The sequence below is a fragment of the Cyphomyrmex costatus genome, unplaced genomic scaffold (genome assembly GCF_001594065.2).
Source record: "Cyphomyrmex costatus isolate MS0001 unplaced genomic scaffold, Ccosl1.0 scaffold28, whole genome shotgun sequence".
NCBI lineage: Eukaryota > Metazoa > Arthropoda > Insecta > Hymenoptera > Formicidae > Cyphomyrmex > Cyphomyrmex costatus.
This window is the reverse complement of record NW_017276910.1, coordinates 955,513-1,027,601: the sequence shown is the minus strand read 5'-3', so window position 1 is coordinate 1,027,601 and position 72,089 is coordinate 955,513. Positions and strand designations below refer to the sequence as shown.

At 36.7% G+C, this 72,089-nt stretch overlaps 1 protein-coding gene across 1 annotated transcript; it reads right to left on the bottom strand.

Annotated features, from left to right (window-relative positions):
* Window positions 1-35,683: 35,683 nt before the first annotated feature.
* LOC108774952 (PR domain zinc finger protein 16) lies at window positions 35,684-71,861 on the bottom strand. Its single transcript, XM_018541202.1, has 9 exons — window positions 71,813-71,861; window positions 66,419-66,775; window positions 65,585-65,781; window positions 50,380-50,511; window positions 47,917-48,043; window positions 41,657-41,756; window positions 38,669-38,825; window positions 37,774-38,587; window positions 35,684-37,716 (listed from the first exon to the last, which is right to left on the bottom strand). The coding sequence occupies exons 1-9, from the start codon at window positions 71,859-71,861 to the stop codon at window positions 36,575-36,577; spliced, it is 3,075 nt and encodes a 1,024-aa protein (XP_018396704.1). The 3' UTR covers window positions 35,684-36,574.
* Between the last annotated feature and the right edge of the window lie 228 nt (window positions 71,862-72,089).

Below are 72,089 nucleotides of genomic sequence, written 5' to 3'. Positions count from 1 at the left end.
GGTTCAGGTATCTCTATAATCGAGTCTATTAAGTCAAGTTGGCTGTCTAATGAGTAAAATCGGTTTGAGGCGTCAGAACCATTACTTCACAAAGCAATAATTAATAGGAGTAAGTGGAAATCATCCCCGATACTTAATGACGTATTGCCCGAATGCTATTAGATCTTTATGAGTACGACACCAATTTGTGTTATATATCTCATTACGAGATCAAGAGCAAATATCAAACCTAATGATACGGTAAATCTCGAATGCTGCAACATAATACTTACATTTAATTTCAGTTGTAACAATAACAAGCATCAATGCTTAAATTTAATTGCAGCTGTAAAGCATATTCGACATCAGCCGTCAGCTAGAAATTATTGAAATTAAGATACATTTTAATTTAAATAAAAATGATTTTTATTTATCTGCAGTTATACATGTGCTGTAATTCCCTCTAAATTTTTTTATTTTTAAATATCTAGTTTAATAAAGGTATAGGTAATAAAGGTACAATATTTCAGTGAGGTTTAAGTTTTTAAATTGTACGTATAATAAATAAGTATGAAATGAGATTAATTTGAATCGTCAATGTGCAGCGATATGTTCGAAAATACGTATGTTTGTACAGTATTTGAAGAAGGCATACTTCTCGTATAAAGAATCCTCGGAAATGAGAAGAAGTCGGAGAAGAAGTCGACTGCCAACTGAGCAATTGGCTTGATTACGCCATTGTGCAGCAGCAGAAACACTTCTTTCGCGCTATTGTCCGAGTGTATCAAAGCGTTGCCTGTGTATCACGAAAAGTCGACGAACGCGTTGCATGGATTGCCCGATTCGGATCAGTAGAAACTAGATCGCAGTCCATTCGTTCCGGTGCAGCGTTACAAATCGGCGAGGGCAAGAGTGTTACCAATCGAAAGTTCCTATAATATCCGATCGCTGAGTGACGAACCACGTTATAACGGAACACCGCCGATCATGGTGGAAATTGCTTTCGGTTAGACGTCCTTATTAAATGCGGCTAGGCTTCTTTTTTTATAAAAATATGTATGCATCACGCTATGTTCCATAGAGCAGATCTTGCTCAGCGGGGTGTTGAATGAATATCCGTCCATCGCGGATTTGTTCCGCAACGTCATCACGACTGCAGAATGCAACGAGATATCATTATTTAGAAGGAGGAATAAAAGAAACGTTGATATCCATACAGTACTTATCATTCCAACACATAACAGTAACGTTTGCAAAACGTTTACTGTAATATTTGCTGGAACGTTGTAACGCTACTAATATATTGCTGGAATGTTTTTCGCCTTACGAATAACGTCCGACATTCTTTTCAAAAGTCTTGAATTCTTGAACGTTTAGAATGCAATTTATATAAATATTAAATACAACTGTACTCTCTCTATAATAATTACGACATGTGCAACTGCGTATATAACGTGCGTGAAATTTTCAAAGATTCAATCGTCCGTGAGCAATTCTATTCCGCTGAGCGCTTCGCCGAACCAGGAGGCGTGCACGAGAGCGAACTGGACCCTAACGACAGTAACGATCGCGCCGATGGCGGTCCAGCGGTGCCCGCTTCCTCGGCTTCTCGAGAGCGACTCGGGCATGCGTTACACTTCTAATGACGCACCATACCGCGCGGCATTACGTCCATCGCGGCGCAGTGCGACGGGCGTGTACATGCGTGCGTCTTATGTGCGGGCAGGGCGCGTGGCCGGCCAGCGGCGCGTTACTTTCACTCGATCCGGCTGCTCGATCCTGCTCGCTCGTAGCCGCCTCGACGGCTCCTCTTCTCTCGCACGAAGAGCACCTTCGGACGGACCCTGCTCTCCTCAACGGTGGCGCGGGCGCACCATCGTCGGCGTGGCACCGGCGTCTCCCTCTTTTCGTCTCGCCCCGCGATCTAATCTTAATTATCATTTTACTCTTCCTTTCGAGTGAGCTGCAGCTGCGGCAACTGCGGAAACGCAGGCCGCCGACTTGCCGGTTTACCTTTCATCCACTCCTTTTTCACTTTGTTTTTTTTTCTTTCTCTCTCTCTCTCTCTCTCTCTCTCTCTCTCTCTCTCTCTCTCTCTCTCTCTCTTTCTGTCCTCGTTGGAGAACACTCGTTCTCGAGATCGATGAGATCGCCCACAGAGCGCGCGGGACGCTAAGGACGCACGTTTTAATTGCAATTTTTAACGCGTCGCACCGCCGGTGAAACGCGTTTTCGCGAGGCGGAAGAGAAACTTTGAGGCTGTAGGATGTGTTCGTGAACGAGTAGGTGGGATAGTAAATGTTTTTTACATGTTTTGATTACATGGACAATACGCACAGTACTTCTTGAAGTGCTCTAGTTTAAATTATGTCTCTCTACAATCTTTTCTATCTACACAATAATCTTTTACGAAGATATATATTCTCGCTGAGATATTCAACAAAATGATTTAATCGAGAGCACCGGCATATTTTATTGCAATTAGAATTTAATATTGTAGTATGATAATGCTATGAATATTATATCATGAAAGAATATTATTTTTGCGTACAAGCATTTTTTAATATATGGTAGAATTAACATTTTTTGTTTCTTATTTCATTATGTGTTTTTAATGGTATAAATTATGTCATGTACGAACAATAATTAATCAATGACACCGCTTGTTTGAAAAAGAAATTGTAATTGAATCTAGTTTCCTTTCTCAACGCTTTATAAATAAAGTATACGTCGTGTTGAATTCTATTTCATCAGATCACGTCGAAGAATCGCTCCAAAGTCGGACGGTTTCTCGACTGAATTTATCTCGGGACGTCGTCGCTGTTTGGAAATATGTATCGCAAGCGATGCGAACGTTACCGGATTTGTGGATCGGAACGATCCACCGTTAGTGAAGTTCGGTCATCCCGGCAGGTAGCTGGAAAATGAATTTTGCATCTGATTTGCGCTATCGCGAGCGTGCGTCTGGTAATGGCGAGTTTCGAGCGCTCTCCGTGCAGAAGCGGGAGATAGTTAGGCTGGAAGTTTTGCCAGGAGGTACACTGCGCTTGAAGTTTCTATATATAGGAAACGAGAACGAGGTTTTTATCTTCGATATATCCTGATACCGCGTGAAACTCTAGGAGGTGTGCCGGTGCAGCGCGAAGCAAACACCGTCCGATGCGCCAAATTGGTAACGATCACCCAATCCGCAGTAGATATGGCGCGAAGAGTCAGCCGACCGTATCCTTTTAAAGAATATCCTTGCAGTTCTTGTTGATGCTCTGAATATATTTTCTTATATATAATACATATGAATATATACTATAATAACTGCAGTATGTATATAGGAATAAATTCTCTTAGCAAAAACATACGTAGTTCTCTTACATTAAACTTCCATCCAGTCATTGTACTGTGTTCTAATTAGTTGTAACAACATAGCGGAGGAAATAATGAATAACTAAAAATGTGCAATTTGCTTAGATAACTGATTATTATCTAATGCTAACAGATTATTATTAAATATTGCGTGATTCATTTATTGTTCCGTTTTTGTTTGGTAAATGGATACAGATTTATAGCATTTTTTTGTGTTTTAGTAACCGTAGAAAAAACGTTACATATAGATTGGAATTCTAAGTAGTTTTATTTACGCACACTAGACAGAATTAATATGTACAACTGTTCAGTGACTCCGCTTAAAAAATGCATGAAATTTCTAGCAGAATGATGCACGAGAAATTTTAGTTAAAAGAGGACACTCAAATAAATATAAAACAATATAGAGAAAGGCAGAGGCTAATATTATCATTGAAACTGCACTAAACAATCGGTTTACATAAATAATAACGTTTCGTATCCGCAAATTCTGTACGTCGACGGCGATCATCGTAAATGCGGATTCGCTTGAACGGCGCGCGGCGAGCGGACGAGAGATCGTTATTGCGTTGGATCGCGAAACGATCGCGAAACCGGCGCCGTTTAAATTGTCGCGCACCGCCCGGGAGCTGATTCCGAGAGGCGAGTGTGGACCCAGGAATCGGTTTATCGAGAGCAGCCGCCGGGATCCACGATCGACGAGCGTAAAAGAGATAGAGCGCACACAACATCGTGGGCGGGGTGGTCCAGAGAAAGCCTCGCGCGTGTAATCGCGGACCACTCGCTTTGGCGAGCGCGAGCTCTTGGTTACTCTCGCACGGAGAGACACGTACACACGCCCGTGCCACCGCGAGGCGTGTGCCGTTTTTTTTATCTTTTAACTGTATAGGAATTGGCGGCCGCTCTCGGCCTCGCTTTACTCGCGTATACTTTTAGACGGGACGGGCGAGAGAAGTCACTCTCTCGCGCCGCGCCGAGGATACCGGCTCGGACGAAATGCTGCACGTAGAGCGTATAGTGCAGACACGCACCAACGCTCAATAGCCGGAATGCGAAAATTAATTACTCGGGATAGTTCAGGAAAAATATGCAAGAGTAAGAAGAAACTGTATATAACTTGATCGAGATGGAGAGAGGAATTGCATTTGATATTTTTAATGCAATTTATTTTTTATCTTCCTCGAAGCTCAATGTCTGATTATCTTTTTATCAGATACAGTAAAACCGACAACTTTACTGTTTTTTTTTTTTTTTATTAGAGGCCTTGATTACGTCACAAAACAAAATCTAAAGTATTCAAGATACTCTTTTAACATTGTTCTTTTTTATCCTTGATTAATGCGTTGGTGCCGAACTTTATATCTCAGAATATGAATACTTTTGCACTAATACCTTGAAACGAATTAATATTGTAATAAATGCGGTTATAATCCAGTTCCAACTGGTTGAGTACATTTTCCACGCGGGTGTTAGAATGCGGATTCTTGAGTTTTTTTCCGAGTAAAATAGAAATAGGGAAGTAGATCTTTCGCGAACACAGCAACATGCAATAGCATCTAATTAAACGTCATTACGCGCTCTTGCTGCAAGTGACTTTAGAAGGAATCGTGTCTCTTGAACAGCGATACGAAGAAGCCGTAATATTGATACCGAGTACACGTTTATGCAATTTCTTCTTCTAAAAATTCGGTCTACGATTGCGAAATTATATATTCTTCCGGAATTATATATCAAATAAATAGGATTAAAGTAACGCATGTTTATTGTAAGCGATTCAATAAATTGGAAATTAATAAAATAAATCTTATGAATAAATAACTTCTTTACTTTAATACAATCTTAAATAAATACCAAATAATATCTTTAAGAGACTATATAAGAAATAATTATATCAATCAAATATTTTTTCATATTAATAAATTTTCATATTACAATACATTTCATTTAATCCGCATTTACTATCAAGAGAAAATTTAAGGAAAGTTTTTGGAAATGGAAATCTCGCGATTCAATTCGAAGTCGCGTTGAATTCCGTTTAGGATAAAATAGGTTTTATACCTTGCGGCTGACAACGTCAAGAAGCGCCTTGAAGACACGCACTTGCGTACGAAGAGAAGTGTAGATCAGCCGGTCGGTCTAGTTTCTTCCATGGTTTACATCCATGAGATGAAAGCGAAGACTCTCTCGTTTGGCCGTGGAAGGATTGGACGATACTGTATACGTCGTTGGGCACGAAAGTAATATCGAAAGTGAAGCCGCCGACGACCAACAAAAAGTACGAGATACTCTCCGGATCCGGCCGTCCATTTCCTCGATCATCCCATTAGATCGCTCGAAAGCGGACAGCCTGGCTAGGCTGGACTTGACAGTTTCCGATAAAATCGAGATCGTATTCGCGCGTAATGGTAGCTATTTAACTAGTCGCGATTGGAACTTTAATACTGGTTGCGGCTAAATAGATCCATTTAAGGTTCGAGTGGATGGTTAAACTTAAACGTCCTCAACATTTTCTCGTATAGAAGTGTGATAGTTACTTGTCACATAATACAAATCATGTGCTATTTAATACTGAACAATTTTATAACATTCATTTTTATCTTGATATGTCGATGTACAATACAATTTCTTTTATAATTGCATCTCATATACTGATTAGTTATTTAGATAACATTCATTACATCTTTTTATCCTTCGAGAATCTTTTCCTAGTAATTACTCATTAAGACGTAAACGAGTGTTCAATCGTTAAACGTGAGCGATATCGAAGATAATCATTGTTAGGCTATCATCTAACAATCTGCGGTAATTTGTAACCCGTTCCAGTCATTAAACGATTGAACTCTCTAGTTATTATATATATTATATTATATATATACATTCATGTGCAATTGAGTTCAAAATTTATAGAATGGCAGGGTGAAAAAATTTGATAATAATTCTCTGCGATACGTATGTGTCTTATTGTAACATAACTTATATACATTGCTATTGCTAGAATATTAAGTCAGAAACCCAGTTATCACTATTATGCGTCATTAAAGTTATTATGTATTTTTTATTTATGTTTTACAATTTATGTTTAATTACATTTAATTTGTATAATTAGCATATATTAATTATTAATTTGCTTTATACACATATATACAGATGTTAAAAAAAGTTATTTAGCATTTATATAATATAGATAGTACATAGATTGAATAAAATAGTCTTAGTAAACATACGTCAAAAGCTCAATTATTTCTGAAACAACAATTTTGTGTGTAAGTAGCATAATTAACTTGTTAGCCTCTACATATCGCGCCCGTATGCGATGTAAAAAATTCAATTTCATACATACTTTATAATAAAAAATTTCACCGAGAATCGAATTGGCATCAACCAGCCATTATGATTACATGGGAGATCATCTCATTGGATTTAATTCTTCGAAACAGACCATTAGGTTACTTATTTTAATTTAGTTCTTTTCACATCGTATGCAACACGTAAAAGAGACAATAGATCAGTTACGATACTAACATACAAAAGATTTAAAAAATCGATCTCGTCCTTTAAAAATTAATAAAGAAATTGTATCAATTACTAAATTAAACACGAATGAAAAAAATATATATTTAAAATATACATTTTTTAAACAGTAATAATAAAGTTTTTAAACAGTGCATCAGAATAGAACATATTTAATCCGTAGGGTTTATCCGTACATTATTTTCTAATCTGCTGGCGGCAAAGCGATAGAAACTTGTATGACTAATCGATTTAGACATCGCCTCGCGATTATACAAATCGTAACTGTATCGTCGCGATTTACTGCGTCGTAAAGGTTCCGGAAAGCAACGGAGTTAAAATTCTCAGAAATCTCTCTCGCGGCGGAGAGTTCGCGACGTACCTCACCGTCTTCCGTGGGCACATAAATTTCGAAATATCTGGAGCGGTGGTGCGCGCGAATCGTATCGTTTGCCGCGAATTACGCGATAGTCCATAAATCGGCGAGCTCCTAGCCGTTGATTGTAAGTTGCGGCAAGCCTCTCGTCGGGACGAAGGAAGTTGAGCATTTTCTGCGGGAAGTGAATTGCGCCGCCGGCGACGGTGGCGGCGATCGCGATGGATCGTCGATCATTAGCTTCCTGAAGCCTTCGTTTCGAGGATGGAAAGTGGGAAGCTGAACTTCTTCTATATCGGGAGCATAACACGCCGCACGAACTTATCGCACGCGCGCCGATTATACCCGCGAAAGTCGAGGATGATTGTGTAATACGTTAAACGAATAAGAAAATGACCCTTTTATGCAAATTTTGCGCGGCACGGCGCATTTATACATTTATGTCCGTGCCGCGTGCCTACTTCTTATCTCTCCCTGGGCGTTATACGACGCAGACTCTGCATCGAAACCGTTTAATAATTCTTCTCTGACGCATCAGGATTAATTGAGAATTAGGTATATGTAAATAAGAGAAATCTGCTAAGTTTTAAATCTTCTAAATTTATCTAACCGTCATCCGGTGGACGGATATCTCGGTAGCGACGATAATAATCGTCATTATCTCTGATCTGGACACCGAAGGCGGTAGTCACTCGCATTCAAGTATGATCATAAGGCTCGTGTGTATTCGAGGAAGCGCGAAGCGTGTCCCGAGCGTGACGTCGCTCGCGTCCATTGCGTCTGCTGATCGCGAGAGTGCAACCAGGTGTGGACTAGCCTTAAGATAGTAGTAGTGTACGCTGTGGGTTCGCGTGGCGGGCGGCAGTCGCGACCCACATCCCGGACTCCGGAGATAAAGTGCTTCAAGAGTCCGCTTCCCGGGCAGCGGTTCTCATCGCGACCCCGCCTTTCCCTTAAAATTACGAAAATCATCGACATACGAGGAAGCTGAGATTACTTAACGTTTTATCATGCGAAAGCATTTTTTCAAAGAGATTGATCTATAATTTAGCAGATTATAATGTATTATATATTTTTGTTCCATATTATCATAATTATTTAATGTTGTTTTCACTATCTATATTTCCACATCTTATATTGCATCCAAATTAATAACAGTTACATTATAATAAGTTAATTATAAACAATGTAATTATAATTACTTCTGTTTTCAATGTAATAGTGGACATTACAATTTGAGGATGTGAATTTACATTATGTAATTTACGAGACAGTGTTTAAGCATACAACAACTCAACAAATTTGAAAATTTATTTCTCACATAATTATATAGAATTAATCCGTAAATTATATCCAGTAAGTATAAAATTTATTCTTTCAGGTTCGTCATTGAAGCTTCCCTTTTGCAGTTATAGGTTTGCAAATTGCGATCCCCTGGAATCAGCGCAGAGTTGCGACGCAAATGACGGTACGCTCCCAGCATTTTTGAAGACATCGGCCACCGAGTCGAGCGACTAGACCGCCCATACGTCCGCTCGCATTCTCTCTCCTCCTAGGCTAGATAATGTGTGCACATATATGAGGAAGAGAAGAAAAGTAGGGGGCGGCGAGAGTGGACACTTCTCGAGAGGAGAGGAGCGCTTTTGTGTGCGTTTACCGAACGGGGGAGGGGTGGAGGTGGAATCGCTGGACGGTATCTGCGTACGTCTACCAGCCTGGACATGCCCCGGAGATCAGCGGCGCAATCGAGTATATAGGATAGTTGCCGATTGCTATCGATGCATCTACGCTTCGGATTACGCCTCGGTTTCTCGACGTTCACCACCTCTTCCTTCTCCTCCCCTTTCTCCGCGTATATGCCTGTCGGCCCACCGACACCACCATCACCGCTCCTATACCACCACCATCGCAACGTTTCTCCTCCCCGGAGAAGTTTACACGCATAGTCGCTTCGTTTTCTTTTCCATCATTGCCGTACGACATTGTATATACTTATCGTGTTCGCCTACAGGAAGCGACATGCGCATACTTGTAGTAGCGAAGGACTTCCGGAAGGAGTTCTCCGGCTGTATCCGCTAAAACAATTTTTTTTAATACAAAATAAAAGTCTCGCGAGAGTTTGGAGATATTACGTTTATTTATGCATTACTTCAATATACTACAGTATATATTTATCTCTATATCATTAAATAATATTATTACCGATAAGTCGACATGAAATAATAATGCTATCTAACAATGAATAAGTTATAATAAAAATGTTGAATTAAAAAGATTACTTTTTGCTGTATATTATTTAAAAGATATTTACCACCAAGAGATAATATATTAACAAATGTGTCACTCCTACTTTATTAATGTTAAAAGGATATTATTGTTATATTGAAAATAGGGCTAGAGGATAATCAGCAAGTACACTTGCATTACCACGGAACTTTCTCTTTACATCCTCGCGGTGTATTTCTTCATCGCCCCTTTCTCTTGTTTCCTCATCATCATGTACGCTTTTATTTCGTTTTTCGTCGTTGTGGCGCTCGAGATAGCATTAAATTATTAACACGTCCGCCACCAGGAAGAGGCTCACGCACCGACGGCAATTCTTACCTCCCGCCAGGCAAACTTACGTGGTGGTGAACTTGCTTCCGGGGCTACTTCATGTCCGATATGCATCGCACCGCGCGGAAGTTCCAGCGATGCCGCCTCTGCGGTTTCGTATCGGCCTATCAGGCTTTCAACGGTTCTCGAATGATGCTCGATATTGCGTTCTTTTCTATGATGTGAGGCACCGATAGAAATGTTAGCTTCCGGTATTCAGTTCCGGCAGGCATGGATAGCTATTCGAGTGAATAATTAAAGATCAATTCACGTGTTGACGTTTACAATGTGTTGTAGGGTATCAGGAATCTTGGATTGTTTTTTATATTTTTAACAACTTTTAATCCTTTGCTGGCTAAATTGAATTTTGAAAACACGGTACTTTATTGTGAATTCTAGTAAATAAATATATAAAAGTGAGCAATACTCGACTCTTCTATGATAGCAAAAACTTATTGTTTTTACAAATATACAAGAATTTTTTTTTAAATTGTTATACTATCCAGAATATATGTATATAAACGTCTGTAATAAAATCGAAAAACCCAGATAGTTGGAAAGTGAAAAATTTTACTTGTGACCGACGAAAAATTGGCTCTTATTTTTTATGAGAATTATTTTTTATAAGAATTATATTTGAAGATTTTATTTTTTTTTTACAAAAAATAGCTGTAGCTGAATTAATTACATTTTAAGAATGTTTAATTAACGATCTTATAAAAATTTTGCTTCGGAACTTTTAAATAACATATATAAATACCGTAATTGCGAGGATTATTTCACCTATACGGTATATACTTACTTTTCACGCGACGTCACAAAAGATCACCCCTCCACATTGCATCGGTCGAAATAGATAATGATCTCGTGCACAGCTGCTGCTGATAATTAGAAATGTCGAAAGCCTGCAGAATTGCTGGCTACAATTAGCCATCGAGGTAAACACGATTATCCGAGCTATTAGATGGGTCACTTTCTACGAAACCTCGCGACTCTTCCTAGAAGATACGTGGACCAGGTCGACGTGTCGGCAGAGGATACGTTCCCAGAAGCCTGCGATGCTGAGGTCTCGCATTCCATGACATCGGATGATTGCATCGACATCATCTTACCTCTCTCACACTCTTGTAACCATAGCCATTAGAAAAAGAAGTCCCGCTAAGAAGAACGCAGGCTGGGCGTGCGCGCCTCTTCCTTGTCCCATGATAGGATAGTGTGTTACAACTCGCGAACCGATGGGTCCATAAAAGTGCTCCTGGAGAAATTGCAGGAGTGAGAATTGGCGGTAAAACGAGCTGTGTTGCGGTTGTGCGCCAGAAAAAAACGATAGTGAAAAGTGGACCATGAAAATGAATACTTTGAAATAATTTTTTATTTCTTTACTAATTCTTTTATCGCAGAAATTAATTTAATTTTAAATATTAACTGTTTTTTGCTGTTTAATTATTTTCACGTACGTATTTCTTCTTGATGGTTAAAATAATTTAAAATATACAGGGTGGTTCGGTAAGTTTCGACAACGCACCATTTATCGTATCAAACGCAAAATGTATCCTATATTGCAATTACAAAATTTTAAATTTAACTTTTTTCATGTTTGTAATTTGTGAGTTTATAATAGTTTATATTAAATTGCATTCCGCGACAGACATGACAAATCTTCTGGACTATCCCAGAAGATATTTCGAGAATGGAATTACCATCGTATATGAATTAATATTCGAAAAATCACAAAAGATCTTCTCCGACATTTGCGTCGGTTATTCGACCGAGTTACGTTTTACAGACATTATTACGCGTTTTGTTATTATGCTAACTTTACGATCGTTCTGACCTTTACTTCGCTGCAACACCAATTTCGGCGTCGTTTTGCCGCGGTACCAATTTCTCCAACCATCTCTGCGATTTATGCCACGCAACGTGCACACGCAAAGATAGCATGTACGCTGCGAGAAAATGTTTGTTTCAGATCAGCATTTCCATGTTGTTAATATGTAAATATTGATAGCAAGACGAGATGTAAATCGCCTTTTAGAACTCTGAAATATGTACCTATTCTATTTATATATATATAACGCCTACTCCTGCTACATACGCGTTTATTTTGTAATGATCGTACACACTTGCTTGTGTTACACATATTAGTATTAAAATAGAATTTCGCATATTTTATAGTGACATCAATATATTTCATTGGTCATTCTTTATCTGATTATTCGATAGGTAATCGAGGAAGATAAATTGGTTAAGATATACATTCTGATTTATGTAATCGTTTATTATCACCACAGCTCAAATATCTTGACGCATAATTGAAAACAGAAGAAACAAATTTTCAGGTGACGCTTCATAAACAACCGAACGAAAGGGAACCGAAGATACGGTGCAATCGTATATTCTCGATCAGTAATTCGTCGGCGCCGCGTACTAAAATCAAGCCGACATAAAATACGTTCTTATTTGCATTCCGGACATTTTATGGGTTGATATGGTTAACCAGATTGCTTTTGTACAGTATATCGACCGTTAAGGAAAAAAATGATTAAGAAAACTGTTATATATGTTTGGCTAAAGTACAACTACAGAGCATAATACACTAAATTGTTGCTACAATTAATGTCAACTGTTGAATGGAATAAAAGACGAAATTACGACAATGATTCACAAATAATGACAATAATTTCAAGTTTTAAAAGTATCAAAAAAACCGTTAAAAAAGATCGAAAGTTGATGAAAATTATTAGGTTAAATTGTTTCTCCGCCGACATTTCTTCTCAAAGATTTAATTCTTAAATGTTGTTATAAATTAGAGATTTCCTTTTTCGATTGCTACGAGTCTTCAATCTTACGATAAATTTAAATAATTCCAACAGACAGTTTTATATTCCAAAACGATAATCGCTGATTTCTTTGTAAAAATTATTTTACTTGTATCTTAATTTATAATAATATAATTTAATATACTAATATTCGATATTTTAGATGAGTAATTGTATCAAATTTAATGCATCTATAATTCCTCAAGTTTCTTAACTCTCTTCTGTCAATGTAAAAGTCGATTAATTAGTTTTATTTATCGTCCATACTTAAGATGGTATAATATATGCTCTCTACGTAGCTCATTTTAATTTTAATAACTATGTAGAAAGGTACTCTATTAACGCAAGTCATTAATTTGAATCGTACTAGTCTTGTTGCAGATACGACTTTTAACGTTCAGAAGAAACGATTCGATCGGCAGAACGCTGATCCAGTTGTGTCTTCAATGCAACGCTCGCTTCCATATTAGACATGCGACCGGTCTAGGCGTATACACTTTAAGCATCGTCTTACATTCGAAGAATCAGTTGCTATTAGCAGAAACTTCCTGCGCAATGCAAAGGCGACGTCGATTATAGTAGCTAGAACTCGTAATGATTCTTATTCTGTATATGTATCTACGTTTGGACACGAGATAGTATTGATTTTAAATACTTAATAGTAAATATTATAAGTGATGATGTCATACATTCAATATAAATATTATTTGCAAGAATCACTTGCAATTTAAATTACCAAATTTAACGTAAGACATAAATTTAAAAAATTAACATAAACATAAATTAAATGAATTAATAAAATTAAATATAAACTCTTAATGTATAAGAGTATACTTTTAATTTTATGTTACATCGTAAAAATTTTCTGCCAGAAATAAATACCATCGTTGACTTGTGAATATGAAAGACTTACTATCTATACACTCTAACTTTGTATAGAATACTTTAGCACAAAGTAGATTCGCTTGACCGCACCGTTTCGTGGCTGGATGTATATAGTTATATTTCACAGAATGCAGCACACGCTAATTAATCGCTGTTTACATTCGTTCGACAGTCGCATATACGTCAACTTGTTCTTTTATCGATAAACAGGTTCATTAAAAGAGCGTGTCTGTGTTGTCTCATTAACTGCAAAAAATGCTACTTCGAATTGTGAAGTATAATGCTGAAGAAGGGATCGATCGTGATAATCGTTTGCGCATTCAAACGGATTCAATTTAACAAAAAATAATACGACTCAAGTTGCAAAATAATTAGGAAATTATTTCGCGATGCAATAGAAAGTTAGAATTATTTCTAAATCGCTACAAAATGTTTGCAAATTTTAAAAAACAATATTTAGAATAAGAGAGAAGCGACATGTTTTTTTACTTCATCTTTTTTACTATCTCTCGTCAACAATTTTTTGCGAAATTAAATTTTGCACTCGTGTTTAGCGGTGCAATTATATATTCAGTTCAGAAAAAAACGCTTTAGACTGTGCTTATAGAAGAAATAAACTTTATAACGATGTATAACAAAAGTTGAGTAATAAAATTTACAATTAATCAATATTTATTATTATTAATTGTGCAATTTCTTTTAAATAAAAAATTGGCATTTGAGAACGTTGATACCCGCGGTAATTTGTTACATTTAAAACCTAATATATTTCTCAAACCTTACATAAATATATTAACGTCTGAACGTTTCGGCTTCATTCGAGCTATCATCAATTTCTTTTAATCGAACGGCAAATATTCAATTCGTTTTCTCTCGCGTGATAATTGCCGAGACGGCATGATTACCGTGCAATCGCTCAAAGCGGAGGCTCCACATGGCAATTATGAAAAGGAGAAGTAAAAGTGTGTGCGAGAAAGTAATTGATACCGTCATGGCAGATGCTTCTAATAACCTGGGCTTTACAAGTGCGCGAAACAGATCACAAAGTGTCGCCGCTTTAACAATGTACATAAAGTTGCTTTAATAAGTTATAAATTTTAGATAATCAACTCTACAGCTAATTATAATAAATTCAGTAGCGGGTTTCAAAGCTCCAGAGAGCGTAAATCAAATGAGTACAACTTAACAGTTAGTTATAATAAAACTAACTGAATGAATCAAAAACTTTTTATGCAGAAATTGTATGGCAACATTACGTCATTCAAAATCGAGATATAAAACGTTTTATCAAAGACGTCTTAAAGACATCTCATATATGATTTTGGTCATTTTAACCCTCAGTGATAGTATACTTGCACCACAGCGTATCCAAAGGATTAAGAAACAGCTGTTTACGAATTTCTGAGAAAGTAAGTAGAGGCGTAATTCACGGGTGGATCTACAGGAGGGACGTCTTAGACTACTTAGATCGGTAAATCCCGCTGCCGGCGCAGCATGGGTTCGCGTGAAGACGCATGGGACACGAGCGATGCCGGAAGTGAAGATATGGTCATTCGTGTCCCTTTTGTATCTGCAGGTACGGGCAAAGGCGAGGGGCAGGGGGCTGCACAAATTCCGCTACGCGGTATCTCTTCCTACTTCGCGATTATTACAACAGTGGACAGTAGTTGGCGCATACGGAGCGCGCCGCACAGCTCTGGCGCAATCATAACGGTACTTCATCCACTCCTCGGGTGGCTGAGCTACGAGTGGAGCACGAACTTGGCGGCTCAGCGAGCAATAATGTTCGAATATCTCGAGTGAATCAGCCGTACGAACTGTGGAGACGCGATGTAAGCGTTAATGAAATACTTCCCTTCTGTATTCCTGCGTTTCCATAAATTTGATTTATTAGCATGCGCGTATTCATAGCTGGTGAACTATCTCTTCCATTAATCTCATCTTATCCGTTTTGTACATAAATTTTATTTTTCAGTATCGATTTTTTCTTAGAAAGAGCAAAGAAGAATCGTTAACGTTACATACTTACAATCAGAGAAAAACGTAGCAATTATAAAAGTGACCAACTATACAAAGTTTTATACGTAAGTTATTATGTGTAAAAAAAAATGTTATGATATACATATGTACACATATTGAATACAATTGAATAAACTATTCTGTATTAATAATTTCGTTAATAATAAAACTTAATGTGCTTAATTCAATTTAAAGCGAGAGGCTCTATTTAATAAAATTTCAATTAGACAGTAATTAAAAATGAGAAGGTATGATATCTATTGCAAGATCCAAAGTGTTCGTATTTAAAATGTAAATCGACGTACCGGTTTGTCGTCTTTGATTGAAAATAAATTAGGCTCGCGTCTCAATCACACCCTTAATTATCCTCTACCGCGTAGGTTCGCCCGTCATAATTAATCGTGCGGATTCTTTTCCGCGCGCGCGAGCTTAATAATCGTTACCGTGCCGGTAATCGGACGCGTCGCGAATCGCAATGAGGCGCCGTTAATGTAAACCCGCCTCGGTTCGACCGCAATTACTGCGTTTCACGCCCATCGCGTTGGATGGAGGCCCGGCCGATGGGATCGCGGAGCGGCGAAAATTAAGAGAAGACTTATTGCGCCTTGCGAAACCGCGCGGCGCGAGGTTCGTCGGTCGGATGTCGGAGGCTCTGTGCGATCGGGCTGCATTTTCGTTGTTAACTATTATGTGTGTAAAGGCGTGTACCGGTATAACTCGCTCGGGCAGGCGAGCGAGCGTACGAAGCGAACGTACGTTTTCTTACGAAATTGAAGTTTAACTTCGCGGCCTGTATGCGAGTGTGTGTGTGTGTGTGTGTGTGTGTGTGTAACGCTGCGCGTCTCGTAATTCAATAACGCCGCAGCATCGTAATGAGCAAGTAACTTAAGAAAGGCGTATATATACAAACTTTTGAACGCGTGATCATCGCGTTCGTCCTCACGTTCTGTCCGCGACAGACGGCCTTCGTGCTTCGAAGATGTCGGGAATTTTGTCCGGTGAAGCACTCATTCGCGAATGTACCTTGCAGCATAATAATGCTGCAGAGAGCGCGAAGGATATCGACGGATAAATACATAAGATCGACAAATAAATTAGCTCGCTTGAAAATTATACGTTACGCGAAATGCGTTCTAGTTGCGCAACCAAAGTAGACGAGTCGGTTTACCGATGGTTTTATCCTCGGAAGCCTTTCTTTCCCTTACTGTGTTGTAACCAGTCAGTACAATTACATGAATAGTTAAACCGTAAATACGATTTAAAGTGGCGGTCTGTGAAAATAACATATATGTTTTAGTTTTTGTTATTTAAGTGTTACATATTTTTCTCTCTGTAGCTATAGTCCCTCCGTAATCTTTTAAAAATTTTATTGTGATCATGGAAAAAAATGTAAAGTAATATCCGCTAAAATTCTAGTAAATTTTATGGAATTGACAAGTCCAGAAACAGTGAGCCCTTAAAATTTACCCTATTTTTCTGATAAATGAAAGATTAGTCCTATAAAGCTATACTGTAAGAATGTAATGAACTTTTTACTTACGCCTCCGATATTTTTATTAATCTCGTGAGGTAACAATTACTCAACAGTTTATCTCTGTAATGAAAGGAAATGGAAGGGACGCAGGAAAAATCGGAGAGTCCACGTTTTAAGTGTCAAATGGGTGCGCGACCATTCGCTTCTCCCAATATCCTTCTGCCGCGAATGCGGTGCAGAGCGTACGTACCGTTCGACGACGAACCGAATTATACGAAACTGGTTTTGCGGGAGCGGGTCGTATAAATAATCCCGGCCGGTCTCTGGGCTCACTTGCGGCTCCTTTCCTCTTTGTTGCGGTTTAATTAGCCTTTCCGACTGGGGCACCGCAGGAAAGTGCAAGTATCCGCGCTGCCGGCCGATGACGTTGGGGAAGGCCACGGCTGGTTGCAGCTGCAGCCGCCTCGTTTCGCCCCGGAAAGGATAAGATTCCTTGTTGAGCGGCGTAAGACTCGTGACCACAGTTAACTTATTTTCCTCCTATTTTTTACGTAAAGAATCTATGTTAAATGGAAAGGATTGTACTTTTTTAAACAATATGTTTTTAACTTGTTTATAAGACGGATTTTATTTAGGTGCTCTTTTACTTTCTTATATTATAAAAATATGTAACTATGAACAGCAATAAATAATGAGAAGATAATAATCTGTATTGTCTCTTACTGTTACTTTTATTTATTTTGATATTTTTTTATTAACAGATTCTACATAGAATATGACATTTTTATACAATTTTTAATAAAATGCAAGTAATTGTATCAAAGAATTGTTGTTTATTGTTGTAATCTAAATTATTGTTATTATTCTAATAATATTTGTCTAAAACATTAACAAAAATACAGATTAAATTTATTTATAGGAAGAGACAATTTAAATCAAACAAAATCTTGCATATTAATTCATAGAAATTTGCAGTTCTCGCCCTCTTTAATTTATATGTAAGCAGTTTACGAAAAACTATCTATTATTATCTAATTCATTTTTTTCTAGTTTAATTTTATTCAATACTTTGTTTACATCAATTATATAATGCAAAAAAAAATTTTAGCATCTATTGCGAATCTGTATACACAATTATGCAAAATTTTGAATTTATTTTCCATTTGATCGAGTATGCATAAATTACTGAGGTTTTAGTTTCCTGCTCAAAGATTTAGTTTTCAAATTAATTTAAGATTATCGTGCCGTGAAGAAATAAATTTAGATCGGCAGATTGTAACACAAATTTCGGCGGTGTGTACCACAAGCACTGCTTCGTGCTCATATCGAGTAAACATCATTATCGTGCACGTTTTATCGTTAACGACTCAATCAATTTACCGACTGCACGAAAGCTCGCTTACTCGTGTTAACACGCCACGTAAAAAGCAAGGCGTTTGTTGTATAACCCGTAGACACGAAAAAAGTCGATTATCGTGGATAGAGTGAAAACTTGTGCCTCGTCCATCCAAAAAATTGATGCTCTCTCCTGTCAAAATGCGAAATTACGAAAGTAATTATCATATTTCGCACATATTTCGCAACATCTCGTTGCAACGTGTTTTCCATTTTTCCACCGCCTCTCCTCCCTCCTCTAATCGCATTTTAGCACCGAAGAGAACGATCGTTTCGTATTCACGGTTGAATAGCCGCGGGTGAAAATTACTCCCTATATAATATGCAATTATTTCAGGGAAATACCAATTGGTTAGTCGTGCATCAGATACGGTGCCCCGATCGCCAGGCATCGACGGAACGTTCGCGGCGCAAATGCACGTTCCCGCATGTATCTATACCTGGCGCGTCGCTAAAAAGAATAAAAAAAAAGCGAGAGCAGAAGGAAAAGGGAGCGTTTCGTATACCCGATTACACCGGGCAAGGTGGGTGATTGTACGATCCGAGCGACTAATTACACGACATAAAACGGGACAATGCTTGTGGGCGCCCGCCGCCACCGCCGCCGGCCGGTGCTTTCGCTCCATTATTTCGCGTGCGTTAAAACGTGAACGCGAAGTGGGCTACTTCATCGAAATGCGCTCGTTCGATCGCGATAATTGAGTAATAAATGCGGATTCCGTTATAATGATAAAATAGAATCTGCACAATGAAATTGGACATCGACGAGCATTTCGCTTATATCAATTTAAGGCCAATTAGAAAGCAACGGCGAGTGAATAGAATTGGAGGTCAAATATTGGATACAAATTAAAGTCAGATGCCTCGAGTGAATATACGCGGTTTTTGCGTTAAAGATCATTAAAAGGCATAGGTTAATTAAGTTGTTTTAATTAAACGTAATAGCTCTTCTCTCTTCGACCCCATCGTTGCCGCGATAAAATTTTCGAGCAACAAATTCATTTCGAAAGTAACTCACGGGTACTTAAATGTAACGAAATTTCACCGTGATTGGCAACAAACTTACACCTGTCCACTTTTTGCATGATACTTGGCTCGTTGCTGTCACTCAAGTTTTAACACTAATTTGCAAGCGAGCATTTTCGCACTCACGCAATTAAGTCAGGCAGATCACCCTTGTATCCTTGCTCGCGAAGTAGTCCACAATTAATTATGCTTTTCGCCGTGTTTGCCCACCCTTGAGATGCCCATAAATTCTCAACTTCTTTTTACGATTCATGCACGAAAGAAGCTTTATATCTCGATGCAATAAAAGCACCGTGTCGTGCTGAATTTCTTCCTCGTTTTCTCCTTTCTGACACTCCGAGATCTCGAAAACGTCCGGCCCATTGAATCAGCGGGGATTCGTCCCGGGAATTTACGTAACTGCGAAAAACAAGTCCGGCGAATAGCGTGGGCAAGTGCAGTAACAGTTGGTAAGCAGTCCGGTGTCTGTGATGCATTTATATATGTTTGAAAGAAATGCCGCATCGGTCCATTGTTAATTGACCGAGGAGAACAGGAAAAAAATGAATGATGGATGATTTAATTTCCAGTTATGTTGAAACGCGGCATATATGACGAAAGAAACTGATAGCGAGAGTAAGAATTTATTTTTATTATATAATTCGCGCCCTTATTTGGAGGGTCGCGTGACATTGTACTTAATTAATCTTTGAATGTCACGCTCAGTATAGCATATACCTGACTTTTTTCTTTTAACTGTCTTCTTCAGAACTTATGTATTTATGACCTTTTTTTTTACTAATAAACTCGCTTGCCGTTGTTTTCCTTGATATTTGGGCGTTTTAATTGAAAAAAACTTTACAATGTGTCTATTTTTATGAGAGTTATAAGCAAGCAAAGGTGGATTGAGTCAGATGGCACCTTAAAAACAGCAGCAAAATTAACATAAATTACGAATTAATATTTTGTGAAATTGCCATTTATCTTTACGATATGTTTTCGCCGTTCTCGGAGAAGGGAAATTTGAGAGGACGTGCTACCGATTAATAAATCGATTTATCGGACAACGCACGAATGAAGATCGTGCGATTGGCATACAGGTCGTTATGGCGCGGCGCCGACAAGTGACTTACATAAATATTCATCGTGGAGAACTGTATTCATTTCGCGGTGCAACTTGCGGTACGCGAGTCTGGACTCTGCGGTTTCAGAGACGCGCTGCAGCTGCACCTGACACGATCAGAACTACAACGAGGAAGAAGTTCTGGTCGTAGAAACTTGCAACGGAAGTGTAGAATACCATATTAGCTGTCTGACTGGCTTCGGTGCGTCCATAATTCATAGGCTAATTAGACAGTATCTATCGCTACATAAGGAGATGCATCAGCCGTATGACGGATTAATACGTCTATTGACGGACATGTAGAATAGATCTCATTACTGCAGCTTCGTAATGGAGACGAATTATCGAATATTTTAAATACTATTTTATAGCTATATATAGTTTGAGTCGATTTTATCATTTCAATATCTTTCAATATTTTAAGTAATAGTTTTTATTAAGAAAAGAAAAGAATTTTTTAAAAACTAATTTTTGTGATCACAGATATTTAGAAGGGATTTTTTTGAGAATATTTAAATAGATCAGCTTCTCTCTCTCTCTCTCTTTCTTTCTCACGAGATCTCTATGCGCTTCATGGTGCATCGACGCGGTACTCGATGCCGCAGCAGCGCGTGTTTCGTGTGCGTGCACCTTGGGTGCACCGTGTCCTCTCTACCCGCCTTCCCCCTGCCGTATCGTTCTTTCTCTTTTTCTCCTCGCTTCTCCGGGTTTACCCTAGCCTCTCCGCTCGGGCCGCGCTCCCGGTGAAAGTGAGCGCATTCCATGGCCACCGGGACCACGCCCGACCAACACATTCTCGCCTCCGAGATCTGCGAGAGCGTTAAGCCCAGACCGATCGTCGGAGGAGAGTGTCGGTGTGCTCCCCGATCGCGGCCGGTGATAGTCGCAACGAGGAGACGTCCGTATGGCCGCCGCCGCCGCGCCGTAATGCTCGGCCTGGTCCGCGCGCTCCGGATCGAGATCCAGAACGGGTCTCTCTCTCTCTCTCTCCTATTCGACGCCACGACCACTTAAGTGATATGTGTTTAGCGTACCTCATCGCGCGTGTCCGTCCGTCCCTTTCCCTCGTTCCTCACGCCATCACCGTCGCCGGCGCCGCCTTCTATGCCCGCACGTTAGCGAGCGAGGGTGGATTGGCGCGGTGAAAAATGATCGCCTGACTCGTCGGGATTGCGCAACCCTCGCGACCAGATGGTGACGTCGGCGCGCCGCTCGGACGAAGCTCCTTGGAGGGATGTGTAGCTTTCTCGTTTTAGACGATACTATAATTCTGAAAAAAATTAAATATGGATTTTTTATTATATTTTTGTGAAATACACTATTTCTTTTCGGTATGATAGTATCGTCTGAAACGAGAAAGCTACGCATCTCTCTAATATAATAAATATATAATATAATATAAATGATACTCTCTTTAAATTGTTTGAAGTGAAATCTTACTCTAAAGAATAAAAATTGAGCTCGAAAGAAAGAGGAGCTCAATTTTCAGTCTTTAAGAGATTTATTTTAGAATTTTAGAAATTATAAATATAAATATATGATAATAGAGACAAAAATAATAATATAATCTGCAACAACTTTTGACTGTAACATTGTTACCGAGTTATACATCTTACGTGAAAGATTTTAATATATGTATATTAATAAAAAAAATTAACATAGTGACATTTACAAATTTTATCGTTTTATTTCATTCCTTTATTATATTGAGATTTCTCTCTACGATTGCATCTGTAAATTGCTGTAAATATCGTTACGATATAGAGAGCGAGAATGAATATGTCCGATGCAAGCAAAGATGTATTGGATTGCCACTTTCGCGCATTGGATCACGCATAGACGCATTCGACCGGAATATTAAATGTTCGCGAACGTAGGAAAAGATTTATTATTTTTATTTAGCATCCGTATCGTCGGTTTGCGCTCCGTTAGATATCGGGACGGGTTTTCAGTTGCATGACTATCCGCGTTTAACGTACCACGTCCCGCTTACATTCGTCTGTGCTTCTCGTCTTGTATATCTCCTTCCACTTCTGTATTTTACGAGCAAGCGTGGATTAACGCAGGAAGAAATAGATGCGTTTTACTACCGTTCTTACGCAACTGCAAAATGGGCGGTCTTGCGTCAAACGAGATAGTTTTATCATTTTTATTACGGTAAACTGATGAGTTTCTACGTTATTCTATTATACTCAAATCACTACGTTAAGCAAATAGAAGTATAAGAGTATATTGCGGGAATTGTATAGACATGTGGAGTGAGCGAGAGAGAGAGAGAGAGAGCTTTCTTATTACACATTGTTCTACATTTTTTTTCTTTTACATAAAAATAGCTATTTAATTATCTCCTCTCACTTGTGCCAGTTTCGCGCGTTTATTAATTGACGATAGTTTCGTTTACCATTTATGGTTACGTCATAACTGGTATTTCGCTTATAGACTCGTCGAGTCTATACATATGTACGATGCGAGAAGATTTTTATTAATTGTGCTCGATTTATTATGCCTACTTTTATGGTCTCGCATATTATTACGCCGGATGAGTAGGAGCGCACACACACGTACTGGCATCCGCCGTTATCGATAATCCCTAACACATACAGCCAAGTGTATACCTGAAATTTATATTAAATGAATCTATGACGTTATATTGCTTCTTTTATAGTCGCTTGTGTAATTATATAGCTCTGTTATAATTAGAAGGCAACATTTTACACTCCGCAACGGTCGTTAGAAACATATATGATTCGCGATCGGACCAAGGTATAATATGAGCATACATTAATTGCTGTTTCTCTCGATGAATTATTATTTTGACGTGTCACATACGACAGTAGATATCGAAGAAGAAAAAACATGGGAACGTATAATCGATAAAATCATATACTTTAAAGATTAATCCAGACAACAAAAAGACCAAAATCGAGACATAATAAGTCTTGAAGGTGTCTTTTAAACAACTTTAAAGAAAAATGCTTTTAAGACGTCTTGTACGTTTCGTTCTTTTGGATGTGTATGTTGTCTGAGACTCTTTTCTTTATCAAACATATCCTTTATATGTTATAGAATTATATAAAGAAATTCATTTTAAATAATTAATTATTATAATGTTATAGAATTGGACAATTCTATTTCTTACGTAGTTAATTTTATTTTGTGAACCCACACTTTAACATCTTTAGTATTATATATACCATAAAATTAATATTAAATATGGATACTTTATATAATATAGAATACGATATTGACAAATTAATGAGCTATGACATTGGTGTCTTTCATATTTGTTACTGCAATTTTCACATAACTTTAAAACTTGTTGATTTGAACCAGATGTTGATCACGATAAAATCATCTTTGAAACCCCCTTTCTGGAAGAATTTATTCGTAGCGGCTACCGTTATTATTACATTTTCGCGCCAAACCATTAGAACGGACTGTCTTTCCGTCGAGATGATAAACTAAAAGAAACGAGATGATTGTCGTTCGTTTCGCTTCCAAGTCCGAGCGCTACTTGTAACTTGTAACGGACACGCGCGCAGAATTCTCGTGTTCCTCGAAGAACCGTAAGCGCCGGGCCGTATCGCCCAGGAGGCTAGATGCGTAGGTACGCGATAGAAAATAGGCGCACGCGAGTACGAACTGTATTCGGGAACTTTTATCGAGAACGTAACGGTAGCGAGTGAAGAAGTATCTCGGGCGGTAATGTGAGCCCCATGGCCCGATACAGTTATCAGCGGGATGAGATAATGGTAATTTTCAGAGTCTCGAATTCAGCGACTCCGAAGAATTCAGGAGTTACGAGATACCCCGATTAGCCGTGATAAACGCGCATCGCGAACAGCGGGACTCGAGACAGAATAAAAAATGAGAAATAGTGCGCGAACACGTCGCTTTTATTTTAAAATGCTGGAATTCGCGGAGTCGGAGGATGATACTTATCGCGTAGCAGACCGCGAACGATCCATGTCACGTACATGGAAATTATTTATAACTTACGGCGGCAAAGCATCAGATATATATATATATATATATATATGCATATACAGGCGGTTCGGTAACGTAGAATTACGACCAACGCGAGAATCGTTTCTTTTTAATAAGCGCACCTGCAGTCAATTCTTTCGCGAGTTACACGACCGCTTGCTTTTCGGAAGAAAATCCTCTCTTGATCTCACAACTAATTGAAAATGAAATATAACAGCAATCGTAATAATGGGGGAGTTGAAAGTAAGTTATGAGGAAACGTCTACGAGTAACATGAGCTTTGACCTGATCATGTAATTGATAGAGTTAGTGTTTGTCCGTAGCGCACTCCGATGTGTTTCCAGAGGAGCACACGTCTTCCATGTCGCGGCGGCAGGAAAACACGGGAAAAGTGATAACATAATTGGCGGATGTTGGCTGTAATAACGAGGCAACGCTAACTGCTGCCTTCTATAATTCATAGAGATTCGCCGCGTGCGTACGTCGCGGAAGTAATGTGGTCTTTCTCGTTCACTGGAGAACGATCGGTATTAAAGGAAAGTAATACCAAGAATACTTGACACACCGCCCCTTTCTCCTGTCAGAGGAAAGAGAATCGACTTTTATTATACATAAAAATATTAATCCGCGCGAGAAGTAACGTTATCTACTGACAGCCGTCAACGTTGTCGTTTATCTACGGCCCCGGCGTTGTAAAACGTATTTGTATATACACGACGGCTATACAAATGATTAGAAACATTTTGTGGAATGCTCCACTTTTCACGCTCTATCGCACGGAAATCTTCCGCCATCGTACGGTTCGTCGCTGCTCGAGAAGGAAACCTTGTGCAGCTGGCGAAGCGACCTTCTGACGATCGAAGAACTTTAATTTCGCTTTCGCAATCCACGGCCGAATTAATGTGTGCATCGCCGAATTTCGAGGTCGACTTGTCGCGACGACATAAATCCTCTTTAAAATGACTGATTAAAGTATCATAAAGTAGAGTAAATTAAATTTACTTAAAGAGATTTTTTTTTTTCGTAGACTAAAATTGCGCGCGTAAGAGAATAATTGAAAATACATCTTAATTTTATATCAATTGTATTCCTTGAGAAACAAGGCGGACATAGAAAAACCGATTTTGCTAAAATATCTACAAATTTAACTGTACATAGGAAATCAATCTGAAAATAATATTTTGTTGAATTAAAATAATTATGTAGGACGCTCAAACTGGTTGCTGTAGAAGTGTAGAATACCAAAACTCTTGCGGTATTACTCGTCATGCATGAGCGTCTTACACAATCATTTTGACATTCTAATAAAATTATTTTCATATTCGAAATATTTTTCTTATTCACTCTTCTACACGCATACTTGTCATTTTATAAAATTAACTTTGTGTTTTAAGTGTAAAGGAAAAAGCGTAGCCTAGTTCTTGGCGTCATAAAGCATCTAAGCACCTAAAATTGCGGTTATTAGAGACCATCGCAACTAGCGAGCGATGACGGAGACAGTTTTCCAAGGTACAAAATTACACCCAAGCGTAACAGTTCGACAAAAGACAATGAGACCTCGAAGCGATTCTTAACAAATCGGCACTGATACACGTTTCTCAATGTAAATATGTATATACATATATATATATTCCTATAATAGCCGGACACTCGCGCGCGTGGAAATACTAGGCCAGCTTGTAAGATCGGTCGAGATAGAATCTCGAGAAGCATTTCGAGGATTTAGCAAGCAACCGGTAGACTTTCGTTCCGGTGCCCTTACAAACACCCACGTAAGATAATGCCGCGGAGAGTATCGCGGAATAGGAGAGACCGCAGTGCTATACATCGAGCTGTGTAGCAGCTATCAACATGCTTCGAGAGGAGCGCATGCTGCATAGACATAGCACGGGAGTGCGCGCAAACACACGCACGTGCAACATACACGACGACACGTCCGATGTACCTATACGGCAAACATGCTCCAGCTGGGCGTGGTCCGTTTATGTAAGACATCGATGTTTTTTCGTCACCCGTTTCGCGGTCCCCGATTTATCTCTTGGCTCCCGCGATCTATCGAGGCACCCGTCAACTCCCCCGCCTTTGCCTCTCCACGGCAAAGCGCATGATATCGAGAAAGATCTCCCCTGACATTTTGCCGGAGCACGAGATGTCGCCGATAGAGATTCGATATTTCCTCTTGTGTGTGAATGGGATGCTCTCTGCTTCTTTTCCCTCGGTCTTTCTCCTTTCTATTTGCTCTTCTCTCTCTCTCTCTCTCTCTCTCTCCCTCCCTGCCTCGATAACGGTGTGATTCATGGGATCCCCTGACATTTGCCTATCGATACCTACGTGGGGGGAGGGTCGACGATCCGAGACGTCGCACGTGAATCGTGAATGCATACGATAGTGCATAAGTATGTACGCGGCTGCGAGAACCTCGTATCTCTTATTCATGATATTTTCCACTTTGATCCCTCTCCGCGCCATTCAGTGATAGGGCGTAACAGGCGCCCGATAGAAAATTAAAGTTACTTGCGAATGATGGCGGAGAAGCAACACCGATGTTGATTGATGCTTCGCCGTTCGTTGAAGCATGCTGAGAGATGGATCTATGTATTTGATATCTAACAAAACCTCAGATCGATTATTAAAGTTTTGCGCAACATATTTTATTTACAATTATTTATTATATACATACATGTATAGGTACAGTTAAAAATATGTATATTGTAAGTAAAAATTAAATTAACTACATACTTTTTAAATGTATATGCATAATATATGTTTATATTACGTAATTATACACGTATACATATGTATATATGTACGCGCGTGTGTAAATGCTTAGAGAGAGAGAGAGAGAGAGAGAGAGAGAGAAGGGGAAAGGAAGGGGAGAGGAAGGGGCAAGAGATAGTACATTTTTGTCAGATATCCTTTCTTGCTTGCCTTTGTGAATGAGAGATCGTCTATCTCTTTCCGTGATCTATAAACTACCTTTTGGCATTTGTTTAGTAATACACTTTTTTGAATATTAATCTATATCAATGAACAACACTCGCGTCATTAAATTTTTCAATTTTAATCAAAACTGTACAAATCGGAATTGTTCTGTATTACTTAATTAGACATCTTCTTCATTAACAATATATATAATATGTACGTATCATTAAGAGAGAAATGAAGAGTAATACACACAATACAAGCTGTTTTATTTATTTTAAGAAATTAGAAAATAATTTGGATAATAGTTTTGGATAAAAAGAAATAAGAGATAAAATAAAACTGTATACTGTATTTCCTCCGTTCAGTAATTAATGTGTACATCGCCAAATTAAATCCGTGTGAATAAATTTCTGGCTGAAATTTAAACAAAAACCTTTTGCAATGCAGACGTGTTTGTATCACACAAGACTAGTCGCACTACATTTTAAGTCACGTCTTTAAGCATGTGCGCTCAGTGTTTGCGGTCTGATCGGGGGAATCCCTTGGCATTTGCACTCTGCGTGGATGTGTGCGAAATACATACATCGCATGTACACGTGGCTATGCGCCAGGCCTCCACCCAACGCGATGACTCCCACACCGTGCACTTAGTTCTGCACGGCGTGTTTACCTGCATATACATTTGAACGTAAAATAAAAACGTGAATTTGTTACGGTATATTCTTATACGTTTTAATACGTAATCAATTCGTCTTCTTCATTTGATAGACCATTCGCTACATTCAGCATTAAGAACCGTGCAATATATATATGTATGCATATAACATTATCGACGCTTTGGATAAAATATTTGAGATATTATATGAATACGTATAAATATACATAATATTTTACGATTATATTTTAACAAATTACAATATTTTATCCAAACTGTCGACAAAAATATAACAATATGGATATACTTTGTGATTTGTTAGATCGCAATTATCGCGATCGAATCCACCTACGCAGTAGATTATTATCGTTAATCGTGGAGGACAAACACGATCGTTCGAGATGGGGGGGTTAGAAGATTCTCAAGAGTATAATGGCGCGAGGAATGCGGTATGCCAATAACAATTATTATTATTTGTATCGATCGGTAGCATGCGATAAAGCCGATGGAAATTTTCCGACACACGGAAAATACCGCCATCGATTGGCTCATCGTCAAGGTGCCTCTACCTATACCTACTTGTTGTAACCGGAAAAAGATAAGTTATATAAAGCACTTCTTCTTCTGCATACGACCGTCACGTTTATTTGACGTGTGATATGGCATATTTGCATCACATCTTGTTCTCAGCAAAGATCTCTTTATGTATAGACAAATGACAACATTAATTTCCATGGAAAAATTGTGATGCATGTACACCTATCAACTAAAAAGTTGCAAACCTTTCTTTTATGGATTTCAAAATTCAATTTTGCTTGTAGAGAAGTTGAACCTAAATGATTGGTGCCATGAATAAGAACCAATTACTTTCGGTGAGCAGACTGTATTCCAAAATCCATCGGAAAAACAGTGTTGCAACCTTTTAGTTGATGAGTGTGCAATGAACAAACAGAGATTAAGTTTTCCTTCGTGAAAAATACAATTTTTTCTGCGACGATTATAAATATGTTATGTAAAGTATTAAAGCAATTAATATCACGATTAATTATGTTTTGTGCAATTGATTAATTCCAATCAAACAACATATCCATAAGATGTAAACAACATCCTTCTAATCGTGGTAGAATAAATAATCTCTATTAATTCGAGAATTCATCTGCTATCTAGTAAATTGACTGAGTCAGCGATGTTAATTGAGTATATCTTTTTTTTGACAGCCTTTAATCATCTATCAGATTCTTTGTCACTATGACGTTGATATTAAAGAAGGTTCATCTCAAGCAATCATGAAGCAATCTTGAATATTCCATAGATGTTAATTAATTTTCTCTCTTTTTTTTATTTTACGGGAAAATCCAGTGATGGAAACGAGAACGATAAGAACGAAAGGCTGTCCTGGCAAGTCCGACTGAACTTCGCCGAACAGTGAAAGTAATGTAAATCGATTTGCCTAAGCGTCTTGAGAGAAAGAGAGAGAAAGAGAAAGAAAGATAGAGAGGGAGAGTCTTTCAAGCTTGTCTTCCTGGATATGAATGTCCTTCCTACATATATCTATGTGTCCAGATGAACGCACGATACTATCGTATGGTTGACACGCGATTCATTATCTTTCACAGACAAAGGAAGAAATTGATCGAGATTCTGTTTCTTTCTTGTTACATAATGAAGGAAAGTAATTATAATCAAACGAATATATATCTTGTTTTTAAAGTAATAGTATATGTTTGAAAAATATTTATCTGTGTGTATATAGGATCCAATTAATTGATTACGGTTGCATTACTCAATAATTACAATAACCACATCTTTCGATAACTATATCATTAAAAAAAATTTTATCAAAACTACAAAGTAGAAAAAAATATAATCGTATAGATTTAATATAGCGTAGTGAACTTTTAAATTGTTACAAACATGTTTAATGTATCAAATTAAAAGAAACTATAGTTCTAAATAACAAAAATTATTCCAATAGAAATTATACAAAATATATATAACAAAAATATAAAATTAAATAAAAAATAATTACTTAAATGCAAAAATAATTCATCTTATTACTGTTACGAAATTGCAGATATATTGCTTTATTTACGTCTTAAGAAACATCGTAGGTGGCGGCGATCGAGTTAATTATGTAACAGCGTAGAAGAAGATGTTGATCGCGACAACTTTTTGTAACAATCATATATGTAAAACGGTGATTACACGATCATCTCCAAGTAGTTAATAAAATATCACGCAAATATTCAAGGATATCGGACGGCATCCTTCGCATAGCTTTACGTTGGACGGTACAAGCTTATTAGAGTCCTCAAGCAGCGTGAAGCTATGTGGAAGCTGATTATCGCGATAATGATATATTGAAGTTAAGAGGATTTTTTGGCAGGCAAACCGTAAATTTAGTATTATTACGCTATCACTTACGTTCCGTTATTCATCGGGTGAAAATAATTTCGTCCCCGAGCGCATAATTTATCGGCCGGGAAATTATTTGTAAACGGATAATCGTGCATCTCTCTCAACCAGGCTATTCGTTTTCTATTTCACGATCTATGAGCCCAACCAGCTATGTCTGCGTATATACGGCGGGATTAGAGATCGGTGGGTGTGTTGCGCCGGTCAGATCGGGTGTGCGATCATGCGTTAAAATGAAAGGAGACGCGCGACGTGCCGAGATGAGAAATAAGAAAAACGAGCGTGCAACACTCGACATAGCTGGTCGGTTGGTATCCTAAAAGGAGAGTCTGATATCCCAAGCAAGACGGGATTCGCAAGATCGGTGCGCTCGCGGATAGGTATACTCATTTAATTCGCGAGCGTAACCAATAAGTACGCGCCTCGAGTCAATCTTGGAACCTGTATACCGAAAATAAATCATTTGCATGCTGCGAGTTACGTCGCCATCTTCACTTTTTTTTTTTTTGCTTTGTCGAGACGTTACCGGCTGGAAAAATTTGTCTGCCTAGCTCTATCGCGTGCAATTAAAATAATCATACACAATTTTAATTCTTACTTAATCTGTATCTAGTCGAGAATAAATCGCTCCTATTTGCGCAACTGAAATAAGAAATTTCGCGGTCGCAGATTTAATTAAAGCTTCCATCAAAAATCATAGATAATAGATAGCGGAGCGCTATTAGCGACGTGCTATCGATCTATCGCTAGTCGATCGATCGAGCCGGTACGATTTTTTTCACTTTCTAAACGCGCGGGTCCGCTCTGAGACCGGCAACCGCGTGGAATTTCGTGATTAGCTCGGCCGTTTTTGTCAACGTCACGTTGGCAATAATGTTCGTTGGCGCGTAGAATTATTGCCTCATCGATGCCGTTGTAGGCTCGCTCGCGCTTGTCTCGAGCCGCTCTTTTGTGGCTCGGAGCAATCGCTGATACCTCTATCTCCCGCGTTCTGCAGTTACAAACGAGAGCCGTCCGATTCCTTCTCGCAACAAAGAAATCCTCTCGTGCCTTCCTATTCTTTCCACAGTTTCCTTTTTTTCTATTCGTATCCATAGCTTTCAGTCACACGATCGTCGATCACGCTATCAGATTTTGAAAACGCTATACTGATCTATACTTCCAGTATAGATCGATTGATAATCTTTTTATCCGAAAACGCAAGTTCTTCTTGACATTTTTTATATTTACTGACCATCTTACAACAGAAGAAAATTGAAGTGTAATTGATCTATTATACATATATTTTTTCGCCATATAAAATCAGATTAAATTACTTAATGTCTATTTATAGATTAAATTTCATGTCGAATATGTTTATATGATGAATTTTATATTCACATTTTCTGGTAAAACAAATATTGTAGGTACACTTTATTTTATTATAAAATAAATTAAATATTATTTTATATTGTAATTTTGTATAATTAAGTCATAAATTTTATATAAACATGATCATTAATAACTTTTCCAAATCTATTTCACACAAACCTACTTTTCAAACTATATCAAAGTAATTATTTCAAAACTGAAATCCAAATGCTAACTTCTTTATGCCTATAATGATATTGTTAATATAATATAAAACTTGATCGGTTCAATCGTTATTATAAGATCCAATACTCTCGATCGTTCGCAACTCGTCGATTCGCGTAAAAGAGGTACGGTGCATCTCGCGCTGCGCGTTCACGGCGCGAGATACTACCTTGTCTCTTATTGATATTACAGTATAAATTATATAAATCATTAATATTTTCATATTTTTTTAATAATAGTTTTATCCAAATACATCAAATTCCTATCTTGTAATTCCATATAAAATACAAGTATTTTCTTCTTTTTCTCTACCTATGCGCCTCTTGATTACCTCGTCAGTGCCCTTCATTAGCGCGGCAAAAAAATCTTTACTTCACGTCGTGATGAGTTATATGGCATGGATATCAACTTTTTACAATTCTGTTGATGAAGATGGTACTCTTCTTGCGATCGAATCAAGCTGCAAGGTTTACCGACACGTGGACTGATGCGCTTTTTGTGCAAATTAATAAAAGGTAAAATATTTTTAAAAATTGTAACAAATTGCGATAGAATTTCGTGAAATTGCCGGAGTCGTTGGTTTGTTTTTGGAACTGCGTTCACTTCTGCTTTGCGACCAGAGAAACTTGTTTAGATTATCTAAATAATACTTACCTAAACGTTTTGCGATCAGAAACTTGTTTAGATTACCTAAATAATGCTTATTTAAACCAAGACTGTATAATTATCTCTAAAGAACTCTAAAGAATCTAAATAGATTCGTAGCTGAAATAGTAGATATTATTAAGCCGTGTAACGAGAATATTAATTTGATTTTTTATTTTATCAAAGCGTGAACTAAAGAGCGTGTTATTCGTTTCTTCCGCAATATCCTTACATAACAATATTATCACCTTGGTACTTACGTGCAACCAAGATCCGTGCAGCATGAGGATGCAAAAAGATAATAATGCTTAATTACATATCAATAATATAAAATATAACAAGTGATTAACGATTATATAGTTTTTATAAATGAGACTGAAAGTGCTAAATTTTTACATAAATATAAATAGAATGACATTATGTGTAAAATTATTAATTTACAATATAATATATAATTATACAGAAATAAACGCTTGTATTTGTAATGCAATTCAACTAAATGATGTTATTAGAGTGATAACTGTTACACACCGTCAAATTACTCGCAGTGACATTTACTTGTTTCCTTGGACGATTCAACGATAAGAATTTGTATAGTGTACGTGCGAACATTGTTGTTCAGTCAGACAGACTTGAATGGAATCGAATGGTGTACGATAATACGTCGGATCGAGTGGGCGTCAAAGATCGATTCAAACGATCGTACAGGCAAAGTTCAACCTTCATTAATTCAACGCCAGGTTATTCGTCAATTAACTTATCTAATCACCGAAAGATTATCGAATTTTCCTCCATTTTATAACAACATTTGTTTTTTATTTTCTTAAATTAAATATTAAATTAATAATATAATAAAAGTTACAGTTATTCTAACGTGTCATGGAGATCAATATTATCTAAAATTGCAAAAAGAGATGGAAATAGTTTTCATAACTTTTTCCACTTTATTATTTTAATTTTAAAGATTTACCTTTTTTTTATTTTATAAAAAAAAATTATGGTCAAATAATACGAGTTACAGGATAAAGCGTAATCTAGCGTTTCAAGGATGAATGGATATCAACTGCTGCAGCGCATCTTGCCTTTAGAGCAGATCTTATTTATCGTCGATAAAAGAGAAGTCTCTCAGCACTATTTGTAAATTTTCAAATTGTTCTAATAAAAAACATAAATCAGATGCATTTTGTTGCACTTATTTTATATTTTCACAAAATTTGCAATTTAGTTACAGTAATTTAATAAATACCAAGTTATTTATAAGTGTGCAGTACCAGAGCGCAGCACAAGTCAATATAGGGCGAGCACTGAAGAAATACCATTGCATTGACTCTTGTAATTGTAAAAATTGAAGTACGCCATATTTTGTCAGAAATGAAATAAATATATAAAGAAGTAATTGTTAATCTTGAAATTGTTTTAATTAATAAAAAAATAGAAGATATCTTCATTTTTATTTTTATTCTTATGATTTTTATTTTGCTTACTACTGAAATAAATAGTAAAATATAATATGTAATTTATGAAAACTAAATATTTTTAATATAATTATTAGGTATTAATAATTTTTTTAATTATTAATATTTTTAATAGTTATTGAAAGAGCTTGTCTTAAAAGTGTCTATATTTTCTTTAAAAAGTAAAATTTTTAATTTACTTTATTTCTTCTGTCTTTGCATTAACGGTTACTGCACATATAATTATTCAAAAAAGATACAGTATTGTTTTTCTATTTTATATACATTTTATTTGCGTTTACTTGTTAAAACCGCGTAATATACCAAATTTTAATCTATCAGGTATTATTAAATCAAGATTTTATTAATTATTAAGGAGTACAAGGCAAAGGAAAATCGATAGGTGGCATTATCGCTTAGGTAACCAACTTGAAGTGTAATATTTTAATCATAATGAAGTTACAGGATGCCTTTATACAGTATGTATAGATAGACAGCGTCATAATATAGTTTTCCTTAAGTAATTCGTTCAATATATTTATGCTTAATCATTTTATAAGTTTATTATAGTCTATAATGAAAGTGAGAGAGAGAGAGAGAGAGAGAGAGAGAGAGAGAGAGAGAGAGAGAGAGAGAGAAAGATAGAAACAGAGATATGTAGAACGTGTATTCGTAAAACCTTTATGTGAAAGAACAAGCCTCAACTCGGTGATTACAAACGAACGATATATTCTTTGTTTCATTTTTTATTAATCGCGTACTTGGTACACATGTATACGCGTATACTATGGCTTATCTGTCATTGTTAATTTCCTCGCTTCATCGATGATTCACATTAGGGACACGCATTTTAATAATTCTACTAGATGAGTGAAACGCGAGGAACATTCGTTAGCTTACATAAATCTTCTGTCTTGCCTATCCGCAAGAAAAGAATCGTTCTATAATCATATTTATATATTAATAAAAATCGCGTTGAAACTTCTTTCTTTTATCTTTACAAATGTTATATCACCTAATTGTGGAAATTTGTACAATTTTCTTTTTTATAAGGATTTTGTTGCCTCCCAATTATTTAATTATACACACTGTCGCAAACGCGCATAGTAAGTGATTACACGCGAGTTGCGTTAATTAAGTTAATTTCTTTTCCTCGTCGCTTTGGCTTCGTGGACTAACATACATCATTTTTGATACACGAACACGATGCGAAAATGTATTTTTCTTAAATCTCGCAGATCCTCACAGCTAGATCCTGCATTCAACAAATGGAATTTTTTCTCCTATAATATGTCATTTCGTTCAACTGTATTCTAACAAAATCCAACAATCTCGGGGTAAGTCTTCAAAATTCGAACTGATTGAATCGATTATTTATAATAGGAATTTTATAATCTAATTTCGAACTCTCGAAAAATGTTCGCATTGTAAATGCGATGCAACTAACACTGTGTTGTTCAAAAATAAATGAATCAAAAATAGCGCGCACATATATAGGTATTTTAAGATTTAAAAACATCGGTAATTAGGTCGAGATAAATACACATCGCAAGCCATTTAACAATTCACAGAGCTTCGCAGAGACGCTTTGATTGTTCTCGCTTATGACGTACGATCCTTTTGCCAAGCGACAGTGCAATAATAACGATAAATTAACTTTATATATTTATAATAATAGCAATAAATAATATTACTGGGATACGCGCTTCGTCTAATCGTTGCTAAGGACAAAGAGAGGTGGAATTGGGATAATATTGAATTTCGTGCGCGTTTACATTTATAACGAGTCTGTAGAAACTATATTAACTAGACTATAGAAGAGTTTGTGACATGCATGTGTAAGAAGGGGACTAAATGGTCCATTCGTTGATTTTTACAATACATTTTTCCAGTGCAAACAAATATGAAGTGTAAAAAAAGGATAGCGTAACAAGGATCTTTGAGGACTTTTCTGTTCGTCGACTTCTTTACGTTTTTTTTTTTTTTTACAGAGCACCTGTTTTACAAGTATAATGGGGTTTACTAAATTCCTTCTGAAAAATTCCGGTAAGGATATATCAATGTGTAATTATAATTATCATTATAAGCTGTCTTTCATTTACGGTATCGCGTCACAATATGATCACGGAGAATAACCCGATTATACTCGAGAATTGTTCGCTTTGTAGAAGCAAATGGTTGATATTCTGCAAAGTCGAGATACGCGGATCGTTCTAAGCTAAGTAATCTTGCATTGACGTGATATTTCCGAAGAAACGCCGTTACAATCGAGAGTTCTAAGACGAACGTATATCCCACAATAGTTCTGTACATTAATAAAAACGGGTACTCCTCGTCTTTCGAAGCGACCGCGTAGATCACCCTGACTGACTTCTGGGCTATGTCGAAATCTCGATCACCGGTTCGGCGGTATTATTATTGAGCATCTCCTGCTTTTCTCTCAGCTTCAGGTCATACTGCGAGGGCGATGGGGATTCCTTGACCTCGATCGGCGATAGTCCGTCTGTCTCCTCCAAAGGGGACACACCTTCTTCGCTGTCCTCGTCTTCGTCATATTCGACCTCCATCTTAGACTCGTTTATCTCGTGCAAGCGATTGGGAATATAGGCTGGATGATGCGGCAATGACCCGTAGCCACTCTCACTGCCATAAGTGACCTTGCCCATGAAGGACCTGATCTCGTCGAAGTAGGTGTCCTCCCGCTCGTTCTCGTTGCTGCTCCCAGGCGAGTCGGCGACTGATACCACTCCGCTACCGTCATCGGCCTCGTGCTTTTTCAGATGTCTGTCCAGATTGGTCTGCTGTCCGAAACATCTTTCGCAAAGCGGGCACTTGAACGGTCGTTGCTTGTCATGGATGTTTCTAACATGTCTCTGCAGATTGCTCGAGATGCTGAAAGACCTCTCACAGTACTTGCACTTGTACGGTTGCTCACCGGTATGAGTCCTCAGATGCCTTGTTAAATTGGCCGAGCGGGGGAACACTTTGCCACAAAATTTACAGGAGTATCGATCCTTCATCTTGCCGTGGACGTGATGATGATGGTGATGATGATGATGATGATGGGGCGACATCACGGCTTCTTGGAACGGTTTCACACCAGGGAACGCACTCAGCGGCGGCCGGGCAAGCAGGTCGAATCCTGCTCCTGGCCTAGCGCCGCTGAGCCCGTTCATAAGCGAGCCTAAAAAAGGAAGCCCGCGCGGTGGAGCAAAGGGTGGAAGTGGAGGTATCAGCCTAGATTCTGGGGTAGCTCCGCCTGGAGGTGGTGGTGCGCTAGGAAATCCTGGAAAGGTTCCCGCTGGACTGCGATACATAGTTTCGAGAAACATCGGATGTATCGGTCTAGGATAAGCCATGTGAGGCGGTGTGTTGGTCGGTGGTTGTTCGATTGGCAAGCTAGTCCTCAAGTGCGGACTACTTCCTTGAACGTCTTTAGACTCGAGCTCCATCAACGGTGGCGCAACGGTATCCTCTTCCGGTTTCGGAGGATCGGGAGGTGCGGGCGTTTCCTGCATCGGTATTGGTGCTGGGGACGGTGTGCGGCTTTTTCTATACGCAACCTTCGAAATCGCATCTTGCTTCTTAGTCTGTACCCTTAAATCCAATGGTTGCTCGGTCGTCTCCTCCTTCGAGGTGCTTTCGGTTTCTATTTTTCGTTCATTATTTCTAGCAGCTTCTTTTCTCTTTGATAGATCATCGTCACTCTCCGGCGTCGGTTGAACCGGAGGTCTAGCCGGAGATGGCCTAAACGTAGAAGTGGCTTCCTCCGCAGTGGAAGGAGAGACCTTATTGTGTTGCGACAATATTCTCGGTGGAGTAAAACGTTCCTTCTTGGGACTGTCGCTTCTCTTTTCGGCCTCTTCAATTTTCGGCGGAAAAAGTAGAGGTGTGTTTAAAAAATTCGGAGCATTTGGGAAAATTCCTGGATAGGGACCCATCAGACTAGGCGGATAAAAAGGTAAACCACCTGGTAAGCTTACGGGAGGCCGTGGGTACACCAGAAAAGGGCTTGTTGCTGGCGTCGGTAATTGAGGCATGGTTCCAGGTGGACCGGTTGGAGTCGTGGAATCACAAAATCGCTTATGTTTCGATAATGATGTTACCGTGCTGAAGGACTGTCCGCATTTACCACACTTGATCTGCATGCGACAGTCAGCATGCATGCGTTTGTGTCGGCATAAATTGGAAAACTGCGTGTACGCCTTAAAACAGACCTCGCACTGAAAGGGTTTCACGCTGCTGTGAATGTGAGTGTGCTGCTTCAGGCCGGAACTAGTCGCAAAGGTCTTGCCGCACTCCGTGCAAGCGTGGCTCCTCGCTCCCACGTGATGCGTTCTGATATGACGTTGTAGGTTTGATGGGTCCGTGAAGACCTGCCGAATGTTCGACTTTTAGCGATACTAGAAGATGCTACTGGATCAAAAGATATTGTCCGGTTTCGATAAATAAAGCACGAATTTGAAGCTTACCTTCGGACAATTCTCGCAGGGATAGTTCCTGAGATCACCGTGAACGATAGCACGATGCCGCACCAGAAGCGGCCGCCAAGCGTAAGCGCGAGGACAGCTGTCGCAACGGTGCTGTTCCGCTGGGTATCTGTGACAAGTCACCAGGTGGCTATCCAATCTGGAAATAACAGATGCAAATATTTCATTCGCTGCGTTATAAGCAGTAAAATATTTTTTTAAAAAGATGAGAGCTGGAGCTCGTAATAAGCATGGTACATATAATTTTATTATACCACGTATAATTTTAAAGAAGAGCGAATACTAGTGTTTTCATAATTAATATTTTCAAAAATTCAAAAATTTTAGATTAAATATTTGACGGAATGACAATAATTGTTACCACCATGTGAAAATATCGTTGAGCATTATTCTTTATACCTCGTCCGCGAAGTTTAACGATATTTAATCAAAGAACCACATCGGGCAAGCAGGATGTAATACAGTAACCAACCTGCACCGACAAAGATTGTGTCGAGCGCAGTCTTAGATGATGACTAAGTGACTTCGACTGCACAGTGGCGAGCCGGCTTTGCAATAACGGTCGCACACCCATGAAGAAGAGGGCGGTCGTCGCGCACGAACACACGCCGTCACGAAGAAAAGCCGTTCCAAGGGGATTGTCACGTAGTAGGCACACGGGTTATCGTCACACGGGATGGTGTGCCACAGCATTGATTTTACACCCCCGAACACACGCGCCGTGTGAAACCCATTCGTGGTGAGATAGTGCCTTCATGGTGCCAAGACCGTGCGCTACGCTAGATGAGCTACGAGCACGCGACGCCTTCGATGATGCATAAGGGGGTGGCTCTAGCGCGTCCGATTATGAATCCCGGTGAAGGGTTTAACGCCCCACAACAGGTGAATCTGCCGCGTCAGGGAATGCGGTTTGATCTCGACTGAGAGAACGAGAACTGTATAGATATCGAAATATCGACATAGAAACAAGAACGAGGACAGATAACTTTACTCGACACTTTAATATGTCTATTCTTTGACTTATGTTTAATAACATAAATTTTTTTTGCTGATTATAAAAGAAATGTATTATATATTTTAAAATAAATAAAATTGATTGTAAATAGAAGATAACCAAGTTTTGAACAAAAGAGCAACACAAACTCATCACCATCAAAAAGAGCAAACGTGAGAAAAAACAATACCTATATTATTTTCAGTCACAAGATATCGGTAAAAATTCATTAGTGAAGAAAAAACATTTAATTGTGAAGACTATATACTATTTACAAATACGAAATACTAATATATTTATTTAAAATGTATAATGTTTGATAAAGTTTGCAATTAATGAGATATGAAATATTTAGTGACAAAATTATGATTCCTACTCACGAAAAATCATAAGATTTGGATACATTTAAATAATTTATAAAACATATATATTTAACATTATTTTCCGTAACTTTATGCTAATTATTTTCTAATTAAAGACAATGACGTGGCCGCGAGACAGAAAGAAGGCTGACTAAGCATCATTTTCAATCGACCAAGGAGTCTCAAAATGCTCAGGTCTCCAAAGAGCACTCTTGAAGTCGTTCGCGTGACAAAAGGCTTTCGCGAACGCGAATTACTAACCCCGAGATTTGAAGGCGATTACGTGGCACCCACTCTCTGAATTCCATCGATTAATTAATAATTGATGATGAAAATCGACGGACGCGGCAAGCGCTTTAATGTCGGTCGAGCTGTTATCTTTCGATTTCGATCCGGCGTGTCGCTTTACTGAGCACATAATCGTCGCACATCTGATTTGAAAAGCGTATAATGATGTGCCATGAATCCTTGATGAGTCGCGCTTTGTGTATCGTCGCGCCAACGATAATAATCTTTAGATAATGAAATGCATGAAAATGTGATAATAAAGAAGTTTCATGATTATAGAATTTTTATAGGATACGTGCAACTGTACGATAAATGAAAACAATTGCTCTGTCTTCAATTTAGTAATAAAATTATAATATTTAAACACCAACAAATCATAAAAATTTGAATGTGCTTAAATAATGTATAAAATAACATCAGCATTAAATGAGAGTAAATTTGGCATCAATATATTAATAACTAAATATAAATATAAATATATAATAATAGTCAAAGATAATAAAGAGACTAATGAGCCGAGTTAGTTATACGTGTTACACTGAAAGAAAAGATTGATGGCTGAATATGACATAACATTTTTAATTGGTTGCAACAGCTAATTTTGGTTCCATTGACTTATTGAAATCCTGTATTGACATTACGGATAGGATAAAGCAACCAAAAATTGGCTGCTGCAACCAATTAAAAATGCTATACCATATTTTACCATCTAATTTGCTGCAGTAGCCAATCTTTTTCAAAGTGTAGTTTATGTATATTAAAAACAGAATATAAATTAAAATAAAAGCCAAATTATAACGAAACCTGTTTCAACCTGTATAATAAGGTCATCCTCTGAGCACTGAGGAAATTAATAACATAAAAATATAGTAATGTTGAACAAACAGAAATGCAAATTTTAATTATCGCACGTGTACAATAATGTCTCCGAGATATTATCGAAATGTGAAATAACAATTATTACATATAATATCCACTTTTATTTTAATTTATATTTTGTTTTTATACATTCTAACGTATAGAACCAATTTGGCTCATTAGCCTTTGGAACCTAGAAATTATTTTTTCATTTTTTAAATATTAATATTATTAAAGCACAATATTTCTCTCTATGTGAAATGAAAAAAAAAACAGATTGTTTTGAATCTTTCATAAATAATTATTTTAATAATAAATAAAACATATAAATACTTGGTACTTCTTTTATGTACTTGTATATAGTGTCTCTAATATATCTTTTTACGGGATTCAAATAAAAAATTATCTTTGCTTGTTTTTTCTGATCTATTTAGAGAAATAAAACAATCATAGCGTAAGAGAGCTTACAATTCGATATCTTGGAATGGCTTGTCACAGACAGTACACCTCGTTTCTCCTTCCTCTTCGTCTTCTTTGTCCTCATCGACAGTTCCACTGTGCTGAGAGGCTGTAAATGACGAATACGATAACGCAGATTACAAGTGTTCTCGACACGCCAGTGATAGCGTGAGTAAAACTCGCAATTTTCTCGCGATTTGTGTATGTGTATATATGTGAGAGTAGTCGTATAGCTCTATAAATTGCAACCCCTTGCAAACGATGATACGTGATGTATCATGGTGTGGGCAAATTACGTGATCCAGAACCGCGCGAGGGACACAGGAGTGGCGTGACAAGTGGACTCATGGATTGTTTCTGAATTATTAAATTAAAACAGCAGTATCGCTTGATCTTTATAACGAAGACATCGATGTTCTATAGAATTCGACGTTGATTTAACTATTTTAACTAGTTTTATAGAAATAGTGAAAATAATTTTCGACAAACTCGTAAAGTTCATGCCAAACTACTCAATTAGTATTACAATATTTACGTAATTATACGCTTTTGGTGCTGTTAAATAATTTTCGTGTACAAATTTGCACTAATATTGATTCATTTTTATTAATTAATTTGATACGGAATTAGTTTAAACGTGATTTTAACATGAATTACATTTATTCTCGGAATTCAGGTAATCAAAATCGCATATCGCTTTTTCATTATAAATTAATTTAAAACGTACGACAATTTCTAATAGTTGTTTCAATAAAATAAATAAAATAATTTATTAAATAAAAATAGGTATCATTTTATAAAATATTTACCATCCAGTTAATGGATCTCTCTGCCAAATATTGATTAACATTTACCGTCTATTATAACACGCTTATAAAATCAAATAGATTTAGGTATAACGCAGTTCAAGTTATTTCACTACACTGTCACCTCTTCCTTTTCAACAAGTACGATCCGACACACAAGCGATCGCGAAGACAATAGACACAATGATGTTTTCGTTAGTTAGGGGTATACCGTTCAGTAACTGCAAACGCAAACGGGAGTGTCCAGAATCGCTTGCTATTGGTACAAGCGACGTTGGAGACTAGCCAATCGCAGGTAAGTCCCGACAGCCCCCAGCGGCATTTCACCCCCGAATATCAGAGCGCAACGGCAGGTAAAATCAGAAACCCATGAAGGAGACAAAATACGATTATTAACGATTGAACAACATAAATGCTGGCGAAGTACGACGCATAAATATATTAAGTAATTGTGTGCAAAAATTTACTTATCTACATTGATTATTTGTCTGTGTACAAATATTTAAAAACATAAAAGTAGACATAATTAATAATAATAATTAAAGGAATTTAATAAAGCAGATTGTGTCCTTATAAAAATTAAAAGTTAATTTTGAAAAATTATTTTAATCTCCTTGTATTACGAGTATAAGTGAGATTTCGCTCAAATTTAAACGGTATCCGACCTCCAACGGTTATTTAAATCTGCCGCTACACTTGTTCCGACCATATGGTCGAGTGATGGCCCCCAACGGACCTTCATGGGAACCGGGCACAACCCCCGTACCACCAACTACGCCCAACGCCATGCTAACCCCCTATAGTACGTTAATCGCTTCTCTCTCCACGACTAATTCGTAGCGGCACGCCGTGAATTTAGACAATGAAAGATGCGGTCGACCTCCGTTACCCTCTGGATAGTCGTTGGGAGTGGAACGCAGTATTGTGAGAAAACGATTTAAATAAAAAAAAACAAATTAATATAATAACTAACAAATAAGAATGTACTCAAGAAATCGATATAAAATAATATTCAAATATGATAATATAATTTAAAAAATACTGATTTGAATAAAATAGAAAGGACATAAAAGAAAATCGAATTTATCTTAAAAACAATTTTTTAATATATGTAAAGTTTTTCTGGTGCAATTAGCACTACAAAATTTTCACATGAATAATTTATATATAAGGTACATAAATAAGAGAAAATAACTTTCCGTCAATCAATATATATAATATAAAAATAAATTATAAATACAGCATAATAAACATAATTATCTTTTTCTTAATATTTTCGTTATAAGAATTCCACACATAGCTCTGAAAGAAAGATTGTAATTAAGTATATTGCATATTATCAAACAATCGTTTTTCTAAAATTTATGGAGACGGTTAAAAGTATTATGTTAATCGCGTAGAAGGAGTAGCAAAGTCACGTTGCGGAAAGTCAACAGGTGGGATCCACTGGTAACACCCCCCGCGGTCGAGTAGTCAGTTGGCAGTTGCATGGGAAAAAGTAACGGAAATCAATGTTCTTGCTGCATCGTGACGTCCACAATTTAAACAACATCATTAAAATAAATCAATAAATATATCGAAATAAATCTATTTTCTCTCTTCTATCTATGAGAGAAAAGAAGAGTATTGGTACTCTATTACATTCTCCTGTTTCTATAAATTTTAAATCAATTTAATTATGAAAATATTTCTTTTTATTTAATTGAAATTATAAGCTTAATGAGACTGAATTAACACATTTTTATCAAACAATTGTTTTTTTTTTTAATTTATGGAGACGGTTAAAAATATTATGTTAATCGCGTGTTTGTCTTGCAATCACTGCGAAAACGACATAAATTATTTTTTATGAATATAATCTACAAAGTTACATATGTAATTTTTCTTTTCTAAAATCTTAGTATTAAATGATATAATATAAGGAAACTGAAATAAATCCTTGTTGAGCTAAATTCATACAATACACGATTTTGTATAAGCGCTTTCTTAATCTAAAATAATAAAAGTTTTATGATACACATACATTTTTACATTCAACAATTTAACTAAAAGAAAAAAATATTTTTCCTTTAATGAAATAAACGGAAAATCGATATCTGCTTGCATCTTTCAATAAAAATTTGTCGCACGCGACCGTAGCGATTTGGAATCAAACGTCAAATAAATGTGTCATTAGTCCGATGAATCAGATGGGGTTGTAACATGTCACACGCACCTCCCTACCTCGGAGTACACCACCCCCTCAGGAAAGAGTGTCGCGTGCCCTTTTGTATGCGCGCGTATACCCCTTTTTTCTCATTCTGACCCGTGCCCTTTTTTTCGGTCATCCCTGAGACCTGGTTATGCGCGTGTTAATCGACAATAGTTGGCTATAAATTATCCGCTGCCCTAATAGAGCTGTCGGAAAACACGCCGATGATACAAACGCATTTCTCTGTCGCAAAAAAAAAGGGAAAATGGCAATAAAAAAACAAGCACCGCAGAAAGTCATAAGCACAGCCATAAGTCATCGTAAATACCCCAATTGCATCTGCCATATTGCCTCAACTCAATTCGTGGTAGGTCCAAAAATGTCTGGGAAAGGTCATAATGTTGCAGTTAACATAAGTATCGTATCGTCGAGAAACACACAGATATAACATTAAACAGTTATCTGACTCTCCCCTCTCTTTCTCTCTCCCTCTAACTGATTAAACATTATATTATATCATCATCATAAATTACAATTACTTGTATATATCTTATTTTAATATTTGTTAATTTCTTTTCTTCTAACTTAATTAAAATATGACATTAAAAAAAATTTATTTAATATATATCCCCAATATTTCTATATCCTCATTTTATTATTGAAAGTATTAATATTGAAGGCGAATATAAATTTTTTAATGTGAATATTTGGTATAGATATATATATATATATATATATATGTTTGTACGTCTACGAGATTAAGTTAACATACAACTCCAGTTGAATGCCTCGCTACGCGCACCCCACGTAGGCGTGTTAAAATGATTCCTCGCATCTTTTTCCTTCGCTTTCCCTTGCTCCCCGTCTCTTTCCCCGCGAAAAAAATGATCCGTCCGAGGGAGAAACGCGGCGCAGATGCCCTTCGCAAGGGTTGATACGGAGCGTACGTCGTTTGTTTGACATCATTATTCCTGCTTGCACGCACCAGCTTGCTCTCTGGAGGAGATTTCCTCATAAAAATGGCTTTACTGGATTAACGCCAGTACCACTCTTAAGCCATTTAAAGTCGACATTAATCTCTTTTAAATGCATAAAATTACATGTCTACCAAGAAGATATGTAGAATCGGAATCATTATAGATGGTAACAATAATCATAATTATTATCTAATGCTTCTCTGACAATTTAGAATGAATTAAGTAATTGTAAAATTTACGGATAACTTATGTAAATATAAATTGTTGCATAAATATTAAATTTTAATATTTATTATTGACTAAAATAGAATAATTATTTTACAGAGAATTTATGATATTAATATAAAGTAAAGGAAATACATGCAATTTCTTCCGCGACCTAATCTGTCCATTATCGTAAAAATAAAGTTCCTAATTTCAAAATTAATTTTAAGAAAGTAACATTATCGGTAGACTCGCGACTTAATTACCACTCTAATTTTCGACTGTTAGAGCTATCTCATAAAACTGCGTCTCCCTTTTGGAATCTATTATTCTATTTAAATAAATACATGTGGAACACATTTTTCTTTATAATTTCATTTGATAGAAACAATATTATTATCTTTTTTTAAAAAAAATTTTTTTTTAATTCAATATTTAACAAAATTTATTTTATTAAATTTTTATATAGGTGTATGTATGTTAATGAACAATAAACAAAATATGTGATATTTTTTTCTTATGCATATTTATTACTTTTTATGCATCTGTACGAGTGAAAAAAATTTAAGTAGAACTCTACATTAAAAAATATATTTCATTATATTTTTATCAGAAATATGTTAAACATTGAAGAATGTTATTTATTTCAAATTTCATTGAACTTTTTGTAAAGTTAAATATCGGTTTTCTTTTCGATAGAAACTTTTATGTGAAAGACATTTGACTAATAATAACTTATCTTTACTGGCTTTGTCAAAGGAAAATTTAGTAATAAACCTATTAATACGAACGATGTATCTTCCACGCACAAAGACGCATTTTATGAACATTTCCTAAAATTACGATGAAAAACTGTAGGCGAATTAACCGTAGACTCTGTAACGGCAGAACTTCGACAATAAGCCCGGTTTTAATTGTCGCGACATCTGGGTGTCGCATATAACCCTCCAACCCTACCAAGTCATCATCCAGATTTTGACCATCGTGCAGAAGTTACAACTAGATAATTGTCGAGCAGTGAGGCACGTAGACGCTATCCTTCTTTGTAAATATATATCCTAGATATATTAATGGCACAATTGTCCACACAATAAAATCCAACGATCGATCACCTAAATTAAACGGACACAATAAAATAGGTTTAAAATTAATTTTGAGAAGTTGACTTCAAAAAATCATTTTACATTTATTATACAATGCAAATGTGTACATTATCAGTTTATGCAATTTTATAAACAAATAATAATAATTTTAATTATAAAAAATGAAAGATAATTTTTAATTTTCATAACTATACGCGCAGTAGTTTTGTTCGTATACAGCGATGAACAAAAAGGATGGTTTTAGACAAAAGTCGAAGCGACACGGGGCACGGAGACATGTGACTCGAACACGTCTATCTGCAAATAATCAGCGCTTATTACCTGACGGGGGTTAATACGCAACGGCCGACCAGGTGAATCACGCCAAAGTCAAGGGTGCATGACGAGCAGCTCGTGCACACAACGATCCACGATTTACCCTCTGCCCGCCCCCGATTCGTCGTTTCGGAAAACACCTGCCCCTGCCATTCATTTGCGTTCATACGCGTAATTGTACGCACACGAGCTGCTAACGTGTATCGAGCGATGTATATCGGCACTGAAAGTCGTAAAGCCATGCCGAAACGATCGTAACGCCGATATCTTGCCGGCCATCTGAATATTATTTTATATCGTATTTTCGGTTCTCTTTCATTTTTTGTAGACATTACTCCTCAAGAATAAAACATGCTGTGCATTATTTTTTGTTTTATTTGGATTGTTAATTCGACTTATTTGTTTAGCCTTTAACGGAATTAAACGGAATGTTTAATGATATTTTAACGTTTTTAAATAACAATATCATCCAATTTATTGATGTTAAAGAAGTTACGTTTATACATTTATTTGTACAAAACGATAGAAAAAAATGTTATTCAACTCTATTGTAAATTAAAACAATTTCTTTCGGTATTGTCTAAACTACTTGAACAGATAAGCTTTATTCGTAGAAAGACTAAAGAAATAAATCTGGAGTTGTTTCTGGTTCTTGTAACTTATAGATGCTCACCAGTTTCTCGATCGCTTCTGTCCTCGGTTGTATTCTCACCCAACATGTCCTGCAGCTGAAGCGGTTCCCGAAGGCCCAGAAGAAGTTCTTCACCCACTGCGATGTCGCGAACAGCCTCATACACCATCTATCATCAGAATTGTTATTTTATAACGCTAATTCTTAAAATCTTTCAGCAACACACAACACAAATATTTCAAAATTCTTTACCTTTATAGTGCTAGCAATTGTAAATAAATATTGAATTTTGCAAGGCACACACACACACAATTGTAAATTTGTGAAGGTTATAAATTATGATAATATTATTTTTTTCTATTTAAATACTAATATATGTATAACATATAATTATTATTAAATGTAATTTTTGCGAAATAAGAAATGTGCAAAAAATTGTCTTAGTTACATGACATTTTATTAAATTTTTCTAACAAAATTGCACTTTTAAATTGAAGATAAGAGATTCACCACAAACATATTGCACAAAAACAGCAATATACTATACAACAGCATAATTCTTTCTTAATTTATATACAACTAAATTAATATTATAATATCGCAGCAAAAATCCAAAAATGGTAGATAATATTGATTTTTCGGTTGATTGGGCGCATCTCAATTTTATTAAAAAGAATTCCTTCACACGAGGCTTATAATCTGCATGCGATTCTACGGAGTTCGATAGCGTTGGGAAGCCATGAAACGATCTTTATAGTGTCGTCACAGGGTCCTGCGAAGTATCATTACAACAACGATTCTGCAGGGCACTGATAGAGAATGTCGCGTTCCCTATTCCCACAGCGATTGCGAGAGGGCGTATAGGAAGTCAGAGAAACGACCCTGTGGGGTGACTTAATAACTAAACACCCTGTATACATGTAGCTTACGTCGCGCCCACAACATCGAGAATACCATGTGCCACGGTTCACAGACAGAAAGAGAGAAAGAGCCAAATGGACAGAAGCATAAGCTCGACCCTAAATTGACACCGTGACCTCCATCATTTCCGTTTATGTGTCTATTCGGCCAATCAAATACGAACACATTGCTTTTAAATGTGATTAGAAACAAAAATTTGTCTTCTATATTTATTTTTATTAAGAAATTACTTCAAATATTTTTTTTAATCTATTTAAAATTTACAGAAATTAATTTTATTATTACACAAATTCCAATATTTTTTAAAAATGAATAAAGTTATTTATTTTTATCGAACAAGAAACGACATTTTTTATATCCAAATAGATCCTCTTAAAAACAGTTTATGTGTGTATCACAGGAAGACAGTCATTTAAAGTAAATGGTTAAATGTAAAAAACTATATGATAATTTTGTAAAGTACTAATAAGCTTTTTAACAATCGATGACATATGTGCAATAAATTGAAATTCTGCTTAGTGTGTAATTATTATTTCCTGTTAACTGCAACTGTCGATCGGGTGTCAGTTGCGTACAAAAGTTAAACAGGGTGAATCAGAGAGTGGCTGCCAAATGTGTGAAAGGGGATTATTCTTTTTACAATCATGTAACAATTCTGATCAGTTTAATCTTTTCGTAGTATTTTTAAAATTACTCTCAATATACGAGTATAAAAAATTATGAAGATAAAGTTTAAAAAATCTTTTTGCATTTGATTTAAACAGAATAAGTTAATTTGGTATATGTAATCCGTGCTTATTCTAATATCCTATAAATTATCATCAATTGCAAGTGTGTGTGTGTATATATATTTCTAGTATTCATTAATATATAATACAATTTTAATGCGGAATAATTACTTGTGCATGCCACTCGCACACGAGAAGCGAAGAAAAGTGAAAGATTTCTTTCTATAAGCGTGTGTACAAGGCACTCGGATCGAAACTGAAGATCGCAGATGTCGATTAGTGATACCAATAACTCTGCAAAATTATCTTACCGCCAATCTGTACGCGTGTTTTTGCGCCGCTCTAAAGTGGGTTACGAAATAGGCGAATGTGGATTTTAATTGGTTATTAACGTTGTCTATTTTTGCTGTTCTAGCCAACAATTTTTTTCTTGTTTTATGATATATCTTAAATTTAGAGAGTTAATAATACCGCACAACAGAAAAGATACATGTTCTTGGATCTGTGAAGCTAACACGACATTCTGTCGATATTAAAAAAATTACAACAGTATCACAATTACAATACTAAAAAATTAAAAATGAAAATATGTCGTACTAACTTCAAGAATTTAGCACGCGCGACATATTTTTATTTTTTATTTTTTAATATTGTAAATCCAGAACTATTGTTTATTTTTATAAGGAACTGTAGAACTATGAAAAATGCTACTGTTGTAATTTTTTTGATATCAAGACAGAATGTCGTGCTAGCTTCACAGATCCTGTTTCTCTTGCTGTATTTTATATCGAAATATTACATTGTTAATTTTCGAGCTTTAATTACCCTAAATTCTCCATTATTGAATTGTGCTTACCTGACCACCGATAAGTACGTGACGCATATTCACTGCGTGTGAGCTAGCCGTACTTCGTATGTATTTTAGCCAATTGTTCGTTTCGTGAGATGCATCCAACCAGCCTCTTACTCCACTGCCCGCTATGCGAACCTAAAACACCCGTAAACATTACATTATAAAATTTTCCTTATACTGATAAGAAAAGAAATTTTGTTTATATTGTGAATACGAAAAAACTTAAAATCAACTTTCGCACTTTTTTTTATTAAAATAAAATATTTGATTTCTATGCTAGTACAATTTCATTGTAAATGTAAGTGAGATAAAATTATTTTTTGAATTGGATCAGTGCACGCGCGCGAAACGGCACGTAAGTACTGTACGTTTGTGGCGGTGAGAAACCCGCAACGTTTTGGACTCGGAACATTGCGTTTAACGGACTGTCGCTCACGGATATCATCCTCTCATCGCCCTTGCGTCTACCCTGACTTCCTGTTCCAGCATCCACGAAATATCCCTACTTTTAGGGCGAGACAAGTGATTTTTTCAATTGTCTAGCGCGCGGCCTCGACGCCCCGCGACGCTTGGCCGGCCAAGCGTCTCACCCCGATGCGTCGGCGTCGTTCCTGGACACCCCATTTATGCCAACGGGAAGCTACGAACATTCTCCTCGTCACCCTCACCTCGTGTGGTAAAATACATTTTGCACTTCTATCATGAACCCGTTGTCTTCACCATTTACGAAAATATTTTGACCATTAAAGTTGTATTGATCATCAAGTTGTATTGATCATCAAGTTAACAAAAGACTCATTTTTTAAATCAAATACGACTTAATGTAGCTATAATTATTGTTCCGTGATTGTACAGTTTGTGAAGATTTAATATAAAATCTTTTCCTTTTATCTTGGTGTTATTCTTTTAATTCATACAGATTGAATTTTCTCGATTAAAAATTGAGATACATTAATGAGTTCTTCATATTGTAGAAAAATATAATTTCTATGACAAGTAAAATTTATAATTATTAGTAATATCAATGACATTCTCGTATCTTTTTGCAATATGAATTGACCCGTAGGCTTGCACCACCTGCTGGTCTTAAGTACAACTAGTATGCATTCACAAAAATCAATAAATCTCACGGGTGGATAAGGATTAGTTCTGCAGGTAAATAATCCTGGTCAGACGTCTTTTTAAATAACGATATAATTTCTACACAGGAAGTTTTAAGATGCAGTTTATAAATAATCCTACCAGATTTCAAAAACATCAGATGAACCGCAAGACATTTGGTTCACTTTGACACTTTATCCTTTTCATTCACGTACCGTCGCTCTTTTCCGATTTATAGTTAAATCTCCATCTTCCTATTCTTTTGTGATCCTTTCACCTCATTTCTAAGCTTTAGTTAAAATCTATAAAACGCGAAGCGCATTTCTGCGGCTATTTTTGTACGGATTTCAGTTTATACACGCACACACATACACACACACACATATTTAATTATATTCTACTTTATATAAATTGCTTTAGTATTTTGAATACAAAAAATTATATAAAATTTCCAATTGTATGTTATAAAACTTTAGAAATTGGAATTTAATTAAGGAATTTAAGTTTTCTACATTAGAGTCATAAGAAAATTAATATATTGGCATTAAGAATTTTTTATAAAATCAGAAAAAAGAAGTAAAGAGATAATTTAGATAAGTAGATTCATATATATAAATATAATAAATCCACATATATAAGCACATGAATGGAAACGAATATATCACTTTCAATATCGGACCTTGATACATTAGTTCACGTAGTGCAGTTGAAAAACTCGTGTGACAGTCTACAATAACCGAATGGGAAACAGGACAGTTTGGTAAAGGACGATGAAAAGGAATCAAGGCGGTACGAATCCTTGATGGTCATAATGGCTACTTTGCTACCGGGGACCATTAACGTGAGTTTTTGGAAGATGGGCACGAACCTGGACGAGAAAGATACAATGGGACTTCTCACTAGGTTACACGACAGATTAGGATCTGTCCTGAAGTCTCGCCCACGACAATGATGCGCTAACTTGTTCATTGGCGTAGCAGCGCACTTCTTTGCGAAGAGAATGATAAATTGCTTATTTACAAAAAAATGATGTTAGAAGATATATGACAAGATAAACAGACTACAGGATAGCAATTTAAAGACAAATCTATGAAATGTGGTGCGTAAAACGTTACCATGCATTTTGTTACATTTATGCCCGTTTCTATCAATTTAGATTAACTTTAATCTCGGTTCAACTTGCACTTCATCTTTCTCCAATTTTTACAACTAAAAAAAGAGTTCATTAAATCGAGATCAAAATTAAATTACATTGATAGAAATGGATATTAATCTGAAAAAGTATTTTAGCATAGCTAAATCCAACATTCACAAACACAGATATGGATAACAATGTTGGCAGTAAGAAACCTTACATTAAATTTCAATAAACGTTACTATCTATCATTAAGTTTTTAACTATTTTTATAAGGTATACACTCAAATTGCTACGGCAAGTTTTTGACCGCATTTCCGACGTTTGTCAAGAAAATTGAGATGCGGATAGGACAGAAAGATAGATTCGTCACTAGCTTTAACGACCCAGCAGGAAAGTTTCGTCCGCTTTGTCGGCATACGCGGACATGTGCTAACAATTCGTAGGACAGATTTGTCTGCCCGAATATCTCTCGTGATCGTGCCGCGCTATTCTAGACGAAACAGAAAATTATAATGCTAGAAATTGTATCGTCGCATGCACGAAACGTCTTAATACGTCGCGGGTAACAATACAATCTCTTTGTATATAATATTGAAAATCTCGCGGTTTCCTATATAAATAAAATATTTATTGTATTTTTAGTAATAGAGTTCACACATTGTATAACCTAAATAACTGTACTATTTAATAATAATAAAGGATGATATGATAAAGAAAAAAATTAATAATAAAAATTGATATTTATAAGTTGATATATTAGCAACTATGGGTTATTATATATTATTATATATTAAGTTTTATAAAATATGGTTTGACAGATAGCCAACCTTTCTATCAATATTATAGAATCTAAAAATTCCGCGAGTCGGATTTTTCCGAAACAAGCAGAAAGTATTTGCAAAACTTGATCGCTGAAAGCTGTTCATGCATTGACAAAAAGATCGGGTAAGTAAAGGCCTAAACTGTAACATTGTCCATCGGATCATCTGCAGAACATCGGTAGATTCCTCGAATAGATCGACATGGGGCTCACAGGATTGTCCCAATACACAAAACACGCGATCGCCTCCTTCACCTTCCTTCTCTTCCTTTGTAATCTCACACCTCTAACAAAGCAAAGTCCACGAAAGGTTTTTCTACATCGTTTAGGTTTTATCGAAGATGTCCAATGGAAAAGAAGCTGCTTGACAAGACACGATTCTCATTCTGAATGGACAGATTCTCGTTCTGAATGAACTCTAAACGGCGACGTACGCATCTTTATCGAAACTTCGAACGATCTACCAAAAAACGTAGTAATATCAACCACCATATCATTATCAATCATTCAGATTTTCTATAGAAATTTATCTGTTTTTTTTAATAAAACCACACAAGGTATTCACAATACAGAATCTTTATTTATAACATTATAAACATTTCCCTTTATTATTTCAGATATATTAAAATATAATATATTATGATTAAAGAATATTGTCGTATGTGTGTGTGTGCATAATAAAATATCTAAATAACATTCTTTTTTACTTAATATATATTTTGTTTTCGTTTGGTTATTACTAATTAATTAATGTAAGATTTTTTATTAATATAAGTTTTTAATGTATATGTGTACAAATGGTAATGTTTAATTCTCTAAGCGAGCACTTTTCCTGTTTTCACAAAAACATATATCTCAACAAATATGCAATTTTCTACAAAAATATATTAATTTTTAGGATTTCCCTTTATTATCTCAAAAAATATTAACTTATTTACTTGAATCACTTTTATCAACACGTCAATATGATGAAAGCTAGTCTATAGATAAAAAGAAAGTATCCTCGACTACAGTAACGGTCAACGAAAGTTATGAATAAAGCGAATCGATGGTGGATGATAGCCCCATGATGGCCGACGCAAAAATGCTTTTAGCCGACACACTGTATCCTCCCTCTCTTGCGGAGAAAATCCATTCCGCAACTTAGCCAACTGGCAGGATTGTCAACGAATATAGACGATACTTTTATATTTGATAAAGCTATTATTAAAAAGATTATTAAAATTGCAGTTGTATAAATCGTAAGGTACTTATAATTTTAAAAATAACTAGATATTTTTATATATCACAGCTTTAAATTAAAAATGATTTTAACAAATACATAAAATTACACTCATTGATAAAAAGCGTTAAAAATATACAATTGTAATTTATTCATCGTGTATAACAGAAAAATAATCAGACGATAAATAAGATTATAGGTAGTAAATTAAAGTATTATAAAGAATAAATAAATTTCTTCCTTTACACACCAACAACTTCTTTGTTTTTAAGGTTGTTTATTATTAAAAATATATCAATACTCAGACGAAAGAATTGATTACCGTTATTAATATCGACTTGTCAGGCAATAAACTTGAATGCACCGTATGTATCCATCATGGGAGCGAATAAGCGAGATTATGCTCGTGTGACATACAACAATGGCGTATCGAATTTCGTTTCTGTATTCCCTTTCCACAAGAGGAGAGAAAGAAGAGAAGAAGGAGAATCGTGTCTCATAAACATCGACTGCGCTCCAGCGTATTGGCGAATTTCCCAGACTCGTCGACGTCGCTTTCCACTGTTTCGGGAGATTCGTGGAGTTAGCGCGACGGGGGTGAGCGAAACGGTCAATTATCATCCCCTAAATAACGAAGCTGTTTACGAGTTTAGGCTTCACGTAGCGCCGGCGCGATCCTTACGACCGACCGAGGCATTAGGCACTGCGACATCTTTGCTTAATTTCCCTCCCAACATCGCGAGGAGCGAGAGAGCGACGAGAAGAGGCCTTGGGAGCCAGCCGCTCTAGTCTTAATTAACGCTTGATTAATCCCAAGGAATCACCTTCGTCCCCCAAGTTTGCGCGATTCTCATAACGAAGTCTCAGATCCAGAGCAATGAAAACTATTATGACGCGCAAACCTCTTGAAGCAACGGCGATTACCCCGAATTCTCTCATGCGAGATCACGCGGATGACGTGTTAATTGGTTTAATAATTCGTTTCCGCTTGATTAGAATTCATCGACGTAGCTACGCTTGCAGCCTTTGTTCGCGTTTCGTGCGTTTCATGTGTGAAATTATGTGATTTAGGTGCACGTTTGCACGAATAATTACATTACCCCATTCCTATAAACAACGTCAAGTCGAGTTATGTTTTAGAAAACTGCGGGAACATTTTACGCTTGCGATTGGATTAATAATAATTTTTTGTTTTGCGTAATACGTGTAAAATTCGCGTAGATTCGATGGATGTATAATTTTTTCCACTTTCTCTCCTACAGGTATAATTCTAGAAGAAAATGGAAAATCTAAATCAGTTAACTGTATGCACAGCAACGATATGAATAGGCCTACTACATAAGATTATAATTTGCTCGACATATCGAATGGGACTTCACAGTTTTACACGATGATGCCAAAGGATTCTGTCAATTTTTTTGAAGCCAATCTTTACTGTTTCAAATAACGCTGAATAATTTCGACTATCAAACGTCGACATTTGGTTGCCACCGACAATTTTTCCTCGATTGCATACATATTTCTCTACTCATACTTGACCCACTTGACTCGCGGCAGGAAAGTAATGCAAGTAATGACAGAGCAAGCGGTGCCCTCCGACCCGTGTCTAACACGCAGCAGATGCCACCCCCGGCATACACGTTCGCCTTCTCTACAGTATAACTTCTAAGGGAAGCTACCCTCGACGTATCTAGCGGTATAAATTATATCCGAGTCGCGTCACTGCCAGCCCCTTATATGATCGATCATTAGAGAGGCTGACCCGCCAGAAAATTTGGCAAAACTCGCCGATCCACAGCCCGACCCTTCAAAACAAGTTTCCGCTTGCTGTAACTCTTGATGTAACAAAGAATAATGATAATAATTTTCTTTAAACGAATTAACTTGATTGTGTATACCTACCTCTTTCTTGTCATGACCAACTTCTTCGATTTCGAATTCTTGACAATGCAGATTTTGACGGTATAAATATACTTTTAAAGCACCTTTACAAATTGATGTAAGTAAACGTTCTATATTTAACGAAAAATAAATTTAAAATAGTTTTATTGAAAAATAATAGTTATTCTTGTAACAATAGATAATAGGTACAATATATTTTTATAAGCAGTATTCCTTTGCATAACATCAATTTTAATATTTTGTCCTCTTTTGGATTTCTTACGAAAATGCAATACATTGAGAATGTTTCATATTTATGGTTATAATAATAAATATAATACTTTGATGTGTATAGGTATAATAAATTATTAAAAATTAATCTTCAAACATTATTATATTTAGTTTCAAAATTAAAAGTTATTACTATTAAATCTCATTGTTCTTATGTATTTCGAAATTTATAAATTACGACTTCTTTATATAATATTTATTGTTTACTTTTTTTTACTAAATGCTCTATAAACGGTGTCGTTAAATGCTATGTTTTAAGATTATTGATTAACGTAATTTTATATATCATAGTATTTAAATTCAGCTGAATATTTAATCGTAATCTAAATGCGTATCTGATAGGCCGAGATTCTCTGTCCTTTGCGCAGCATGCAGGACAATTAAGTCGACGCCGCGATTCACGAAGCTCCGGACTAACTGGGAGCAGTATGATTTATGCAGGGCAATAGTCGAAAGTACACACGGAACGCCTGCGGGCTCCAGTGTATTTCTGTGTATATATTGAACTTAGGCTACCTTCCTATACCGGACCAGATTAGTTCGGTCATTGTAGCAGAGCCCGCGCGCTCGCATGCACACAATCTGTCAACCCAGAGCTCCGGTTCGCCAATCTCGGTCTAGGTGGACCTACGTGTGAAAACCAGGCGACGGATATTCCGCGGTCGTGTGAATTTTCCAGCAAATTCAGCATCAAGAGACGCGTTTTTCTATACTCTCACGGATCGCGCGACGTCCAGTGTCGTGGGCACCGCCGAGCAGACTATCACCGTCGAGGCAAATGAATTCTCACCGTTTCACCGCGCAGCAAAAAATTAAATTCAATCACCAATCGTTAGCCAATGCTAACTCTATAATTTCAATGCAGAACATTTCGCCTCCGGCCTAGAAAAAAATTCCAATCAGTGCCGCCGGCAAGCCGATGCACTCCGTAATTTCATTCGCCCGCGCCGAGGGTCATTGGGCTGATCAAACAGGCAGGCCTGCATTTCAAAGTGTCGTTAACGAACGAACCTTTTTTTTTCCTCTCTACCGTGACAAAACAATTACCATCATTGATTGGTTGTCGATTCACGAGTTAAATTGGGTTTACATTTTAAACGGTGGTGTAGATTTGTGCACGGACGCAATAGAAATTACGAATGCCGAGAAATTACCCTCTAATCAATGTGTCTGAAGCTTGATGCTTTACTAACGGATTCTATTTACAATACTCGTGCATTATTAAGCATCGATATGTTGTATATGTCGATGGATATGTTCATATTTTAACTTTATATAATATTTATATTGATTTAAATCAATGTAACATCTCTATTAAGTAATTGGTTTCACAAACGCTAATTTATTAATTCTTGAATTTTAGTTCAACTTATCCTCTATCCTTTTTAATTCTGGTATTGGAAAAGTCTAATTGTAAGATACAAGGAATCTACTAAATGATGAAATCAAGTTTCTTTTAAATATATAAAAAATTGTTGATATATGTAAGTCAATTCTAAATGTTTTAATTTATAATAAATATATGCTCGCTTCGATTTTGACCTGGCGTTTCCTTCTCACTTAACTTTGTTTCCATGAATACGCACGAAGACAATTAACCGTTTCGTATGAAGACTGTTAGGAGCAATTGCTTAACAATTCTTAAGTTTGTCTTTGAATGCGCATGATCACACGAAAACTTTCCTACCCGAGCACCATCGGAGGGTAATAGTTCCTGCGAATACGAGACAATCGTCGGCACATCAAAGGCGACGATTGTTTCACGTAAATTATTACCGCGAGCGCACTTGTCCGGCTTCTCGTTATGAGTTGGCGAACAAGTTCAATTAAGTCCACGCCTAGGAAGACGAAGGACGGCTTCCTACACACGCGGAGGCCTTATCCTACATCGAGTGGCACCATCAACCCCGTAAACCCACCCCAATCGTTGCGAGAGGGTGGAACATTGACTATGAAAGTGCGGAAAGGCCAGTTGCCTTGTCTCCAACGTTATAAGCGCAAAAGAATTTAATGTTACAATTTTCATCACGAACGTGTTATTTTTTAATACTTTCCTATATATAATATAAATTTCTTTTACATAAATCGAAAAAGGACTATTTACACAGAAAAAAAGTTCCAATAAATCTAATTGAAAATTAGTTGAAAATATTAAACGTTTATAGTAATCGTATACGATACTAAAGAAGATTTGTAGTGTTATAAAAAATATAGATTATATCTCAAAACAGTAAATAGTGAAATAGATAAGTCAGTGATGTCTATTAAAAAAAATTAAAAATCTTCCTCTTATTGTTATAGATATATTATGTTTTAATCGAAATTCAATATTTGAGACAAAATAAGATCGTAAAATCAATCATTCCAGAAGCTTGGGTCGGAAGGATAAGAGGAACGCCATGAGGGCTCTGTCTTTTGACACCGATGATCCTGACGACTCGTCTCCTGTGTCCAGGATGCCCAGGTCAGCCTGACGACTAGGCAACACGTGTCGGTTATGTCTATTATCGACAGATAGCAGGGTAACGAGCAGGCGAGATTTATCACCCTCCGTTACTACCCCAGAGGAACGGGACACTCGAGGGTGCGATGGGGTGCAAAGCGGAGAATTGGAGTTACAGTTGAGTTAACAGAAAGAGAAGTGAGTTAAATCTTAACAGAGTCTCATATGGCCTCTCGCGATCGTAAATGATTTCTTCGAGGAGTGCCAATTTAATTAATGACAATGAAAACATTGATAAATTACTGTACCATAAATGTATTCAAAATTATGTTATGTTCAGAATTATGTACCATACTTTATGTTTATATGGACAAAAAGAATTCCAAACGTTCATTAATTTCCGCTATTGTTGCCAAATGCAAAATATTTTACGGAAGGTAACGCATGACTAAGCACAATGTGCGATATTAAATATGAAAGACAGAATTAAATATAATGTAAATCGATGTCGGGGAACGCCGCGCAGCGTTGGCAATTTTCGCCACAGGCTTATTCGAAGTTTGCAACCAAGCGCTTGGCTCGCTGAACAAGCGAAAGGGCGAACGCCGAAGATTTGTTCGGAGTTAAAGGCAAGTAAATTTAAATGTCAAAATATGCGCTTTAACGACACGGGTCGCACAAAGGTGTATCATATCTTTATTAACATAATGCGAGAAGGTGCTCTCTCCGCGCAAGCGAGGACCTGGCAAAAACCCGTCAATCAAAAACCCGATCCTCGAGAAAAGGGCTAGTTAGCCTGGTCGCCCTTGCATCCGCGCCCTTGCGAAAAAATAACGTATGCGCCGTGCGCGATGCATGCCGCTTTTGTAGAAAAACTTTTTCGGAACTGTTACATTATGTTCTACGAGTCACACTTGGGCATCACCGTCTCACGCGTCGCCGCTCCTGTTTTCTCGCGACACTCACGGGTCAATCCCAGGACCGTAGTTCGTGCGGTTTTATTAAGGAAAAAAAAAAAAACAATGTCACAAAAAATATATTATTGTGCATCACAAAATCTTACAGGATACGCTTTCATGTGTCGCATATATCTTTTAAATGACCAAATTTTTAATTTCTCAAATTTGCAGTTATTAAGAATCAAATATTTAAAACGTAGATAAAGATTCTCATAAAGAAGCGTCTGCCGTTAGAATATTATCTCGCGAAATTAAATTAATTTTTAAATGAAAAAATTAATTTGCGACACAGGGCGCCGCAACTGCCTGTTACATGGTTGTTACGTCTTCTTGACCAGTACATAATATTCGCATAGATGACCGGACGGGGATCCTTTGATATCCTGGCGTGTTGGACGTGTGACAGCTCGGACAATACCGGAGATCCCGGCGTCACTGATTGTCACTTGTTTCTTGCCATTTCTCTTTCTTCGATTTCGGCTACTGCGATTCCGCACAGGTTCTCTTCACAGTTCGCCGTTCGACGCCTCTTTCTCCTATTTCAAATTCAAATACGGGAAATCGCAAGGCGGAGACCGTAACCCTATACGCCTTGAGAACTGGCGAACGCGAAATCCCGCTGACCATTCGAGTATCGATTTGAAATACTTAATGCGAAACCCTGGATGCAAGCGAAAAGTGATCACGTTGCACTTACGTGCACTAAGCAAGTTAATAAGGACGAGGATCGGCCTTCGAGGAGGATATAGAAGAAGGTGGTGAAGGAAGGGGAAGGTGGAAGAGCATAATGTTCCTCATTGTCGAATCACTTCCGGGGCTTGACCTCCAGTAACGCCCTAAAGACCAGTTCGCATGGACAATGTCTGCGAATAATAGGCACCGATGTGTTCTATTGTATGCCTGAAACGGCGGACGCGCGGATTGTCTAAAATACCTACTTCAGGATGGACCAACAATTTAATAATGTCGACAATACGATCCGTACCGATGTTCCACTCACGCTTTCAAGAAATTTTATAAAGGAAACATACATCTTCGATGCGACTTCATAAAGGAATGAAAAAGCAAATCAGTTTAATAATAATGAACGTGATGGAATATTGGTATGAACAGATTTGTCGGTTTTATTTTCACGGAAATTATATAACTGTATAATCCTTTTCTTCAATCTCTCCATATTAAATTAAGTAATTAGAAACCACATATAGTTGTGTATCAATTTTAATGTGCTTGAATTATATCAATATGACAACATCATATATCGCGCATCAACCACGGAATGGAACTCGTGCGGTTGACGATGGCACGTTACATCGAGAATCACCATTAATATAATTTGTCAGTTGCATACGTCGCTAACAGCAAAATTTTCCGACCGATTTGCCGAAAAAGTGCCCCGTATGGGCGACGAGGCGCGTGCTGCTGCTTCAACATGAAAAACAAGCGGTACTCCGATCCTCCTTTTCTCCCACGTGGTCGCTTCGAAAGGCAAACGGTCTCCAATCCGAGTCAAGAGACCTCGAGAGGGGTTGCCGGCAACCGCGTGGAAAAAAACGCCGTCGGTTTCAATATGTAGACGAAGAAAAGTAAGAAGGAAAATGTTGAAAAGAGAGAATATGCGCAAGTAGCTGCGGAGGAGTGAGAGAATCTCGTCAGCATAAATTCGATCGTTTCACATGATTGATTCTTGATGTAACATACAAAAAACTTTTTTATGTTTCAATCCATAATATATAATGCGAATTTGATAAGAGATTATCTCGCGCAAATGCGATTAGTAATTATATTAAATAGCTAATATAGATGAGAGAGATAATTCTTAATGTATTTCTATTTTCTAAAGAAGGCTAAAAAATAAGCCGTAATATGTAAGCACGCAAAGATTTTAAATGTATTAGATCGATTTTTCAAATTATATAAATTTATTTTCACATATCAATTTCCGCACTCGACTTCTATACTCTTATTATTTTAATTATATAAAAAACATTATTAAAAATTATTAATTCCATTATTAATTGGTTCTGATTAAAATCGCACATAATAACAATTCACATGGTATTTAATAGTACGATATATGAAAATATTTCCCTCTCTTCTCCTAATTTAATATCTATAATGAGTAAAATCTAAAATATACCTTAATTGTCAATATAAAATATTGTTTTATTCTATATGGAACATATGTTCTACAAATTATTTATTGTTCTAAACTCTAATTCATTAATTTCTGTTAGAATTTATGCGCGTTTCATTTAGCATATACTTTATTGAAAAAAATTAATTTTTCAAGCATATTTGAAAACAACTCCCAAAAAACATCAATCACATGCAATAGACATAAAATTTAGAGAAAAAAAATATTTTGTTTCTTTATCTCACAAGATTAAAAGGGTTGGTATTAAACTATAATGGTGATGATTATGACGGCAATTACTGCGAGGACAAATTTGTACATGTTTCTTTTATATCTCTCCCTCTTGACTTTTTATTAAAATTTCTAGGAGAGAGATGACATCTCCATTCTTCTTCGTTTATACGTCTTCCTCTCGCTCCTACTTTCATTCGCGCCCGCAGTCTGATATTTCGCGTTGATCATTTAACTCGAGTTCTCGAAATCATTCGGCAAATTGGAACCGGCCTTCACGCGAGGGGTCTCTCGGTCGAATGAACTTAAGCCTTAGATTGGTTTAGTCGCCACGCAGGCACGCCGCAGGTCGGTCGCCCTGCGGATCACGCGTCACCGAACAGAATACAACGGGAACGAAACGAATCCCCTCTCCTTTTTTTTTTCTTATACTTTATCTCACCCTTTTCGGAAGATTGGGAAAATGAGGTAGAAATCTCGCGGCAGGTGATGTAATGGTGATACCTAAACTATCGACAAGCAATTCGGATCCCGACAATAATTCGAGACCCCCGTACAAGCGACTGTTACATTTCCTTTCGCAAATTCGGAAGTTACACGTGCAATAAAGTAACATGAGATGTTATCGCTCAAAAATAAAATTTTATTCTCTTGCCTTTTTCATAATAATCTTGAAATATTGCAACACACTTCAAAAATTAATAAAAATAAAAACAAGTAATAAATATTTTCTCTAAAAATTAGAAAATTATTTCTTAATATCCAGCATTATTTTCTTATTTTGATCACTAATTGAGATCAGATTAATATATTTATAAACAAATTAATGTTTTCAGATTGACCGGAAAATTAATTCGGAACGATCATCCTTAATCCGACAATCCCATAAAAACTTCCTGATCTTCCGCGGGATATTTTGGGGTGGATAAACACCAAGGAAATTTGGGGCGAATTTCGGTTTCGAGGTTCTTGTTCTCCCTTCGTTGATCTCGCGTCTTGAGAATTCCGTTTCCTGTAGGATGTGAGAAAAGGATTAGGATCGGGAAATAACGTACGAATCGACCGAAAGGGAACTTTTTTGCTTCATCGGATTCCGAAAAAGGTTCGTGAGATCCCAAGGATTCGTTACCGACATTGTCATAGAAATTCGATCGTAAGGTGTATCCTATTGCTTCGATTTGAATATTTTTATTTATGTTCAAACTTTTAAGCAGACTCTTTTTTATGATAAAGTATTTTTATAATTTAAGCAATAAAATTAGCATATTTAACCAAATAAAATATCAATCATTATTATGTGAAATTTTAGTATCATTTCTCTAAAAAGTCGATTTAAAATCTGGACGATTTTGAAAACTTTCTTTCAATTCGCATCTCAGTTTATACGACATTCAGAATAAACAGATCGACGTGAGAAATCGCGGCCGACTCTCTCTCGCGATGTTTTCCCTCTCGCGCGCTTGCACGTTTACGCGCGTGGGGTTGATAGATCGGCCCGACGAAACGAAGGGGTAGTTTGGCTTTAATCGATCCTGTAATCGCCAGTCCGACAGTTGGCCCCGGCTGCCTTTTTGTCGGCAGTTAGATGGATGGTGCCATTTACATTTTGTCAGTGCGACATGCGCTAACGCCGCCGCTATCATATCTATCACACCCTTTGAACCAGTACGCGATCAGTTTCCTACCGTTCAAATTTGAAAATCTTTTTTGTCGCCCAAATGTAACGCAAATGTCAATCCGAAGATGAAACCGATCATGAAAATCGATTACGTTATCGCGTTAATTTCTTAAAACGTTATTATATAATCTAAAAAAAAATCGTTACAAATTAATAACGAATTAATAACATTCTCTGACAGTAAAACAAATAAATTACAAATACTCTCATGATTATAAAAGCATTATCTGTTATTGACGATTTCGTGGGCTGATTCTCTGATCCTGACTTCGAATATCGATTTTACGGTCGACTTAGGAATGTGCGGTCCACCGTGTGCACTTCCAACAAATTCCATAGGAATCTGAAAATTTTGGAAGGAACTAAAAGAGAAAGTTGTCCGAGACGATCCAATTGACAGATCTGTCAACGTGGATGACACCTTCGGCGAACGAGTCGACCAGGTGTCTGCTGTCGAAACGAGGAGACGGCTCTGTCTATCTGCTCTTCCCTCTTTCTCCTTTACTGTTACCGGCATCTGCCGGATAATACCCGGGATTATAGCAGTAGGATAGAAACCCACTGACATCGGCTCGGACGCGGAATGAAACATTCCTGCCGAACTCGAACCATAAACAGATCGATCATCTTTCAAACGGTTTGACGACAATCTAAAATCGGGATGATATCGAATAAGATTTGCGTGTGAATCCTCGTGTATCAAATATATGTTGATGTATGCTATTCATTCGAGAAACGTTCCGATATTCGAGCATAGAAATAAATTTAATGATTTTACATTAATTATGTATAACATAGCTAAAAGAGAAATCTAATTCTAGATTTTTCATATATAAATATATTTTTATTATCTGAAAAAGAGAGAGAGAGAGAGTAAAAAAATAATAACATGATGTATATATATACATATATATAGATAAAATATATTATATAGATATATGTATTTCTTTTTATTTTTTTTACACTCAGTACATCTAATATTATATGAAAGAATATTCTCTTATTTTTTCTATATTGATCCTTCGTACTAAACTAATAAACAAATACTCTTTTCGTTAGTCAACAAAAATTGGAAAAAAATATCCGCAGCGTTGATTGACTCCGATAAAAAGTTTCCACGGCGTTGGAAGACTATTTCGCAACATTGAGAGCGCAGCAAACATCTTTCGCTTCAAAAGGTCAGTTTGAACTGATCGAGCACCGACCTATTCGCTTTACGATCGCTTCGACTACCTCCACTCAAGAATTCGAAAGCGAGCGAAACGATAAACACGTACACACCATGAGAGAAGAAATATATGACTCACCTCCCACGCGTAACGGGGGTTGAAAGGCTCGCTCGCCCATTTGCCGAGGAATGGACCGAATCTCGCGCCACGAGGGATGTCTTTGCGTGCACGAACGTACGGACCCCCGGGAGCCGAACCACCGACCTCGACCTCCGGAACGGGAGACACCCATTCGCGACTCGAATGATCCTTAGGCTCCTGTTTTATCGCATCCTCTACGCAAATAAACGTCAAAGTACATTTATCGAATATTTATCAAGAAGGCAACAACTCATGAGTGTAATCGCAAAATACGTAAGCTGATCCCATATAGACGTGTCTATTCAATAAATTGCTACTCTCTAAAACGTTTAGGGCCAATTGTCACTCTGAAGAATGAAATCTCAATTTTCATGCTTTCGAGTGACTTTTACTCTAAAGAATTTCGAGAGTAAAAATTTAATTACTACGATAGATTGAGTTCAAAGAATTTTCACCCTCCGCAATCAAATTAGATTTTGAAAGCACAATCAATATTTTGATTATAAATTTTGGCAGATAAATTTAATTATATATCTCTATAAAAAAATTAATAAATAAAATACAATCTGACTTCTATCATAGTAAAAATTCGTTTAAAGCTTCCACAAGTGCGAGAACTTTTTCACATTTTAAACAGTCAAAAACAATATAAAAATATGCATCAATGCTCAAAAACTCAAGATGCTGACAAAAGATGCAAAATTTCAAATTCCCGACGGAGGGTTAAATATTTTCCATTTTGTAATCAACAGTGCTTAAAACAAGTGTCATGTTGATGAACATCTCGTTCTGTGTTTGAAGATTCTTTTTAACGGGGACTGTGAAACTCACGATATTCATTGCTATAATCCCGCGACCTCGAGTATTCTTTTCTGTTCTTCTCGTAATCCCAGGACGATTTTCTCTCTTCCTCCCTAGAAGATGGTGACGGTTGAAGCTGCTCCTTCTCATAGTTCCGTTGTCGGTCTATCCCCGGCGAGTATCCGCGCTGCTGATAGGTAGTCCGCGATGGATTATACTCCTGCGGAACTTCACCGGCCTGAAGTAGTTTCGGATCTCTGTAAACGGGATTGTTGCTGCTGCTGTTGCTGCTCGTGCGTGTCGATCCGTTCTCCTCCATTTCTGCGTTCTCGCTGCCGCCACCCCCGCCAGTCACGCCCGACGTCGACTCGCCTTCGTCGCTGCTTCCTAGAAAGAACAAATAAACCGAGATATGAATCGATAAATTAAATATTCAAAGAAATATCGAAGCAACATCTATCAAAAAATTATATTATTATAAGTTTAATTTTGTTACTACAATTTTAATATTTTTTCTGTGATATAATTTCTGTACCTATATATACACGTAACTATAAATATATATACATATAAGTATATGTACATACATATACAGAAATTATAACAAGACAAATATTAAAATTATGATATAAAATTTTAATTTTATAATAATATACTCTTTTTTATACATATCACTTGATATACATATATATATATATTTTTATACTATTTCTAAAACTAAAAAAAAGAACAGCCTTGATTAAATAATGTCTTCTTAACTCGACGAGTCAGGATAAAATTATGTTCTTTAAAACTATTAACAAACTGTAATAATTGACTTTTTTCTTTCATAAAAATATTTATTTATATAACATGTGTCAATTACTCTAAAGATTATATTAAACATTTTTATCACATTTTCAGTAACTGTTATTCGCCATCTACGAAAACTACGTTTATTAAGGAAGGTTTGCACATTATAGAATAATGATGAGAGAGACGACTTTCCGGAAAATGACGTATTGATTGGTCATTTCTGAGAAAGCGGTAGCTCGTTGTTCTCGCGATAAAGTCGCAGTTCGTGATATTAAACGCAAGTACGAACGTTTTGTTGCAGGAAAGGTCGTGGTTTCGTGTAAACGTCGTTTGCGTTTCGATGTCGGAAAATCATGAATGGTTTTGCACGAGAAAGGTAAAATAAATTTATATTTGCGGTCTCCCTCTCTCTCTCTCTCTCTCTCTCTCTCTCTTTCCTTCTCTCTTTACGACTTGACGGAATCCTAGGCACACAAAGACAAGTGTCAATTGGAGTATGCGCTATCTGCGGCACGTTTCTTCGTATGCAGCTGCCGCGTGCACGTAGTGACACCCAAGCCGAGGATGTTTGTCGTGATAAGAATTTTATTGTCCTCTTGTCGGCTGTTTTTGATGCGTCGTGATATCATACTATGCAAGATATAAGAGAGGATAAAGAGAATCTATTCTATGTGTATTATTAAATAAATTGCAATAAATAAATTCTATTTTGTCGCAAACTACAGACAAAAATATATAATAAAAAAACAATTCGATACGTGTACAATAGTATAATAGTATTAAAAAAAGCATAAATTATATATACAAGAAATATTTTTATTTCTAAACACATTTAATTGCGCATAAACACGCATTCAATAAAAGCATTGTTATTTATTCGTGACAATTATATCGCGTTCGAAGTGACAAAGAAATATCGCACGAATCTGGTTTTGTTTGTACATCTCGCTTTAGCCGGATACGACGGGCCCTTCTTAACGGCATCCTTATCTCTAAATCGAAAGATATCCACGCGGGTGTATCGTCTATCTAAAAACAAACTATGAACTTTATGCACGTCCTCGAGCCAGCCGAGAAACCTGCGAAGATCGAGAGTCCTCTGCAAACAGCGAGAGTTCCGTGTGAATCAGCGACTAAGCAAATGATCGTTTTAGCGACGAGCTGGCAGGTGCATCCAAGAGGAAGACAAATTATGGAGAGATAGAGAAGAAGGGAAGGAAGCACTATAATTTTATGATCAAAGCTTTCTCACGATTAATTTCGATATCGCAACGGTGCTATTAAATAATTAAGACAAATTACTGATTTTGTTACACATCCCCCTCTGGAAAGTTTAAATAGAAGAGAAGGAGCAGATATTTCTACACATTAAAGACTGCATGTATAAAAAGCGGTCCATACACGTCATATACCACGCAATAAAACGTTAAAAATATCAATTTTACGATGCCGGCTTCAATTCCATTCTAATCGAGAGAGTAAACAAAGGCTTAAGGATCCGTCGACTTACGTCGATGGTGCGGGCGAGTCGTAAAAGAAAACGGTGATCCTGCAAGGCGTGCTTGTCGACACGAAGCTCAAAGAGACAGGATGTCTATGAGTGCTGATATCGATGCGTCATAGTTAATGGAAAGAAATAAATCGTTCATATAGTAATCCATAAGTAGGCTTCGATTCCGAAATCATTATTATATGCTTAATAAAAATGTTAAAATATTTATTGCAGTTAATTGGAAACCTCTATATACTTCTAAATTAATAACTTTTTACAATTGCATTGTTTCTAAATTTAGATATATATATATATATAATGTCACTTATCTAGATAAAAAAAATTAAAATTTTATTAAAAAGTAATTATAAATGTAAAAAAACGTATTCTTTAAATTTCTTAAAGTGAAATCTCACTCCAAAAGAGTTAAAATAATACTATTAAAAAAGGGTGAAAAATTTGCACTCTTGAATAAGAGCAGCAGATTTTCACTGTTTTTTTAAAGTAAAATTTTACATTATTGAAATGAGATTCATTATGAAAAAAAGAAACTTTATTTCATTTTTGAAGTGAATCTAAAAAAAAAAAGGAAATCTGTCACTCTTATTCAAGAACGTAAATTTTTTTAATAGTGACAGTATTTTAACTCTTTTTTTAATAATGGCAGTATTTTAACTCTTTTGGAGTGAGATTGATACACTCTAAGAAATGTAGAGAGTACTGGCATTGTTATCCAAAATTTGGTCTTAATCGACAGAATAAACACGATTTAGGATCTTCATGGTCGGAGATGATCGTAAAGAAGAGACCTGATCACGCGAGGGAACCCGGGATATACACTCCAGATCATCACAGTGAGTAGCCGATATGATACAACAACAATATTTGGAAAACCCTCGAAAGCCAGGGGTCTTTGACTTCTGTGGGATCCAAGTGCCAGAATACTTTCTCCCTTGACAGAGAAGTATGAGTGTACTTGTTGAACCATGCGTGACATTATCCCTGATGATAGCGGCTCGAGAGGCACTGAAGATGATTAGAGCATAGTACCGCTTTAGCGCGGCTTAAACCCTAGACGAATTAATCGTGGGAAGAACCTTTTTTGATATTAATTCAGAAATTAATTCCTCCACAGATGTATAGGGAACTTCCAGTTATCTATACCTAGCTTTAATTCTGAAGAATATAAAGTTTCTAATGTCTCTACGATAAAATTATTTTTATTCAAAAAATTGTCTTTTGTAAAATATCAAAAAGTAATTATTTTTTCATATTCCTAAAATAAGAGAGTCATGTTTTATTTTATTACAAACTTGTACGTAAAATCTTACGAAGTCACACACTATCAGGTATTTTATAACCAGTATACAATAATTGGAATATTATTGGCAATGGCGGATAGGCGGCTAATGAAAATTATTCTATTAGTTGCTATTGTGTGTCACATGATATTTACCGTGAAAATAATAATATATGTTTGTCAATGTAGTTAGCGAATTATAAAGCAAATGACTCTTTTGCATCGCACGAGTCTATTGTGATCGATGATTGATGCGCGTGTGCGATACTTTGTGAATTCGTCTATTGATTGCTGGATAGTTGCATACGCCAAATATATAGACAGTCAACGTTTCACGATCGAAGGGTTTAACAAACGATCAATCAATGATCGATTAATCTACCCATTAAGTAGGTATATGAAGCTAACTGTAAATGTCCAAACATTGTCAAATAAATACATATTTGATAGAAAAAACTAAACATATAAAATAAAACAAAGTTTATAAATATCATATATTCTTATATATACGATATATATTCTTCTGTGCTAAAAAGTAGTCATTGAAATATTTATTATTGCATATAATAGACAAAATTAATTTCTTTATAATTTTACTTATATAATCATATAATTCCTTGTTTCCTTAGATCCAAAATTTCTTTATAATATAATTTAAACATAATGTAAGCATTTCGAAGCGTCGATCAATTCTCATAAGATATTTAAAAATGATTATTGAACGAGGCAAAATCTGGAATAATGCATCTCAAGCGGCAGAGAAGCAGGACACGCACGGAGATTACCACGAGGTTCAAGAAACGCAAGTGGGACTTCCGGAAAAGATAATTAAACAAATTGGCGACTAGAGAGATGTCGGAAGAGCGATTGCACCGCGAGTTACGTTCGCGCTCGTGCAGACCGCGTTAGCTCTGACCGCACAGGACATCCTGGTGATACGAGAATCCTCTAAAGAACAGCGACGTTTTTTAATGTACCATGTTATGGAACACGAGGTGGCGAGAGGCGACGCCGGTATTTCCGAAAGCTCCACTGCAGATAGTGCGATTAATGGCCAATCTTGCTGACAGTATCAGATCTCCCCTACCATGGGGCGCAGATTGGCGATTGGGCCAAATTAATTAGAAAAACAACGTCGTCGGATCCTGCGGCCAGGGGCAGTATCGTGAGACGTCGATAAAATTATCAGCGTGTCACAGAATTAGCAGGCCAAGGCAGGCCAAATTGGACAGAAGATCGAATCTGCAGAGTCTGGCTTCCGGACAAGCTGCGGTCAAGCTTCCTTGCCGATATTTGCATGTAATGGAACGAACAAAAGGATACTTTGCGTCAACAAGTCCGTATTTTGTAAGAGTATCGAACTCTTATAACAAATATTATTCGATTGTGTAACGATGTTTACGTTTTAACAGCTGGTTACACTAATCTTATTTAAGGTCGACTTAACAATCAACCTTAATAAACCAAAACGAGATAAACAAATATAAAACCAATTTACTTACGTTATGTCAGTTTATAAAAATAGACTGGTGATGAATCCAAATAATCGAGTCTCGATTATCTACATATCGACTTGGTATAAAATTAGAAAACTGACATAAATTAATCTTTATATTCACGCTAATAAAAAATTATCTTTAATAATATTTAGAGTAATTACGATTACTCTTACGTCTGTCATTGTTATTTCCACAGATCCCGCAGATCAAAAACTTCGTTTCATCAACTAGCGCATTTCGTTCTGTATGTTAACATAAATCGTAAAAACTCAATTATAATAATCGCGGGCGTTTTTTTAATATCGGTCCATTATCACAACGCAATCTATTTGACTTACCATTCATCTTGCAATCCACGACGGACCGGGACAGATCGAGACCGTTCATAGGTAGTTCGTCTCGGATCTGGATCTGGAATCCTGGATCTTCCAAATGATTCTGGACGAGACGAGGATTCGGGATCACTCCCGACACATTGGTGTATCACAAGAGTTTTCCTTCACGAGATCACGTCAACATCACGATAATGACGAGCGACGTCGGTGGAAATCCGTCGGCGGACCGACAGTCTTCATGATCGAGCGATCGATCGGAACCCGAGGCCACCGGAGAGGT

Bases quoted from the DNA above. Each gene is read 5' to 3' on its own strand.
- LOC108774952 (XM_018541202.1), bottom strand. From the start codon at position 71,861: ATGAACGGTCTCGATCTGTCCCGGTCCGTCGTGGATTGCAAGATGAAT. The intron at 38,588-38,668 runs GTAAGCTTCAAA...TATCGCTAAAAG, and splicing joins CCTGCGAGAATTGTCCGAAG to TCGAACATTCGGCAGGTCTT. The intron at 37,717-37,773 runs ATGCGATTTCGA...CAGCACCAATAC, and splicing joins GGTACAGACTAAGAAGCAAG to CGATGCAGGAAACGCCCGCA.